Source organism: Macrotis lagotis, chromosome 5 (assembly GCF_037893015.1).
Source record: "Macrotis lagotis isolate mMagLag1 chromosome 5, bilby.v1.9.chrom.fasta, whole genome shotgun sequence".
NCBI classification, from domain to species: domain Eukaryota; kingdom Metazoa; phylum Chordata; class Mammalia; order Peramelemorphia; family Peramelidae; genus Macrotis; species Macrotis lagotis.
In genome coordinates this window covers 24,975,896-25,047,984 of record NC_133662.1, presented here as the reverse complement: position 1 = coordinate 25,047,984, position 72,089 = coordinate 24,975,896, and the positions used below count along the sequence as shown (strand labels likewise).

The 72,089-nt window shown below is 37.3% G+C and overlaps 1 long non-coding RNA gene across 2 annotated transcripts; it reads right to left on the bottom strand.

The window, feature by feature from the left end:
• Positions 1–46,107: 46,107 nt before the first annotated feature.
• On the bottom strand, positions 46,108–68,316 carry LOC141489651 (uncharacterized). Of its 2 annotated transcripts, none has more exons than XR_012468961.1 (3): positions 68,136–68,316; positions 46,522–46,660; positions 46,108–46,422 (listed from the first exon to the last, which is right to left on the bottom strand). It is a non-coding gene; the product is annotated as an uncharacterized LOC141489651 (long non-coding RNA). The 2 variants fall into 2 exon arrangements; XR_012468960.1 differs by lacking the exon at positions 68,136–68,316 and adding an exon at positions 49,434–49,499.
• Between the last annotated feature and the right edge of the window lie 3,773 nt (positions 68,317–72,089).

Sequence of the window (72,089 nt, the reverse complement as noted above, 5' to 3'; positions counted from 1 at the left end):
AAGACTGGAAGGTTTGCAACTTTGCCCCCCAGCTACCATAACTGACATCTCCGGAAGCTCTCTCCTCTGCTGCTATGCTTCACTGCTCATCTGGTTTTTTAAGCGGAGTCACCCTTTTCTCCAGGTTCTGCCCTAGATTGTCAGGTCATATCTTTCAGAGTAATCAATACATTTTCAGTTGTTATTAATGAATCAAACAACTTTGAGACTTCTCTGACTCACCTCTCCTTGAAGAAGGTTCCTAAACTTTAGTCCTAGCTAAGTTAGAGCAAGTGAAGTACTTTCATGCTCATATTTGCTGCCAGCATGCTCCCCATGAGCCTTCCCTCCCACTCAGTCTCTCTGAGCCTGGGGATAAACATTCACACTTCATTTCCCTTTGAATATTGAGCTCCTTTCATTCTCTATAATAACCAGCCTCCAGCTATGCCAGTGACCTGGAGGCTCCAATAAGCCTCCAGAACACTAGACCCACTGAAGGGGTACTGGCTACCTCTGCTCAGCATTCCTGCCTACACAGTGAATTTCCCTATCTCCTTTACATCTCTAAGGTCCTTTCCAGTTCCCATATTTATAAGTCTCAGATTCTCTGAATACCTACCCTGTCATCCTTTAAAAACATTCAGGGCATATCTTTCCATGCTGTTTCTTAGAATAATAGAATCATATGTCTAGAGCTAGAATAGATCTTAGAGGCCAATTGCTTCATTTTGCAGAATAGGAAACTGAGGCCAAGGGACAATGGAATGACTTGATGAAAGGCAAAAAGTAGTTAAGTATCACAGTCGGGATATGAATGAGATCTTTTTTACTCCAGAGTTACCACTGTACCATACTGCCTTCTTTTTTTTGCTTGTTTGTTTTTTCCCATATGGTCCCTTGAAGCGTTACTTTTTATTCCAGAACTTGAAAGGTCAATATTATTATTATCATCCTCATTTTATAAAGGAGCAAAGTGAGGCAAAAGGGGTTAAGTGACTTGTACAGGGTCACACAACTAGCAAGTGTCTGAAACCAGATTTGAACTCAGGAAGATAGTCTTCCTGAGGGTTTTTTGGGGGGGGGGCGGGGTTAGGGATTAGGGGATAGGAGGGTGCTGGGGATAGTAATCTTTATTTCAGGAAAAAATGAAAAGAAGCATGACCACAATTTGGTATTTATTTTTTGGTTCATTCGAAGTTAACTTTTAACTGCAAATCTTCTGGAATCTCCCATGAGAAAACGGTAAGATTTTCTATTCCCCTATAATACTTAAAACTCAGGACCCCACAAAAAAACCTTCTTCTTTGCATTACAAAAACCCCAAAGTTTGGCTGCTTATTTTTTTAGATTTTTCTTTTAGGGGCTAGGGGCAGTGGAAAAAAATGTAGGGGAAGTGGGCCAAAAGGAGAGGGCAGAAGGTTTTTTTTTTTTTTTAATGAGGACATAGAGTCCAGATTCCCAAAGTCAGGAAGCCATGCAAAGCCAAGGAGAACTGAAAAGCCATGAAAACAAACCCAGAGAACAATGGGCTCACAATTTAAATCAAGTATTTGGTGATCACAAGTCTTGCAACAACACATTCCAGAACAATAAGGAAAACTAAGCTAGACCCAAACCAGCTGAGTACTACTTAAAATCTTCTTAATTTAACAGAACGCCTCTTTTTTTTTTTTTTAATGAATCCAGGATATGTTTCTGGCTTTCCAACTTTGTCACATGATCTCCTGTCCAGATGTGCTGGTGCATATCTAGTAATGGACCAGCCAAAACCACAGTACTTTCCTCCTGCCTGTAGCTTGTTACTGTAACTGAACCATACTCCTTTCAGCGACAGAAGCACCACCATTAATATGTGGTGTAGCAACAATAACACAGGAGGGGATAAAGTTAACCATAGCCTTAACATGTATCTGGGAAAGGAAAAAAAGTGGGGAGGAGGGGGGTAGGGCAGCGGGCGAGGGAGAGGGGAAGCCAGAGCCAATTCAGATCGGTTTATTTGTCAGTTCCACACAAGGCTGAAAATGAAACCTCCAAGTGTGTGGCGGTCTGAAAACTTCCCTTTTTCTCACCTACCGTGAAAAGCTTTTACCCGAGGACAAGACTTCCTGGAGCTTTCTTCAGGAAATTAGCAAATGCCTCCGTTTGGAACTCCAGATTGCACACCACCCACAGCATGGCCAAAAGGGGCCTTTGGGAACCACAGCATGTAGAGCAAGCAGTCTACCTCAAAGAAGCTCTGTCTGCCCTGTCCACAGAAGGGGAGGGAACGGAGCAAGGACAGTCATAGCCAAGTCTTGACAGTGGGCTTCCCCACTCCCATCAGCTGTAAGTCTGTTGAGGGAACTAAGCGATTGATTGTTTGAAAAAGACACATATTAACCCATTAACCCAAGGTAGCTAATGTCTGCATAATGTCAAGGCCAGGTGGTTCTAAACAGTGAGGCTAGATGCACAGAATCTTAGAGTTGAGACTGTAAGTCATCAAATTCTTATACCCATCATCATGTAGAAATACTTAAGACATCATCCCTAATCTCATGATGGTGACATATGGTCACATCCAGCCAGTATTCCTAACCTAAGATGCATAAAAATAGAAGGGGAAACCCCACTATTTCTATCAACATCTAACTGAAATTTAGAATTTATTTTATCATGATTCAAAAAAATATATATATTCTAAAGAAAGGTGCATAAGCTTTACAAGAGTGCAGAAACAGTCCATAATAATACACACACACACACACAAAAGTTAGAAGGCATTTCTCTCTTGATACGAAGGTGTTTAGTTTCATAAAAGCTAAATGAATCACTGAACAGTCAGTGGATATGGTTAGAAGCCAATTCACAGAAGTGCCACTTTTATTGTATTATGGAAAGAATGCTGAATCTGAAGGACTTAGGAGTGACAGTGGACAGATCATTTCTCCAATCTATGTAACAGATCCATATTATCTCTTTATCTCTATGAATCAATCATTTTAGAATTTGCATGGGTTCAGAGGGAAGGTATAAGCCGCCTTCTGGAGCTTACTCTGCTAACAGTCCAATTCAAAAAGTATTTATTAATCATCTACCTTGTTCCAGGTATTGTGCATTGGGGATCACATAAACAAAAACAAGTCTTAGTCCTGAAAGAACTTATAGGGGCAGCTAGGTAGTACAGAAGATAGAGCATTGACCCTGGAGTCAAGAGAACCTGACGCAGATTCAAACAGTTGATATTTATTAGCTGTGTGACCTTGGGCCCCACTGCTTTGGCTGGGGGGGGGGAGACCCAAAAGAACACACACACACACACACACACATATATATATATATATATATATATATATATATGTATATATATATATATATACATATATATATATATATATATATATATATATATCCTACTGAATGGATACTATAGATACTATAGTAAAGAGTTAAGTCATTGGAGGGAGTGCTTTAGTACCATAGGAAATATCTCCTCAATCAAATTTGATTGAAGCTTTGTAATCCTTAGGGCAGAGGTGAGGAAACAGGGCATTTTAGATATATGGTGTGGCCTCTGCAAAAGAGGAGATTGAGGATGGAATAGCCTATATGAAGAACAACAAGGAAATCAGTATGTCTGAAATGATGAGTATACGAAGGGATATAATTCACAAAAAACCTGGAAATATTTTCAGGAGCTGGACTGTGGAAGCAATCTGAAGAGTTTGTTTTTGAGAGACCACAGAGAAATCCTGAAGTTTCTTTAGCAAGAAAATAACATGGTCAGATCTGGCTGTCCTGACTCCCTTCATACAAATAGCAGCAAATGAATGAACCAGATGAAAAGGAATGTCTGTCTATCTCCACCTCCAATGACCTCAGACCCCAGGCCAACTGATTGCTATTGTCCCCAAGGTTCAACCTCACAAATACCTCATGTTTACTTCACAAGGAAATTTCTTCTTATTCATTGAAGATTATAAAATTTCAGACTTCCTTGCAAACTTTGACCCATGGAACCAGTTGGCAACATGAAGATGCCAAATCTGAACTCTGTCCAATCTTGACTACTACACTACTTCTCTTACTCTTTGGATATAATTCCCCTCCCTACTCCAATCCATGATTATAGATCCATCAGATAGAAAATACAGAGAAAATATCAATGAGATATTGATATTAGGGTAGAGTAGCAAATTAAATAATTGGAACCAGTCAAGCAATAGAATCATTCGCAGTTCTCCATATACAAATGGGTACAAAGTCCCACAGATTCAAGTACTGGTCACTGAAAATATCTTAGAAAATTCTCTCCAAAATTCATGCTTTAAAGGAATGAAAATTTTATCTTCATTGTCTTATGTCAAAGCTAGAAGAAATTTATTGCTTGAGACGTCATGGCCCTGCCTTAAGCATACCTTCTCAATGGAGTGGATGGGATGTTCAGAAAGGACTAGCACCTTTGGTGTGAGGGCTTGCTAAGTCCTTTTCAGGGCTGCTAAGAAACCTTTGGTGTTCATCTTTGCCAAACTCTCAACTATGACTTCAAGAAGATGTAGAATGAGGGCAGCTAGGTAGTGCAGTTGATAGAACACCTACCCTGGAATCAGGAGGACCTGAGTTCAAATTTGACCTCAAACACTTACTGATTACCTAGCTGTGAGACCTTGGGCAAGTCACTTAACCCCATTGCCTTAAATAAAAAAAAGAAACTCCAGACACAACTCAGTTAAACTGTCTCAGCAGACAGGCTAAATCAAATTGAGTATAACCAACAGACCTCAACCACCATGTGAAGACTTTCCCCATCAAAATGATCGGATGTGACAATTTATTCCTATGCCATAAAGGTAGCTGAAATAGACATTGTGGAGTCTTTGCATTAGAGCTTGGTCAGAGATCAAAGATGCCAAGGCCATCCATTGTGTCCTGGGCAGAGGGGCATTTCCAATTTTCCTAACTTCTGCCTTGTTACTGGACATTGATGACTCTGGAGAGAGTGAGACTGATGATGCCTTTGCATAAATTCAGACTCACTTAAGTCCAATTTACTCACATATGAAGACATCACTCAAGATGTCAGAGGTCCTCTTTGAAAATGAAGAAGGAACAACAGATCAATATATTTTGTGTAGCTTTCCCATAGCTATAGGCCAGGTGCTCTATGTTTTCTATTTCCTCTTCATTGAGAATTAGAAGCTTAATTATTCCCAAAGATAACTCAATATCTTCTAAACCCTGGAGTCACACAAATTACCTTGAAGTTCCAAGAAGCTTCAAGGAGACAATATATGGGAAAGAGAGTTACCAATGTTTACTGATAATTTTGCATTCACAATTAAGTCCACTTACAGGTAAAAGAATAGTATTAAACTAGATGTTTGTAACTCCTTCCAAATCTATGACCCAAAGAAGGTCCTATTATTGTTTCCCTTGTTAGCTAAGGGTTTTCAGTCCACCTTTACTTCCCTTCCCCCCTCAACTTCCTCCTAGCCTCAGACTTTATATTCCAACATTTCATCCAGGACTTATTACTGAATTGAGAGCTGCTGACATACCTGGTGCCATAAGACCAGTATCCCCATGAAAAGAGGTGTACGTTAGGTCTGACAAACCATTGTTGACCTGGCTCTGCCAGACAAATTCCTTTTCTCTCATATTTTCAGTTTTCTTATTTAGCATAGACTTCAACTAAAAAATGCTTAAGTTATTCAGTTTTGTCTGTCTCTTCATAACCCTGTTTGGGGTTTTCTTGGCAAAAATGCTAGAAGTTTGCCATTTCCTTCTCTAGTTCATTTTACAAATGAGGAAAATGGAACAAATAGGGTTAAGTGACTCAGCTAGGGTCACTTAGCTAGAAAGTATATGAAGGAAGATGAATCTTCCTGACTCTAAACCTGGTACTCTACACACTTTACCATCTGTCGAAGTTCACAGGAGCATAGAAAATAGAGTTAGAAGGGACCTTAGAGAATATCTAGTCAAGAGTTCAGTAAACTATGGTCTGAGGGCCAAATCCCATTGGGTCCTGTTTTACAAAATCAAGTCCTGAAAGGACCCTATTTTATTTCCTAATATAAAGACCACAATTAGTCAGCTACTTCAAAACAGACAGTGGGTAAACTTGCTGTTCAGGCCACAAACTCTTTGACCTCTGAATCCCTGACTCTTATTGGATGAATAAGCACATTGAAGACCAGAGTTTGAAACTTTCCTAAGGTCACACAGGTAAGTAGCAGTGCTAGGGTTCCATGCCAAGCCCTTTTCTAATTCAAGTCATGATTTTCTCCACTTAATTCTATCAGAGTAGGTAGGGGGGTGGTCAAGCAATAGGGTTTATATTCATTTTAAAAAGTCAAACCCTTACAGTTCTAAGGAATAGTTACTGAAGTAGCTAATGTAGCCAGACTTTCCAATATAATTAGATTCCTTGCCCTTCCAACCCCTGCAACAAACTTGCTCTTCATTTTTCATGGTTGATTTTTTTCCCTTTTGAGTGTCAATCCTTTCAAATCCTCTGTGCTCCATTCAGTTCAACTTCACCTTGAGTGGTGATAGGAAAAGATTTATTTCCAAAACTTTCTGTGGAGAGCAGGCTACAGAAGATGCATTGTTTCTAAGCAGGAATTCAGATGGTGACTGGAGGTGGTGTGGAAGGAGAAGGAAATCCCTGGAAATCATGATGGATTGTGGGTGCTGAAGAAAATTTAATTTTTCTATTAAATATTTTATACCTGTTTATATATGCATATTTACCTACTTACATATTACATATTTATTGCTAACATTATAACATAGACCTTCCATATAATAGATGGTTAATAAATATGTATTTAGTGGAAATGAATTACCTATTTTGATGAACATAGAGAAAAGTTAACTATGGGAAAAATTTATTAAAGGAAAGAAAACTGAATTTGGAGTCAAGATAAAGGTTCAGATCCTCTTTACCACTATTCTTATCATCTTCAGAAGGTCAATTAATCTCTCTAATCTTCAGTTCCCTTTTCTATGAAATAGTAACAGTAATACTTGTACTGTCTACTTCAAGGGATTTATTTTAATAAATAAATGTTAATTTTAATTCAATTCATTTCAACATGCATTCATTAAGAGTCTCCTATGTTCCAGATAACATGGCAAGCACTGGGGACAAAGACAAAAGTGAAATAGTTCCTGCCTCAAGAAAATTACATTTTGCCAGATATAAATACATTTTCACAGATAATTACAATAATATATACATGAAAATTCAAAATAGTTTTAGGATAAGTGGTATATGAACCACTAAGGAAATTAATAATGTCTTCTAAGTTGAGCTTTGAATAGAACTAAGGACTTCTAAAAGGAAAAAGGGAAAGGAGAGCATTCCAGATCTGGGGATCACTTGTACAAGGGCATGGAAGTAAGAATTTTGAAAATTCATAAAGTGCTATAGAAATGTGAGCTGTTATTATTTTTGGTAATAATATCTATCTCCCCATCTGGAATGTCTGTAATTTATTACACAGCAATTGTTCAGGCAGAGAAAAAAATCCATCCAGTCTAAATAAAAGAATAAGTGAAGTGAGCAACATTATTGACTCCAAAGTGAAGTTAAAAATTAGATTACCCTGCACCAACCAAATTGTCAAATCTTTGTTCAAAAGTTATAATGACTATTGAAATGCTGCTGTGACTATATCAAAATAGGCACACCATTATACTACTTCAATCTTTCTTGAAGGCAATATGAGATTATACAAGAAGCGCTCCAATGAGATAATGTATAAATAGCAAGTTGTAATCTTTAATGTGCTCTATAAATGTCAGTATCATAAATACACAAGCATTTATTTTGAACCCACTATGTGTCAGTCATGTGATGGGTGCTGGAGACACAAAAACAATGAAACAATCGCTATTCCTAATGAATGTAAATTCAATCAAGGAACATAACAGGCACATACATTAATATTTAGGGTATTAAAATAGATAACTAGAAGGAAGTTGGGTGGGAGGGCAAAAGCAGTTGGTCAAGATTAAAAAAGGTTTTATGTAGAAGGTGGTACTTGAGTTAATTTTGGAAGGAAATGAAGGATTCTTTAGGGCAGAAATTAAAAGGGATAGAGTACATTTGAAAGGGTGGGGGTGAATAGTGCATAGGAAGAAAGGAGAGAATTGAATCTTGTGTGTGAGGAACAGAGTAAATGTTCTGTTTGGCGGCACCATAGGGTGTGGGACAAGAAGTAATGTACAATGTGGTTGAGAGGTAAGTTGGATCAGAGTTAGGAGGCTTCAGAATCCGAATAGCAATATGGAGTCACTGAAACTGATTAAACAAGAGGGAGATATGCTTCAGATCTGCACTTCAGGTCCAACACTTTGACTTATAAGAGGAGTTTAAATTGGAGTTTGGAGAGATTTGAAGTAAAAAGACCAATTAGGAAGACATTCAAGTGTCAAATCAAAATTGAGTACACCTTGGAAGGCAGCTAGGTAATGAAGTAGATAGAGTGTCAGACCTGGAGGTAGGAATGCTACTCTACCTGAGTTCAAATATGACCTCAGACTCTTGTAACCCTGTAATCCTGGGCTTGCCACTTCACCCTGTTTGTCTCAGTTTCCTCTTCTGTCAAATGAATTGGAGAAGAATATAACAAACTATTACAGTATCCCTGCCAAGAAAACCTCAAATAGGGGTTACTAAGAATTGTATATGATTGAAAAATGACAACTAAACAGCTAGCAATTTTTTTATATTTTAAATAAAATGATATTTTTAAATGTAAAAAAACTGTATCAACATTTTAAATGCAATTTAAATGTAAACAAATTTAAATTTAAATATAATACAAATGCAAAACAATACTCCCCAAAACTTAAAAAAAAATAAAAGCCATTCTTTGCTCCCAGGCTATACAAGATCAGGAAGCAGGTTGATTTTGGCATTCAAGTCATAGTTTGGCAATCTCTGATCTGGGTGAGAGGTGGGGAGGGCCTTACCTAAGGTGGTAGCCCTGTGAACAGAGAAAAAAGGCAGGCTATAAGAAATGTGGAGGCTAAAAAAGGAATATTAAGAAGTTGATTGTAAATGTACAGTGGGGGAAAATGAAGAACAGGACAACACCAGAGTCACAAATATGGGAAACTGGAACTTTGTGATTCCTTTGATAGAAATAGAGAAGTTTGATAGATAAGTGATTTGGGAAAAAGGATAAATTTCTGTTTTGGGCATATTTTGTATGAAATGTTTTTCAATTAAAAGCATCCAATAGGAAGTCAGTAATGAAATGAAGGGAGAATATAAAGAGAGGTGAAGAAAGGGGAAAGGGAATAAGCATCTATATGCTTTTGCTGTTCTTCAGATATTTCACTCATCCAAATCTTCATTATCCCATTAGGGTTGTTGTTGCTGTTTTTGGAAAAGCTACTGGAATGATTTGGTATTTCCTTCTCCTTCTCTCATTTGACAAATTTGGAAAATAAGACAAGAGGGGTTAAGTGACTTGTCCAAGGTTAGTAAGTGTCTGAGGGCAAATTATGAACTCGGGTTTTTCTGATCCCAGCCCTAGCACTCCATCTACTTTTCTATTTCCTAGGTACTTTTTTCCCTAGGTACTCATTTGATCCTTATAACAACACAGGAAAGTAGATGCTATTATTATTCTCATTTTACAATTGAAAGAATTGAAGTTAGCAAAGGCTGAATAATTTACACAAGGTCATAAAGCTAATATGTATCAGAGATCACATTTGAACTCAGATCTTCCTACCTTCAGGCCCAGTTTTCTCTCCACTGAGCTCACCTAGCTGTCTTGAGAGAAGAGAAGGCCCTGGATAAAACCCCTGGGAACTCTAAACATTAGGGGGTATGATATGGATGCTAGTCTAGCAAATGTGACTGAGAAATATAGTTATCCCTTCCATTTGAAGAGGGGATGGGAGTGGAGTTTATAGGCATGGTGTACTTCCCACCCCTACACAATCTGGAAAATATGCATAATATTTTTGAACTTCCCTTTGTGCCAGAGAAGAAGTCTGAACTATTATGCATGAAAGATAAAATGTTGATATTATAAAATATTATTTCTATGTATTATACATTTCTGATTTTCTTACCTTTTTTGTGTTATCTATTGGTCTTAACATGATATCTGTGGCTTCTACAAAACTCTCCCAAAATTCCCATTTAATTTTTTATGCTGACTCATGATATATTGAAACTGTGAATGGGGAAAGTTGTGATGTAGAAAGGATAACTGTAATCAGACAGGTGGGTGGAAAAACCATTAAAGGCCATGTCATAAGAACCCGGAAAATAATTGGTATGCAAGATGAGAGGATAATCAACAATGTCTAATGTTGCATATAAGTCAGAAAGGAATAAAGACTAAGAAAAGACCATCAGATTTGGCAAATTAAAAGCTCACTGGTCACTTTGGAGGGTAGTCTCAATTGAGTGAGGAAAATAAGCTAAATTGAAAAAGGTTGAGTAGAAGTAACCTGCATTTTGAGTCCTATGTAAGAGTTTGATTAAGGATAAGGAGAGAGAGAGATAAGACCAGGAATGTCCTGGTAAATTTTTAACTACTTTGTCTAGAGGAAATAAAAGTGTATGCACATCACATTTTTAAGTTTAATTTGCTGAATTAACATTTCTCCATCACTTTCTTAAATCTAAAAAACAAATCAAATTCAGATTTCTAGCATTTCTGATTTCCATAAGTCCATCCTAAACATTTGATGATCAGCTCTTATGAACCATTTCAAATTAATCCCAGGACATTCCTATTAAGACAATAGGCAGTTGATGGAATAAGTAGGGTCTAGTGAAGATTTCTTAAAGATGAGAGAGACTTTGAAAGCAGCAGGGAAGGAACCAGTAATTAGGGGGGAGATTCAAAGTTAGAGGTAAAGAAAGGATAATTGAAGAGGCAATCTACTGGAAAATATGAGGGGGAATGGGCTTAATATCCTAAATATTGTGCTCAGGAGGCAGTGTGTCATATCGGATAGAGAACCTGCCACAAAGCCACAAAGCCCAAGACTCAAGACCTGTTTTTGAAATGCTGACTAAATGAATCTTAGTAACTCATTGTTGTTGTCATTTGTACTTAGTTCTTGAAGAGGATGAGTGACACTACACATGATGTCTTGACTTGCTTATGAGTTAGATTTAAGTGAGGCAGGGCTTTGCAAAGTCATCAACCTCATTCTCTCCTCCAAAGTCATCAAAGCCCAGTGGCAAGATACAGACCAAGATGGTCCAGCCCTTAGCAAATCAAGAAGTCTCTAGATGTTCTGAACAACTCTCTAAGAATAAATAGATTAGGCTAAATAAAGAATGAACTGATGAGCTTTGGTAGAGGAAATATTCTTATTTGGAAGTTTCCTATAATAGTGAAATCACAAGTATAGCCCCTACTATTATTATAAACTGTGTAGATCATTTTCTCCTGTGATACTTCTCCCCAAACTGGGACTATACTCTAGAGATATTATTGATAGGAAAAATTCTATCTGTCCAAAAATTTCTTGCTTTACTCATAATAGCAAAAGTAACAATCAAAAGCCCTGGAAACAACTTATATACAACAATCTGGTAATGGCTTAGTAAATGATGGTATGTGGCTTGCATAAAATATCATTTTTCCATGAGAAATAGCAAAAAGAATACAAAGAAATGTGAGAAGACATATGAAATGATATAGGTAAAAGAAAGCTGAACCAAAAGACTAATATATTCTAGCAACACTGTGCTAAATGAAATGCTTAGCAACTATGCATAAAATATTCAATGAAAAGAATAAAAACTGCAACAAAACCAGGATAAATACTCAGAAAAGAGGTTTAGATGGGGATACAGTAATAAACAGGACAATTTTGTTACTATCTTGTTAAACATAGCATACACATTTTTAAAAATAAAATATAAAAGGAATGTATATAGTTTCTTATTTATATATTTGAATAAATGTGTATATCATTGGTCAGATAATTTTAAAAATCAAATGTTAATCAAAAGCTAGAAAAATAATCAAATAACCTTTTTTTGGAATTTGAAAGTAAACAGGGTAGATATTTTCCTTGCTTCATATTCTGAAACTCACTTCTTGTTGTTCAGTCATAACTACTTTGTGACCCTATTTGGAGTTTTCTTGGCAAGATACTTGGTTTACCAATTTCTTTCTCCAGCTCATTTTACAGATGAGTAATTGAGGTAAATAGGGTTAAGTAACTTTCCTAGGATCATATAACTAGTAAGTGTATGAGGCTAAATTTGAACCCATGAAGATAAGACTTCCTGATTCCAAGCTCTATCTATTATGCCACCTAGCTGCCCTAAACTCATTAATTTTTTAAACTAAATTTAGGTAGCTGATTTTCTATTGAATTAATATTATTGTGCTTTTTCTATCTTCCTTAAGATTTTCTTTGTCCTCGGACAAGCTACACATACCAAATAAGTGATGACTTGATCACAAGTTGAATATCATTCATAGGCATTGAATTCACACTAAGTTCTAAACTAAGTTCTGCCATGTATAATTTATGTGACCTTGATCAAATTATTGCAATTTTATGAGGACATTTCTTCATCTATAAAATGATAAAGATAACCCAAATTACTTTCTTGTTGTGAAGATCAAGTCAACAATCAAATATTAAAGGTTAACTAAGTGGTAGACGATATAAAAGAGTATGGAAAGCACTACAGTGCACAGCAATAAGAAAGTGCTCTGCCATTATGCATCTAAAGAAAGCCTTCAGTATCAAGATAGATGGATTCCTGTGGAAGAGTTATGAGAAGTCATGTTCAAGAATCAGAAAGGATGAAAAGACAGGGATGACTTATAATCTATACTACTGGAGGGGGGATCCATATCCATAAGATCACAGATCTAACAAAATTGTTGCTATCACCAATATCACCTTCACCATTAGGGAATACAATATTCCACATAAAATATCTTTCCAGATGACTAAAACTCCCCAAATTTATATATGCAACCTATTAAAAATAATAATTTAACTAATTTGATGGCAAGTGTTCTGAAATGAATTGTAAATTTCTTATGTGAACCTTCTTCCTGGTCAACTAGAGTTATCCTTATACTCATCAATTATATTGAACTAATCCAGTATTGTCCCTTGGCCTAGGATCCTCTATTTGCTTAGTTTACTCAATTATATAAGCATATAATTGAGCAGCCTTGATTCTGATAATTCTTTCTTTTAATTTTGCTGTGATTTCCTTTTTCGTTGATTGGATTTTCTGACCTCTTCTTAACTAGGTTGACTAAATTTACCAATTTAGAAATCTACCAATTTCTTTTAAACTCTCTCTCTCTTTTTTCTTCTTTCATTTCTTCTTTATCTTTTTCTTTTCTTTTCCCCTTCCTTCCATTCTTTCTCTCTTCCTTTCTTTATCTCCCTTTCTTTTTTCTTCTCTTTCTTTCTTTCCTTTCTTCTTCTATTTCTTCCTCTGTTTTCTTTTTCCTAACATTCTTCTCTTTCTTTCTCATTCTTTCTTTCTCAATTTATCTCTACTCCTTCTTTCCTTTCTCCCCTTTCTCTTCCTATCCTTTCTTTTTTCTTTCTCTTTCTCCTTCCTTCTTTCCCCCTTCTCCCTCTCTCCCTTCTTTCCTTCCTTTCTTCATCCTTTCTCTCCCCTTCCCTCCTTTCCTTTCCTTTTTCTCCTTTCTCCCTTCCTTCCCTTCCTCCCTCCCTTCCTTAAGATAGTCCATTCTATTTCTAGATAGCTATAATTGTAACATTTTTTTCTTACACCACACCTAAATTTCTTCCTTTGCAATTTCCCCTCTTAAAGTTACTCCTCATTTTATGCTCTTAGGCCAAGCAGAAATAGTCCAAACCCTCTCCTATATGACAGCCTTTCAAATAACTGAGGAAAGTCAATAGCCATCCTTCGACTTCTATCCTTCAGACTAAATATTCCTAGTTAGATTGGATTAAATAAAACTTCTGTTAAACCCCTTACTATATTGCCAGGTGATGACCGCAACACATATGCGTGCACACACACACACACACACACACACACACAAACACACTCATGCATATACCATACATATACTCTCACTGACAAAATCCTGCACTCTCTAGCATTTCCTACCACTGCCTTCAGTAATTGGACCTTGAACTATTCCCAAATGACTCCTAAAATGCTCCTTTCCACTCTGTTCTTTCAAGTGACTTCTAATTTTATTAATTAGTGTTTGCAAAGTACTTTGGAGTTCTAGTCATCAGTGATAAGAATAACATACTCTTACACAAATACTTTTAAAGTATTTGAAGGACTTTCCTTATAATTAGGGGAGCTTTGTGATGCAGTATCTAGGAGTCAGAAAGACCTGAGTTGAAATTTGATCTCAGATACTTACTAATTAAATGACCCTGGGCAACTCCCTTGACCTTATATGCCTCAGTTTCCTCATCTGTACTATCAGCTAGAGAAGGAAATGGCAAACCACTCCAGTATCTTTACCAAGAATACCTGAAATGGGGTCATGAAGAGTCAGACATACTGAAAAACTACTGAACAACATTCCTTAGAATTATCCTGTGAGGGTGGTCATATAACTTACCATCTCCATTTCTCTTATGGGAAAATTGAGGATTAGAGAGGCTGTAACTTTCCCAAGGTCACTCAACTAGTAAGTGGCAGAGCCAGAAACAAATATTATGCTCTTTCCACTTTATTGAGCTCTTTAATCATTCTTCACTATGAGTTTGATGGGTTCTCCAAAATAATATAAGCTCCCTTGGAACTTATATTATCTGGTACATGGTGCTTAATAAATGCTTTTTTGCTGCATTATATTTACTTTGTATGCATATTGAATTCATCAATTAGAATATAATCTCCTTGAAGGTAGACACAATTTCATTTTGAAGTTCTATTGCTAGTGGATAGCATTTAGTAGAACTTAATAAATGCTTGCTGATTGACTATTGATGAACTGAACTGCCTCCCTCATTTAGCTTTCTCACCTTTTACCGGCTTAACTGGCAGACTTGTTAAATAATGAATTACTGGCCACATAGAACTGGCACAAGACTGGAATCATAAGCATGACCAGGGGGGGCTACAAGTTTAATTCACTATCTTACCCTTGAATGTGCCTTTACTTTTTCATGTGCAATAAGATTAACTGACATTTATATTGCATTTTAAGATGTATATATTCCCTATATACATTAGCAGGGCAGCTAAGTGGATAAAGTTCCAGGTCTGGAGCCTGGAAGATTCATCTTCCAGCGTTCAAATCAGGCCTGAGACATTTCTAGCTGTGTGTTTCTGGGCAAGTCACTTTACCCTGTTTGCCTGATCTATCAAATGAACTGGAGAAGGAAATGGCAAACCATTCTAATATCTTTGCCAAGAAAACCTCAAATGGGGACATGAAGTGTTAGACTTGCCTGAAAAAATAATTAAACACCAACAACCAGTCACTTTGAATTAAATTGGGAAGCAGGAAAAATCAGTGTTTTCCTTGAACCATAGGAACTCTCCATAGATATCTATCAGCACGTTCCATTTAAGTGATTTCTCATATCAACCCTGGCTGATCTAGGATCTTTGCCTTTATGTTATTTATTATTTTCCAAGATTTATCATTGTCATGCTCCCCAACAGTATCTTCCCATACTGTAACTCATCTTCTTGGGTTACAAGTGGCTTGCAGCTCTAACCTTTCACTCAGGATGGGAAGACCTGACTAGAGTCTCTCCCTTTCAGTTCAAAAAGACCATGGGGAAAAAAAAAAACAGTAAAATTAAGTGAATCCTATTGCCCAACATATCTAATTTTCTAAACTAATATCTATACACAAAGTCCATCTGGTGGCAACATTTGCTACCTTTACTAATATTTAAGGTGAATTAAGCTGAACATATTTTAGCAGACATTATACACTGCCTTTATAGACAGAGGATTAGATTCAAATGTCAACTCTGCTCTGCTACTTATGTTACCCTGGGCAAGTCACTTAACATCTGTGGGCCTCAGTTTCCTTACTATAATATATGGGAATAGGAATAAATGACTTCTAAGGACCTTATGATTTTTTCCTTTTTATTAATATTTTATTTATTTTCCAATTATATACAATAGTAGTTTCTAACCATCATTTTTTTGTAAGGTTTTGAATTTTACAATTTTTCCCCACCCTTCCTTCCCTCCCACCACCTCCCACAGAAGGCATTCTGATAATCTTTACTTTGTTTCCATGCTAAACACTGATCAAAATTGAATGTGTTGAGAGAGAGAAATCATATCCTTGAGGAAAAAATAAAATATTAGAGATAGAAAAATTATGTAGTACATAAGACACTTTTTAAAAAAAAATTGAAGGTAATAGACTTTAGTCTTTGTTTAAACTCCACAGTTCTTTCTCGGGATACAGATGGCATTCTCTGTTGCAAGTACTTTAAAATTGTCCCTGATTATTGCATTGATGGAATGAGCAAGCCCATTAAGGCTGATTGTCACCCCCATGTTGCTATTAGGGTGTACAATGTTTTTCTGGTTCTGTTCATCTCAAGCAACACCAGGAACTTATGATTTTATGAAATCAGATGACCTGATCAAAATGTCAGTTCTGCCACTAGCAATGTGAGCCTGAGAATGTCATTTAAACTCGTGATTGCCTCATTGTCTTCATGTAGAAAATAGGACATCCCAGCTCTACATATCTCAAAATGTTGCTGTGATGCCCAAATAAAAGAATGTATATTAAAGTACTTTGGAAACTATTTAATATTATATAAACAGTATAGCAGCAGCATCAACATTATCATCATCATTATCATTAACATCATTGTTTGACTGGTGTCTTTTCTCATGCTCATCACTCCACATTTGTGCTTCAGCAGAGTATTTAACTGAAGAAAAGAACTGTCCAAGATGTAGGAGAAGAAACTTTCAGTTAAGAGTGTGACTACATTCCAATGCTAGATCCTCCAATTGTAGTAAGAACCTTCTGACCCAACTCACCCAAAGTAAAGTCAGTCACTTTGCCCCTTATAAATCTACAGGTATCCTTGAGGGATTGGGGGGCTCATTCTAGAATCCTATGAGCTCAAACCCCATTCTGGTGTGTCCCTCCCAACAAATACAGTTTCCTTCTAATCTCTAATGCCTCAATTCCATTTAATCCTTTAATATAAATCAACTTTTATAAAGGGACATTTACTTTGAAGATATAACAAGAAGTACAAACATTTGCTCCCCAACATTTCAAAGGCAGACTCTTCTTTATACTACCTTAGTCTTTGGGGAAAATAGACTCAGACTTTAATTGGTTTCTACATAGCATTGGTCCCAACAAGTTGACTCCCAAATGTAGAATCATTGCTTGATGAATCCGTGTCTTAGCTCCTGTCAAGCTAGGTCCTAAAGATTACTATTCAGTGTATCAAAGCTGGATTTGTTGCAAAATCTAGCTTAAACTCAACATAGCTGCCTAGAAGACATGTTCTTTTGAACTTTCAAAAACCCAAAAGGTTATTATTTCTACATGAAGTCCCACTTAAAAAAAAGAATAGATACCAAAGCAAAAAACCAAGACCTACTTTCATAGGGCCTCATATCAGCCTCACCTCAATTGAGGAAAAGATCCAGGTCTATGCCCTTTATGGCATCAACTCTCACAAGACACTATCAGCAAAGGAGTCAAAGTAAGAGAAGTTCAATCAAGAGAGATTCTGAGATCAACTAAGGACTTTTGAAGATGCTCCCAATTTCAGTTCTACAATCTCAGTCAATTAAGAAGCTGCCATTCACATGTTAGAGTAGAATGGAACCAGTTATAAAATGTCCACACATGCTCCAAGGCACTTCCATTAAACATCATCACAGTTCTCCTGTAAACAGACTCTTCAGTCTCTTCCATGGGGAAAATTATACAAGCCAAGAATACTGATGCACAATGCATGTGAGTAAAGACTAAGCTCACTGATCAATCCTCTATTATAAAATGAGCATTACACAATGTTCTATTAGCTTTGCTAACTCTAATTTAATCTCTTTATTCACTTCCTCCACTACAATTCCTATACTGCTGAATGCTGTTTGAGAAAGTCATATAACTGAATCATCTGTGTCTATTGTGTGTGGTGTTGTTGTTGTTAGTCATTTTTCAGTCATATTTAACTCTTGGCAAAAATACTCTAATAGTTTATCATTTCCTTTTCCAGTTCATTTAACAGTTGAGGAAACTGAGGCAAATAGGATAAAGTGACTTGCCCAGGGTCACATAACTAATAAGTGTCTGAGGCCAGATTTGAACTCAGAAAAATGAATCTTCCCAACTTCAACTGTACCAATTAGCTGCCCTCTCATATCTAGCATATTTGCCTATGTATAAGATGCACCTTAATTTGGGGGGCCTGAAATTTGAAAAATAATATGACATAAAGTTATTGAACATAAGTTTTATTCATCATAAAATTCATACTCCTCATCACTGTCAAAACTCCCATCCATTAGTTCATCCTCATCTGTGTTTGATGAGGAATCACTGTCTTAGGAGAGGCTCTGACTGCTCTCCTGTGCTCTGGACCACAAGCATTCCCTGGGTAAGTCTGGTGCATGGACACATGCTTAATCCATTCCATTTCATGAACCTGAAGCACCAATGGTGTCCTCCTTTGAAATCTGACACTTCTTTTTCATCAGCAATTCTTCTGGTCTCATGCTGAACCATCTTTGTGGATACAGGAATTCCAATGGCCCTTTGCTCTTTCAATCCATCTCTTCCATTCCCTCTCTAAATCAGGCCAGTTTGCTGACTTTCCTCTTATGGCCTCCTTCTGCCCTGGCATTTTCAGTCCATTTTCTTCTTCCCGTAGAGAGTCTGATTGTTTTCTCAGTTAGAGGAGGACCAAACTGACATTCAACAGCGTGATTTCCATTCACTTTTGTAAACTGGATGGATCACTTTGAACTTGAATTCAGCACCATATGAAAATCTTTTCTGAACCATTACTGGGCAGATTGTGGCAAAGTGTAACTTAATATATCAGTAAAAATATGAAACAATAAGCCAAAGGCAGCAAGCATGGAAAATCAGCAAATACAAGTAAAAAAAAATCTGCAACCACTGTATACTCAGTTTTAGACCCCCAACTTTTTCAGAAAAGGGTGCATCTTATACATGGGGAAATATGGTATATGTTGTCTAAATTTCAACTAGACCTTCATTTTTTTCCCTCTCATTTTGATTAATCTTTATCACACTTTCCATGGCTTTTTTTTTTCCAACTCTTTGCTTTTCCAGCTTTCTTCTATCTTTAAGGCTCCTCAAAAAACTCACTCTTCTCAATAGAAGACTTTGTTTCCTGTTCCCCTAGTTCCCTTTTCACCTTTCTTCTATGCTTCAAAAAGCTTCAAGACAATACCCCTTCTTCACCTCTTTTTTTTTGCAAAACCTTCTTCTCAATGCTAAACTCCTTACTAGTGCTTTTCCTATTTCCTCAGGGAGCTTGCTCATTTTATCAGCACCAATTGCTACCTGCAAATTTGTTCAACTTTAGTCTTTCTAATGGATCCTTCCCTGCTTCCCATAAACATGTCTAATTCTTACCTGAACTTAAAACAAAACAAAACAAAAACTACCTGATCTTAAAAAAGACTCACTTGAAACTGTGGCCCATCCTCTATCAGAAACCATCAATCTTTTTATTCTTTCCATTTTATGAGAATCCTGTGGGAAAACTTTCTATATTATAATTCCTCACCTTCCATTCACTTAAACCATTTTTTTTGCCATTTAACTTATGATCTCACCAATCATCTAAGATTTCTTTCTTTGAAGTTATCAATGCCCTATTTGTGTGTGTGTGGGGGTGTTTGTTTCTGCAAAGCAATGGAATTATGTGACTTGCTCAAGAGCACATAGCTAGGTGATTATTAAGTGTCTGAGGTCAGATTTGAACTCAAGTACTCCTGACTCCAGGGCCTGGGCTCTGTCCACTGTACCACCTAGCCTCCCCTCAATTCCCTATTTTTGTGTGCCCTTTTGAAGTAATTTATATACACTCTTGTTTAATCTTTTGTTTTTACACCATCCAAATTTTTCCCTAACCCAGAGAGCTAGTCCAGCAGTGATTTAATTGATTGTTAAATCTAAAGGTCTTTCCTAAAACCTTATTCTTTCTGCAACTTTTGACCTTTTTGTTGACTACTCATTTTCTTCATGGATACTCTCATCTCCCTCATTTTTTGTACACTCTTCCCTCCTTTTTATGCTCCAACTTGTCTGACCATTCCCTCTCTGCCTCCTTTGCTAATCATTCCAAAGTTATTGAGTTTAGGAACCCCATTCCTAATTTGGATGATGTACAATGCATATTTCCAGATGATGGTTCAGTTATTTAGATTATCCTCTCCCCCAGCATTTACCTTCTCCACTCCTGCCCCTGCATTTCTCAACCCACTACTCTTGTGGGCTTTATAATCTCCAGAATTTCATCATTCTACAAGAAGATATCATAAATCTCATCTTCTCAGTATGTCCTGCCCCTTGAACCTCCCTCCAGTTAGAGACAAGGTGAAATGGACATTAAAGAGTTCCATCTAGAACCTTCCATTAAAGAGGGCAACCCAGGACATTTACTCCATCTTTTCTCACTTCAAGAAATCTTTGTGCCCTGGACTGGGAACCCTCTTCCCCTCCCATTTACCTCCCTTTTCTATTTATTTTTAATGTGTTGTCTTCCTCCATTGGATTATGAGCTCAAGTTGTATCTGACTCTGCATGATCTCATTTGGGGTTTTCTTGGCAAAGATACTGGATGGTTTGTCATTTTCTTTTTCAGTTTGTTTTGCAAAAGAAGAAACTGAAGCCCCAAAGGGAAAAGTGACTTGTTCAAAATAACACAGTTTAGTAGATGAGCTCTTATTGGGCAAGTCTTTCCCTGCCTTCCTGACTATCCTCAATTTCTCTGTCTCTTCTAGGAATTGGCATATATCTGACTTTTTTATCTATTACTGAGGTGCTTTGACTCTTTTCCAATTATTTTGGGAGGCACTTGGGTTCCTCTACCCCAAGAATGCAACTCCCAGGCAGGTCCAGGTGAAATAAAGAAGTCAAATCTATGTGGAAAGATAGGCAAACTAATATATTTTTGGATGATCTGTAAAATGTTCTATCATGGGAAGAAATTTGAAAGTATACTGCATCATTAAAATGTCTATACTTGTTGTCCCAAAGATTTCAGTGGTTTAGGGGGTTCTGAGTTTCTTTTGTGCCTGGGTTCTCTTTGGCAATCAGATTGAAATTTATGGACTTTTTTCAGACTAATGTTTTTGCATTCATAAAATAAAATAAATAGGATTTCAAACCAACACTATTTAAGTGAGGATATGATTTTTCCCCATCCAAGTTTATGAATCCTCTGAAATCAAAGGAGGTTCATAACTCAGATGAAGAACCTCCATCTCTAGGAGATGTGTGCTTCAAGGATGTCAGTGATGGAAAGGTTCCATCCATATACACCGAAATATTTATAACAGCACTTTTTTAAAAGTTTTTTAATATTTAAAATTTTTATATTACAATAATCTTGTTATAAGAGTAAACATAAACCCTGCTTCCCCCAAGAAGATGAGCAACCTTAAGAATAATGAGAAAGAGAAAAAATGTACTTCAGTCTGTGTTCAGATTCCAATGGCTCTGTCTCTGGGGTCAGTTGCCTTCTTTATTACAAGTCCACCAGAAAAGTTACTTCAATATTTCTCCCAGTTACTTACAAGCTGTATTTAGCTCCACTCTATTCCTCCCCACTCTTATTTATTCTATTCTCTCTCTTCTTTCATCCTGGCCCTGTCCAAAAGTGTGTTGTATCTGAATACTCTCTCCCACAATCTTCCGTCTCTTCTATCACCTATTCCCTCCATTCCCCCTTATCCCATCCCTTTCTTCTCATTTTTCTCTAGAGTAAGATAGATTTCTATATCCTATTAAGTGTATATGTATAATAGCACTTTTTAATAGTAGAAAAAATTTTCAACAAAGTAGATGTCTGATGATGGAAAAAATGTCTAAACAAATTGTGGTCCATTGCCATAATGGAATATCATTATGGTTTATGAAAAAATAATTATGAATAATATGGAGAAGCATGAGAAGACTTACATGGATTGATTTTGAGTGAAATAAGCAGAACTAGGAAGGTAAGAAAATTAATAATAACAATGAAAATGGAAAGAACAACCAAAAAACTTATAATGACTAAACCTGTCTCTGAAGAAGCAATAAGAAAATGCACTACCTTCTCGTCTTTGTGGAGGTGGGGAGGTGTGAGCATAGAACAATATGTAAATTCTCAGACATAATTGATGTGTTGGTTAGTTTTATTGAACTGCTTTTGTTCCCTGCTATCTTTTTTTTTTCCAGGGATGACTCTGGGGAGGAGAGGGGAAGAATATATTTACAAATTCAGATAATATAAAAACAGAAAATATATCAATTTTTAAAAGTCAAATCTAACATATCAACTCTTAGTATTGTTGAGGTCCTTATAGATCATATCTGGAAAAATAAAAATCTGACTTGTTCATTGAGTGAATGTACTATTGGTTATGGGGGTGGGAAGGATATGAGAAATATGAGCTGGGACTGTGTGAAACTCAACAGTTTCAGTTCACAAGGGCTCATCACTTCATCATCACTTCATCATAACTTATTTCAATTTCAGTTCTCATGGGTTTCCCTTTCTTCAAGATGAGTTTTAATTTTCAGATTGGAAAAAAAAGCAACATTGAGCTAAAGGCCAGCATTTGACCTATTTTCAGGTTGATGTGAGAGTTGAAAAGGAAGAGACGGATTGTACTAGAGTCATCCAAAGTTCTCCTAAGCGTCATCCAAGTTCTCCTAAGAAAATTACTTATCTGATGAGCCTGCTATCTTCTTTGCTATCCAAAGATTGGGGGCACTACTAATGAGTTGGCTTGGATCTAGTACCTCATGAGAAAGATGTCCCTGAGAAACCAGAGAATAGGAGAACAAAAGATAGATTAGGATTGAGGAGGTTAAAGGAAGTTAGGAATAGAGAAGGGATGAAAAGAAACTCTACACAAACTTGGCAATGATAATGGGACTTGGGAACACCCTGTGGCATCCCTTGACTGAAGAAGGTACTCAGATAAGAATCTGAGATGCTCATTCTAAGACAAGACCTATTTGTTCAAGTCACAGATTGAGAAACAGCTCTCCACTGGCATTTGCTCTTTTTGCCTTAGGCAGGCCTTGTTTTACTCCCTAATTTCAGGCCACTTCCACATACCTGACCCATAAGAAGTGGTCTGGGGTTCCCAAGAAGGGAGAAAGAAAGAAGACAAGTGCTCACCTGTCTGTCACAGTTACATAACATTGTATACAGTCTGAAAAATAAATACCTGTGAATCTTGGACTCTCCTAAGTAGAGGAGATTTTAGAAAGACAATTTCTCTCATTTTAGCTATGAAGAAACTAAAGCCCCAAAGGAGAAGTGACTTGTGCAAAATAATACAGTGCAGTAATATGAGCTACAAGAATCAGGGATCTGAACTCAGTCTGGGCTTCTAGTCACCAAACTACATTTCCTCCTCATGTAAACTCTCTACTTAGTTTCTTTGATAGATATTTTTGTTCTTATTTAAACCAAGTTTAGTTGACTTCCTGCATCATCTATAAGGACACTGGAAAAACAAAAGAAGGGGTAGAATCGATTTATCAGAAGAGGACCAAAATGGGGAGGAGAGATATAGGAAGGTGGAGGAGAGGGAGAAAAGAGAAAGAGCAAGAGATGAGGAGAACAAAGAAGGAAATGAGAGATATAGGGGGAAACAGAGAAGGAAAAGAAAAACAAGGGGAGAAGGAAAAGAGGGAAGGGTAGAAAGAAAGGAAAGAGGCTGGGGGGAGAGAAGAGAGTAAGGGAGGAGAGATGAGAAGAAAAGACAGTGAAGATGAGGCTGAAGCACAGCGAGTGAGGGAAGTGATAAGTGGAGAGGAGAGAAAGAAAGAAAGAAAAGAAGGAGTGGGGAGAGAGAGGAGTTCCCATATTGAGAGAGCAGTTGCTCCCCAGATTTTCATTTACAAAATTAATTATCTTGCTACAGCCAGTTTATCCCTCCCCAGTGTCTGTTGCAGGTGGAACTACTTTAGATAATGACCACACACCATAATAGAGCTTTAAAAAAAGAAGTCAGAGTTAAACTGGAGATACATTAAGTTTCTGTAAATATATTAAGTCCTTGTCAGCCTGAGACTAATTCCTTAAATTTCTCCACCAACAGTTTTAGCTTACACTACACTTTTAAGGGGGCACAGGATAGATTGCTGGATTTGGGGTCAAGAAGAACTGAGTTCAAATGTGACCTTAGGCACTTAATAGCTGTGTGACTCTGGGCAAGTCAATTAATCCTGTTTGCCTCAGTTACCTCATCTGAGCTGGAGAAGGAAATGGAAAATCACTCCAGTATCGCTGACAAGAAAATTCCAGATGGAATCATGAAGATACAGATGTAACAGAATAACATTTTTAAGTAGAGAATTCAAGCATATTCTCTTCCACTTTCTTGGCCTCAGTTTCCTCACCTGTAAAAGGGTTTTATTTTATTTTTTCTATTGTGGTTAGCTTTGGCAATCTGATAAAGCCTGTGGTCTCCTCAGAATAATGTTTTAAATGTATAAGGACAGAATTGCAAAGGAAATCATATCAAAATAACAGCCATCGCCCCAAAATTTTAAGTAAACAGACCCCAGATTGAACTAGATGATCTCTAAGTTTCCTTTTAGCTCTAAATTATATGAATCTATGAATTACAGATTTAAAAGAAAGGACATTTCCTGGACTTTTCATTGATTCAAACAAATCTCCAACATATTCTCCATACTATGCTCCACATGGATAAAGTAAGAGCTAGTTGCTCCTGAGAAATCAGTCTTCTTACTATAATCATACCTTGAACATCTATGTGAAGATACCTCCTTCTTCCCTAGGAACTCCTCTGATAGACAAACAAAACAAAGCAACTCTGAGGAATGCTCTTTCCTGCCCCATTTAGACATTCCTGAGACTTCCATAGAGGGATGCCCTTAAGGAAATGGAACTGGCTTCAAAAAAGAATTATCAGATAGACAGCAAATAGCTTGTGATCAGCCAAATCTCCCATCAGTCTTGCTCTGTTTAAGTTGTTTGTTTGATAACAAAATTCATAGCTGCTGGGCAACTAGGTAGCTCAACGTTTAGAGCACTGACCCTGGAGTCAGGAGGACCTCAGTTCAAATCTGGTCTTAGACACTTAAAAATTACCTGTATGACCATGGGCAAGTCACTTAACCCCATTTTCCTTACAAAAATAAAATAACAAAACAAACAAACAAACAAAAAACACAGTAGAGCCTGCTTTCTAGATGCCTCTTCCAATGGAGGTCACAAAATGGGTTAAATTAAAGGGCCCTACCTCCATCATTTCTACCTGTCCAGCTATCACCTATGAGCTACATGATTTCCTTTTTTCATTTTTGCCTAATCACACCTGAAGAGGCAACTTAATAATGAATACAAAGTTGTTATCAAAGCCAGGAAGACCTGAGTTTAACTCTCATCTTTGACATATACTTGCATGTGTGACTGAGTAAGCCATTTAATGGCTCAGGGACCTAGGCAACAAATTTTCTGATACCATAAGTAGCAGAGAACTAGCTGATCATCATTGGCAGAGGAGTCCCTATAAAATGAAAATCATAAGTCTATCCCAATCCCTAAAAAGGGGGCAAAGACCAGAAAAAGTATATAATTTAATTTTTCCCATGTCTCAAACCTTAGCAAGAGTTCAAAAATTAGAGTGACAAAAATTGCCATTCAGAATTATTACTCTAAGTCATAAAAATCATGGAGTCCTTGGAGTTGGAGTGGTAAAAGTAACTGGGATTTATTGAGTACTATATATATTAATACAAAATGATTCATAAATTATCTCTTTAGATTCATAATGGTCCTGTGAGTTAGAGTTTAGAGGCATTATTTGGTTCTGTTTTACAGATGAAGAAATTGAAGTTTAGAGAGTTTAAATGATGCTCACTGAGCTCCTAGATGCTGGGTGCAAGCTTCAAACCCTGCATATTCCTCATTTTGATGCTGGGACTTTATGTACAATGTCATATTTTGCTTTTCTCACAGGATGTCTAATCCAATCCTTAATTTGAGTTCCAACTAGTCTTTGGACAGCTAGTCTCTGCTTAAAAATCTCTTATGATAGATAATTTACTCCATCTTTAGATACCTTTGAGAGTTAGAAAGTTTTGTCTTACAACAAGTTGAAACCTCTATCCCTTTGATTTTTTCCTTTTGAAATTATTCTTTACTCTGTTCCACAGAACCATGCAGAATGAACAATAATGACAATGATACCAATAATAGCTAAGGTTGAAATAGAGCCTGCTATATACCAGATACTGTGCTAAGCTAACACTTTACAAATGTTATCTCATTTAATTCTTAAAACAACTCTGGGAGGTAGGCACCATTAGTTTTTTTTTTCCAGATCAAACTTCTTTTTTTTCTTTTAAATTTATTTTTTATTCTCATTTTGTACAAATGTTTTTTTACATTAATAAAATATTCTTGTTTACAAGTAAACAAAATACCCCTCCTCCCCCATGAATATAGATAGACTTGTTTGGGTGAAAAAAGTAAAGGGGAGAGAAAAAAAATTAAAATAAAAAAATAATGATAGAAATAATTGTAGGTATGGCCAGGTGGCGCAATGGACAAAGCACCAGCCCTGGAGCCACGAGCACCCGAGTCCATATCCAGCCTCGTAAACCCAACAATCACCCAGCCGTGTGACATGCAAGCCACCCGATCCCCACTGCTCTGCAAAAACCAAAAAAAAAGAAAGAAAAAAAAAGACCCAAAATAAAATAAAATAAAATAACTGATAGTAGGGGTGGCTGGGTGGCAGACAGAGCATTGGCCCTTGAGCCAGGAGCACCTGGGTCCAAATTCGGCCCCAGACACCCAAAGATCACCCCACTATGTGGCCCCAGGCAGGTCATCCAGCCCCACTTGCCCTGCACCCTCCCCCAAATGATAATAACAAAAAATGTGCTTGAGTCTTTGTTCCAACACCAACAACTCTGTCATGGGTGGATCTCATTCTTTATGATAAGTCCATCACAAAAGTTATTTCCATATTTTTCCACCATTGCCATTGCTGATCGCAACTCCCTCCTTTCTTATTTCTCCACTACCATGTACTCTATTTTCTCTCTCCTTTCACTATGACTCTGCTGTAGGGTCGCTGAGTGGTGCAGCAGACAGATCCCTGGTCCTGGGGCCAAGAAGTCCTGAGCCCCCATACCACCCCTTAGGCCCAGAATCCACCCGGCCCTGTGGTCCTGGGCAGGCCTTCCATTCCCAGCCCCTTGCAAGAAGTAAGAAAGAAAATGTGTTATATCTGGCCACTCTCCCCCCATGGTCCATCCTCTCCTCCTTTATTCACATCCCCACCCCTTCCCCCTGCTCCCCCCTCCTTCTTACTCCAGATGTCTATACCCCATTGAGTATATTTTCTGTTTCCTCTCCTAGCCATCTCTGATGAGAGCAAAGTTTCCCTCATTCCCCCTTGCCTCCCCCCTTCCATATCATTGCAGTAGCTCATTGTAATAAAAAAAAAAATCTTATGTGAAATATCTTGGACTATTCCCCCTCTCCTTTTTCTTTCTCCTATTCCATTTCCCTTTTTTCTATTGACTCCATTTTACACCATATTTTATCTTCGAATTCAGCTTTCTCCTGTGCTTCAACTATAAAAGCTCTCTCTGCCTGCTCTATTAACTGAGAAGGTTCATATGAGTATTATCAGTGTCATTTTTCTATGCAGGAATACATGCAGTTCATCCTCATTAAATCCCTCATATTTCCCCCCTCTCCTTCAATCTCCATGCTTCACCTGAGTCCTGTATCTGAAGATCAAACCTTCTGTTCAGCTCTGGTCATTCCAAAAGGAACATTTGAAATTCCCCTGGTTCATTGAAAGTCCATCTTTTTCCCTGGAAGAGGACATTCAGCCTTGCTGGGTAGTTCATTCTTGGCTGCATTCTAAGCTCTCTTGCCTTCCGGTATATTGTATTCCAAGCCCTATGAGCTTCCAATGTAGCTGCTGCTAAGTCCTGTGTGATCCTGACTGCAGCTCCACAATATTTGAACTGTCCTTCTGGCTGGTTGTAATATTTTCTCTTTGACTTGGGAGTTCTGGAACTTGGCTATAATATTCCTAGGGGTTGGTTTTTTGGGAACTCTTTCTCGGTGGGATCGGTGGATTCTCTCCATTTCTATTTTGCCCCTCTGCTTCTAGAATATCAGGGCAATTTTCCTGTAGTAATTCTTTGAAAATGATGTCAAGGCTCTTTTCCTGATCATGACTTTCAGGTATTCCAATAATTTTTAAATTAGCTTTCCTAAGTCTGTTTTCCATATCAGTTGTTTTTTCAATGAGATATTTCACATTTTCTTCTAATATTTTCATTTTTTTGTTTTGAAGTATTGATTCCTGATTTCTGTTAAATTCATCAATCTCCCTGAATTCTATTCTTTGTCTGAAGGATTTGTTCTCCTCAGAGAGTTTTCTTATCTCTTTTTCCATCTGGCCAATTTTGCTTTTTAAAGCATTCTTCTCCTCAATAACTTTTTGAACTGTTTTATCCATTTGACCTGGTTTTTAGCATGCTATTTTATTCAGCATTTTTTTGGATTTCCTTGACTAAGCTGCTGACTTCATTTTCATGTTTTTCCTGCATCTCTCTCCTTTCTTTTCCCAGTTTTTCTTCCAACTCCCTCATTTGATTTTCAAAGTCTTTTTTGAGCTCTGTCATAGCCTGAGCCCAATTTCTGTTTTTCTTGGAGTCTTTAGATGCAGGAGCTTGTGCTTCCTCATCTTCAAACTGAGTATTTTGGTCCTTCTTGGGCTCATTTGCAAAATATTTCTCAATAGTCTTCTTTTTGTTTCTCTGCTTGCTCATTTTCCCAGCCTGGGCCTGGTTTGGGGTGTTTTCTCGAGCTTTTGGGACACTCCCACAAGGGTCTCAGTGTGTGAGGCTCTGTCCTCCCTCCTGGTCTGTGAATGACCATAAGCACCTCCCTCTGCCTTGGGGCTGAGGTGGGGGTGGGGCCTGCTCTTCTATGGGGGGTTCTAGACTGCTATCAGGATCTGAATGTGTTCAGAACCCCAGAGTCCTCTTCCAGAGGTAGAGGACAGAGCTCTGCAGTCTCTCTTCACTCCCCTCCCTCAGCTCAATGGACTCATGCCCTGGGGGCTCCTGCGTACCAGCTCCACCTGCTTCTGTTTCCTGGATCAGGGCTGGGGAAAGGACCATGCTGCTTGCTGTGTGCCCTGAGGGCTGGGCTCCAAGTGCTCTCTCTGGCAGAGGTCCCCTGCTGTTCCCCCCCACTTTGTGCCCGGTGCTCCTCTGGGTGCAGCTCAGGAGACTACCGCTGCTGTGAGCTGAGACTCCCAGCGCCCTGGGGCTGCCCTCCGGGAGGCTGAGGTTCTTTGGCTCCGGTGGGCCACCCCCCCTCTGGTACGCCGCCTGTCTGATCCCGGGGAGCAGAGCCTTTCTGCTCTTTTCCAGGTTACCTTGAGTAGGAGAACTGCCTCACTGGTACCCTTTGTGGGTTTCTGTCTCTCGAAAGTTTAGTTAGAGTCCTTAGCTGATGAATTTTATCAGAGAGCTCCTAAGACTGGATCCCATCTTGTCATCTTGGCTCCGCCTCCCGCACCATTAGTTTTTACAGGAGTGGATTTTAAAACCTATGACTTCTTACAGTAGGCTAACTCTCTATCCAGTCTTTCCAACCAGATAGGATTGCAACAGTGTTCACTTTGTTTACACAAACTTGGAGAATTTATGGTTACCTCTACACACCAATGAATTTTAGAATAAGACTTCAGCATAGAAGACAATACCTGTGGGGTACACAGAACTAGTTTATGAGTGACCAATATGACTCTGACATTGCTTCTTTTCATTAAAATCTAACTAAGCTAAAAATGTTGTCATATTGTACAGGATAAAATGATATTCCTACACTATCCCAAAGGGTGGAGGATCAGAAGAAGTAAGTTAAATTCATACAGAACCAAGTCTCTGATTCTCCTCCTAGTTAGATATGATCAGAAAAAAATTTTTAAAAGCCTGAAAGCACTAATCCCATCAAAGATGAAAAAGTGGAAAATTGCCTTTAGGCTCATTTCATATCACAGGCATAATTCAAAGATTATGCTATGTGGCAAGGTGATTACTATTTCTCAAGAGCCACTGGTGGCACAGAGTCTGCAGAAATTCTCTCAACAAATATGTATCTTACTGACATGTAAAAGTGTGTAAGCAAGGGACATAACTTGGGTAAGAAAGAAAAGAAACACTCTCCTCTTACAATGGAAATCCAAGGAAGAATTATCAGAATCCCAAGCCACTCAGGAGGAAGGAAGAAGAGAGTGAGCACAAAAAATTTGTCCCTTCCTTTAAAGTCTCTGAATGGGTATCTCTTGTTGATCACTGACTGTTCCTCTTTGACATAGTCTCCTAACCTAGGATAGAGGAGAAGATAGCACAAAGAAACCAATTAAGACTTTAGAGTTGCAGATGACTTTTATCAAGATACAAACATTTCAAAGCATTAGCTTTTGGGGAAGTGCTATAGTCAAAACATATAGCCAGGTGAAGGACCTACATCTACATATACTCTATGGAATGACCACTGTTTTATAAATTGTATTTATGTAACAATAAGGATGATGCCTTGATTAAATGAAAATTTTAAACTAATAGATTTTCTAATTAATTTCATTTGGGGATTAATTTAGGATTGATTAAGAATTAAACTAGAAATCTTTTTAAATCAAGGATTTACTTGAAAATGTTTTCAGTTACCATATTCATGAATAAGTACACACATTAATTAATAAATTTTGTATTTGAATTTTTCTCTGATGTCTGGGACTCGGCTCAAAACTATGGAGTCTAGAAACTATATTATGTCATGCTTATTAAAGAAACTGGGGAGTATTTGATAACTGTATTCAAATGTTTGAAGGATTATGATGTAGAAAGGGATTTGGACCAACAGCACAGAATTTTCTAAGTCATTTTTTTAGTAGTGTCTGACTTTGTGACTCCATTAGGGCTTGGAGTTTTTTTGTTTGTTTTTGTCAAAGATATTAGAGTGATATGTCATTTCCTTCTCCAGTTCATTTTGCAGATGAAGAATGAAACAAACAGGATTAAGTGATTTACCCAGGGTCATGAAGGAAGTTTCTGAGGTTGGATTTGAACTCAGGAAGATGAGTCTTTCTGGTTCTAAGTCCAATGTTGTATCTACTGTTTCTCCTAGCTGCCTTGGTACAGATTAGTCCTGTGTTATTTGAATGTCCTTTCCTTTATATCTGAAGACCTTTCCCCTGGTCAATTTGCTGCTTATCTTTGGAAATGTTAGATTTTAATGCCTAAATAACACTTTTAAGTTTTATCAACAATTTTCTTTAGAATCCCCCCCTCATTTTACAAATGTGAAAACTGAGAGTCAAGCAGCTTTGAGTCTTTTGTTCATGGTCACACAAAGATAAAAATAGCATAGCACCTCATCTCAAAACATAAAATATTTCTAAATTTGTGATTTCATTGTAATAGGCAAATCCCATTGAGGAAACTCTTCCTCAATCTACATTGATGTAGATGGGGTATGTGGCCTGCAATCATTGCTACTACATCTGGTGTAAGGATACCCACAGCCTCAGAGGGAAAATTAAACCAGGACACAAATCACTAGAGTTCACATTATAAGCTTGCAAAGTTATATATTATACATATATAATTGCATACATATATGAATGTAATCCCATTTTATTTCCACAACTTTGTGAAGTAGGCATTATTGTATCATCACCATTTTACACATTAAAAAAAACACTGAGGCTGAAAAAGGTTGGGACTTGCTCAGTGTCACACAGCTGGGACAGGAGTTTCAATCCAGGATTCAGTCCCCTACTTATTTTTCCTGGTGCAGTGGATAGAGTACTCACCCTGAGGACCTGAGTTCAAATTCAAACTCAGACACAATACTTAGCTGTGTTACCATGGGCAAGTCACTTTTGCCTTGCAAAAACAACAACAAAAAATTTGTTACTATTCCCTTATTTACTATAGCCTCCAATGAATCTACTCCACCTCATTAGGCATCCAGGTACAAGACCTGGAGTCAGAAAGACTTGTATCCAAAACTACCCTTAGATACTTACTAACTGAGACCCTGGACAAGTCACTTCACTAGCACCTACCTCACAGTATTATTTTAAGGATCAAAGGTGATATTTATAAAGTGCTTAACACATATAATGGGTTCTAGATAAAGGCTTATTTTTCCTATCCTATCATAAGACTATAGATTTAGGCTTGTAATGGACCTCAGAGGCTAAACTCCTCCCTTCTCCATTTTTCAGATGAATAAACTGAGACCTAGGGAGGTTTATTGATTTACATAAGGTCACACAGGGAATAAGTGTCAGAGATAGGATTTGAAATCATTTCCTCTGAATCTCAATGGTATCAGGCCCACAAGGTGACCTGTGTTTCTTTTTTAAAATGTATTTCCATGATCATGAAGCTTCCTTCAATGGATACATTTCATCAGTATAAGTGTTCCCTCCAGCAATGAGCATAGCCCATCTCTGCCTTCTCATTCTGAGTGATTCTTTTCCAGGTCTTCCTTAAAGCTCCCAAAGGAGTTTCATTCAATGTCCTAGTATTCTTCTAGTTTATTTGTTCTCACATGGACAACAGAGCATATTGGTCTCTCCCTCTGTTATTCTTCACCCTTGTCACATGATTGATCCACTTCTTTTAACATATGTAACAAAATCTTTTCAGAAGATTATATTCAATTCACCCTACTTTTATACCATTAGTAGAATATAAATTCCTAACAGGGATTATTTTCACTTCTATCTCTGTATTCTTTCCTAAGTCAAATTGCATTGAATTAATCACATAACTGAGAAAAAATTTTGAGGGAGTTTTTTTCTAAAAGTTTTGAAAATTGCATGTGGTCTTTCTTTCCGTTAACCTCTGTATATTTTGGTCCAATAACAACAAAGCTAGAAAGGTTACGTCATAGAAAAACACCAAGAATATAATTTTGGGTTTTCATTGCTCTATTTCTTTAAATGTTGCAAAAATGTTTTGTACCTCTTTGGCTCATTTATACTTTCTGTCCTACCCAAAATGCCCTCCTTCCCCCTAAATAAAGTAAACAACTTTTAAATCAAAATCGTGTGATTCACCAGGAGTAGTATTTCAGAGTCAATGTATCAGTCTACCAACTCAATTTCTTTTTTGAAATTGGTTATTTTTTAAAAGTATGTACAGGAACATAATGAATGAATTATGAAGAAGCATTTAGTAGGTGTTTATTATGTGTAAAGATTGTGCTAAATGGTGGGGTTACAAATAGAAAATTGGGAAAATCCCTCTTCAAGGAACTCATATATAGGACGTTTCAGCCTCAATCTTTACCTTGGGTTCATCATCCTTCTGTAAGAAGTAGGTTGACTACTTCATTATCATCAGTCCTAGGGAGTTTTGGTTGGTCTTTGTTATTAAATCTTTCTGATTTATTTATCTTTATAATATTTCTATAGCAAAAAATAAATAAAAATGAACTGCTGTATATATTTTAGGGGGCATCTTAAAAAGTTTATATTAAAGGAACTTAGGCACCATCAGTACTACTCTTCATTTCCCTACTTAGACCTCAAATTTACTCAACTTTTCTTTAATTTTTTTTTATTTAATTAAGGCAATGGGGTTAAGTGACTTGCCCAAGATCACACAGCTAGGTAATTATTAAGTGTCTGAGGTCTCCTGACCTCAGGGCGGGTGCTCTTTCCACTGTACCACCTAGCTGCTCTTTTACTCAACTTTTAAATAATAATACATAATTTCTGAAGTTTCTCAGGGCCCTGAGATTCTATGAATTCACTGAATTAATTTAACACTAATTAAGTACCTTTTATTTTTAGAACACCTTATTAGGAAGCATAAGGTTTAAATATCCTCCTGCCCTCTTTATCTTTAAACAGGTTACACTTCTCAGAAATTGTGGGTATATTTTCATTGTTTTTTCCCACATTTTCTGGCTCAGCATTTTTAGTACCTGTTATTCTCTGGATTTTAACTTAAGAATCTGAAAAGGAGTTTAACATTAAATTATTTTAAATTTTAAATTCATAGGGATCAGTTTCAAAAAAAAAAGTCATTCCATTTGGCTTACAGGAGGCATAAGCATTACAAGTATGAAGTTCCCAGTTTTATTTTTCCACCTTCGGTCAGTTTAAATTTTCCCCAACCCCACCAGGGCTTCCATTTCTATCCTCACTGTCTTTCTTCCAACATTTTGGTTTCTCCCTTCCATAAACCCAACAATTCAAAGAGACAGACCATGACAAAGAAGATGTTGTGCCCTTTTGTTCTGGGCCCAGGACTCAGGTTTGCCAACTTATTTCTTAAGAAAGATCCAGTCTGAGAGAAAAAGACTAGAACAGTGCTGATCCCAGAATCAGGATGGGAAACCCTGACCCCAGCCTAAATTTTGGAGTTGTCTTTATGCAGGCACACTGAGGGTGTGTGTGTGTGTGTGTGTGTGTGTGTGTGTGTGTGTGTGTGTGTGTGTGTGTGTGTGTGTGTGTTACTTTTGGAAGCTGCAACTGAATTGGCTTCTTTCACTGATGCCCTTGTTTAGTTTGGAGCCCCTGGCACCTGACCAATCTAATGAAAATGCTGTTGGAGAAAGTGCTTATGTATCTGAAGCAATGTTGGTGAATTTTAACCAAAGATTTCCCTGGAGTGTTTATTTCCCACAGAACAACTTCCAAGGAGGAAAAGTTTGCAGTGTTCTCTCTAATGACCATTCTGAAGAGGCCCTGACTCCTTTTGTATGAGAGATAATAATGAGGAATTGAGTGTGTAGCAGTATCTCCTCTCCAATCCCAGTAAGTTTCTTGAGGCATAGAGAAGGTTGGTATTTTTATGGTCAACCCTATTGTTACAGGAAAAAAGACTGCTGGCTCCTTGAGGTCCTTTCATAGCTTGATATGATGAAGCTCCATCAAGGCAGACCCTAATCTTCACACTTTCCAAGAAGAAATGTGGGCTGGCCCAAATATAAACTGAGGCAGGCCCCACCTACAAAGGGGTAGGGAAGAATGTCAAAGATCATAGATATATATATATAGAGAGAGAGAGAGAGAGAAGAAAACTTGGAAACCATTAAGTATAACCTCACTTGTTTTACAGTTGAGAAAACTGAGGTATAGAGATTCATTTGCCACTTTGGAAAGTAGAGAAAAGAAAAAAAGGGAGAAATATAGGTCAGGGTCATAGAATTGGCTGACTTTGCTATAAGCTTTCTATGTGGTTATGGGTAAATCAAGTCTCTAAGTTTCAGTTTTCTTAATTGAAAATAGTAATTCTGGTGCTACCTGACAGTTTCTCTGTGAGAAAAACACTTTGTAAACTGTAAAGCATCATAGAAATAAGAGCTGTTGTTAGAAAGGAGGGTGAAAAGAAAAATGAACAGAAAACAAGTGAATTATACCCAGGGTAGAAGGAACTAGGCTAAGAAAGTAATTTGGATAAGGAAGGGCTGCATTTGAGAGCTTTGGGCAGCAGGTAGCTTGGGGCAGGATTTTAACACATACCATATTTGGCAGTATCATTTTATGTATGTGGGATAAGAACATGGAATAAGGTCCCTTTTAGACTTTGTCTCCCCTACTTTGCACTTGTTCCCCAGTACAACTGTTTCGTTATTTTGCAGTCACCTCCAGTTCTTTCTGATGTTTTGGAATTTTCTTGGCAAAGATACTGGAATAGTTTGCCATTTTCTTCTCCAGTTCATTTTTACAAATGAGAAAATTGAGGTCATCAGGGTTAAGTGACTTGACCAGGGACACAGTATTAGTAAGTATGGACATATAAATATGTCCATAAGTATGGATGGTCCACCGCACTTGTAAGAATACAAATTAGACCTTCAGCACATCTGTACTTATTTTTGAATCATCCATTTGCAGAAGAAAGGGTCAAGAAACTCAAAAAGACACAAGTTGCTATTCCTTTGCTCCTCTAACTCACTGACTTGGGAGAACCTGAGAGACTAAAAGGCAGGTTATGGTAATTAGGCTCCCAGGAATAGAGGAAGAAAAATGGAGAGACAGCTATAGGTTCTGGTTGGGTCCAAAAATGCAAGCAATTGTCTAGGCTGTAGATGGTGCCACTAGAGTTGAGCATTGAAGGAAGCTAAGGTTCTGAAAAGGGATGAAAAGAAAGTATGTTCCAGGCTTGAGGGACTGTGTGAAAATGCATGGAGGTGGAAATGAGTTTGAGGAATAGCTAGTGGTCTAGCCATCCTGGACTTAGAGTGTATAGTCTAACTATCTCCTGTTGGATTGGAGGCAGAAGCCTAGAAGACTTAGATTTAAATGTCAGCTCTGTGGCTTACTAGCTATATGACCTTAGGCAGGTCACTTAAACTTTCTGAGTCTTAATTTCTTCTTAAAATAAGGTGGACTAGATGACCTTAAATGTCTGTGACAGCTACACATCTATGAGTTCTATGAGTCTATGACCTTAACAATCCATGTTCTGTCTCTTTCCCACGTAACCATCAGCAATGCCAACTAGGTTACCTTCACCTCTGGCTGTGGCTCACCACCACTTGTCTTTTCTTTTATTAAAAAAAATTCTTTTTACTTATCTAAAGCAATGGGGTTAAGTGACTTGCCTAAGGTCACACAGCTAGGCCATTATAAGTGTCTGAGGCCGACTTTAAACTCAAGTCCTCCTGACTCCAGGGTTGGTGCTCTATCCACTGTGCCATCTAGCTGCCCCTACTTGTCTTCTCTTCCTAGAACTGTGAACTTCCAATTCCTCAGTTTCAAAACCATTAAGGTTTTAGGAATTTGTTCTTCATCCAAGCTACTTAATCATGAGGTCAAAGATTTCAAGCTGGCTTTTAGGGTCTTTATAAAATATAAAACAATAAAATGAGAAAAATACAGAAAGTGAATGAAGTGGAATTTGAATCTCATTTTTCCTGATTCTAAGTAACACACTCTATTCTACTATAGAGGCAGCAAGGTTACACAATACAGTCAGGAATAACTGAGTTCAAATGCAACCTGAGACACTTACTGGTTGTGTGACCCTGGACACTTAACTGCTATCTCAGTTTCCTCAATTATACAATGGGAGTAATAATAGCACCTATCAAATGAGATAATATTTGTAAAAGACTTAGTACAGTACCTGGTCCATGGTAGGTACCTGATGAAAGCAAATTTCCTTACTCCCTTCTTTCCTCCTTTCCTTCCTTCCTTGCTACTTTTCTTCCCTAGAGTTTTTATCTACCATATTATAATTCTATATTTCTAGTAAAAAAAATCAATATTGTGAAAATTGGAAGGTTTATTAGATATTGTTGTTAATTAGCTTATAAGATAATGTGGTTATCATAATCCCTTTATATATGCATATATCTTTAACACATATGCATATATTTTATATACTTATACATAAGCACATAAGAGTATATCTCTGGGTATATATGCACAAATACACATAAACATGCATGTTTGGATGTTTGTGTACATGCACACACACACATATATATTTTTGTTCAGTTGTTCCTGTCATACGTGACTCTTCATGGCCCCATGGATCATGCTATCTATGAAGTTTTCTTAGTAAAGATACTGGAGTAGTTTGTCATTTCCTTCTCCAGTGGATTAAGGCAAATAGAGGTTAAGTGATCCTAAGTTAAGAGACCACAATTAAGCATTTAGCAAGTGTCTGAGGTAACATTTGAACTCGGGTCTTTCTGACTCCAGTCTGTATCCACTGAACTACCTGACTGCCTCTTATACATGATATTTACAAAGCACTTTTCTCACGATTCCTATGAGGTCCATATCACAATTATTATTATCCCCATTTAACAGATAAAGAAACTAAGACCCAGAAAGAGTGACTTTCTGAGAGTCACAGGGCTAGTAAATGACAGGGTTAGGAGATTCCCTTTAACACCAAACGCTGCTCTCAGCTAGGTAGCACAGTGGATAAAGTGTTAGACCAGGATTCACAAAGTCCTGAGTTCAAATTCAGTCTCAGACATCCCTGGCTGTGTGATCCTGGATAAATCACTTAACCTTTTTCAGCTTCAGTTTTCTCAACTGTAAAATGGGGATAATAATAAAATACCCCCCAAGGTTGCTGGGGGGGAATTGAATGAGCTAATATTTATAAAGTGTTTTAAACTTTAAAATCCAAAAAAAAGTGAGCATTATTATTGTTGTTATTTTTTTCTAGATAAGGAAATTAGGTCTTAAAGAGGTAGAGTGATTTGGCCCCTGGTCACACACTAAGTAGCAAAGTTGGATTTAGAATCTTTTAATCCCTACACCCTTGCTGTACGTGATCCCAAAAAAGTAAATGATTTGCCCTGAGTTGCACTTAGTGCCAGGGCAAGGACTGAGATGTAAGGTGCTACATTCTTTACCCCCTGGCTAGGACTCTTGTCACTGTCCCCACATGGTCTCTCCCTCTGCTCACCTTGAAGAAAGCTCCAAGAAGTTAGACTGAGAGAGGAGTGGCAGACATACCACTGTATAACTGGAGCTGGCATAGCCTTAAGGTTAACGCAAAGCCTTGCAGCTTAAATGAGCAATACTCCTAAAGGAATCCAGCGCCTTCACAGAAGTTCCCAACTTCCAGGCCTTTATCCAAGCCAATCCACCCCCAACTACTTAGGCAAGAAGTCTCACCATCCCTGTATGATCCTAATGCCTGCTCAGAAATTCCCCAGAGATTCCACCCACCTCCTTGCTCCAGCTCCTTCCCCAAGAGCCAAGCACACTCAGGATTCCGGATATCATCCACTCCCCTCTGGCTGAACTCAGTAACCTTCCTCTACCCTCTTGAGAAATTGGGCCACAGTCACCACTGAACTTCCATAGGAGAGAAGAATTGGCATTAGTCCCCTGGACTCCATTAATATTTAAAGAGGAGGTGGGATGGCAAGGGTTTGAGAAATGCCCAACCCAACACCCCCCCCATTCCCTTTTCAGCCCCCAGCATATCCTGCCCCAGTCACACATCTGTTCATCTGATTGACCGCAGGCTCATTTTTACTAGAGCTGGCTCAGCCCAGAGCCAATACAGCTGCAGGAAGAAGAAGCCGGATTCCATTCTGCTTTGCGCATCATTCCTGGGGCTGCCAACAGCATTTGCTTCCTGGCAAAGGTTCCACATTGGCAGAGCAACAAGGATGCCAATACCAGAGGTCGGCTGGCAATTCTGGTCACAGATGCCCTCCAGTTCAAGGGAATCTGTGCTTCTTCTTTCTTGAAGCTGGTTTGGCTCTGGGTCACCCCAGCCTGATCCAAACTTCTTTTACATAAACAGGTGGGCCTGGAGCACAGGCCAATCTGGGAGGCAGTAAGGGGTACCCAGGTGGCTCAGTAGATACAGTGCTGAGTCTGAAGTTGAAAAGATTCATCTCCCTGAGTTCAAATCTGAACTCCAACACTTACTTGATGTGCTGCCTTGGGCAAGTCACTTAACCTCATTTGCCTCGGTTTACTCATCTGCAAAATAAATTGGAGAAGGAAATGGCAAACCACTATATTATCTTTACCAAGAAAACACCAAGTGGGGTCCTGAAGAGTCAAAAATGACTCTGAAACTACTGAACCACAACAACAAAGGGCACTATGAGAATGAGGCAAATGAAGTTGGTGCCTTGGGTTGGGGTCTAGAGAAGTCTAGATAGTATTGTTCTGCTCTCCAATCTGTCTATCCAGCTCACAGAATTATAGTATTCTGATGTTTAAAAAAACTGGCTAAGAGAGAATGTGAACAATAAAGAATAAAGCAGTCCCATTATTCTATAAAACAATTCCAAGCACATGCCATAGTGACTGTGGGCATGAGCAACAATTTCACAGAGGAATAATAATATAAACATGAGAGGGGACTTTAGGTATCTAGTCCAATCCCCTAGTTTGATCAAAAAGGAAACTGAGGTACAGAAAGAGAAAGAATCATATAAAGGACACAAGGTGCTCAAAGTTTCAATTGATGTGTTTTTGAACTTGGAATCTTGAGTATTCTTTGAGTATTGAACACAGAACATTTTGAGGATTGAGCATTCATAGGATACTGTGAACTTGCTAAACCAAAGAGGTCTTTCTCCCTCAGCTCCAAGTAGGGGTGTGGGCAATGGCTTACCACTTGTCAGGGTGAGAAAAGTTGGTTTATAATAATAGCTGACATTTGTATAGTGCTTCATGATTTATTTACAAAACTTTTTAGCTAGAGCTTCACATCAGTCCAATGATATAAATAGTGCAAATGTCTTTATAATACCAAAGGATTTTGTGATTATTGATGGGAACAAATATCCTTCAAGATTCTAATGTAAAACCAAAGAAAACAAATAAATAAAAATCTCATATTTCAGTAGAATACCAGAGAAAAGAATTGAGACTAGATTATATAAACAATAAGCAACAAATGTCATTTTTGAGCAATTGGGACAAAACTTCCTGATGATAAACCAGCCCTAGTGGATCATTTTGGTGCTTCTGATAAACAAATTTCATCTTCTATTAAATTGATTATTCTAAAATTTGCCTCCTAGATGTGAGCAGTATTCTCTTTTTTAAACAAAACAGTGCTTACTCTCTATTCCATTAATTTTTGATCATTATTGTCATTGTTAAATAATACTGTTGATCTGTAGAATATTGTCTGAACTAAGAATTTATTTTTAAATAAGTTTATTAGGCCACCCCTTAACCTGTTAGAACTTCCCCCCCCAAAGTTGTATCTAATATATATATATATATATATATATATATATATATATATATATATACACATATGCACATATACATACATATCTATACACACATCCTATCCATATACACATTATCTTCTCTAGCTAGGCTGTAAACTCCTTGGGGATAAGACCTCTTTTCATTTTTATCTTTGCAACCCGGATACCTGCACTTACATTCCTTTCCAATCCCTCCTTACTTACAATCCCCTCCTGGTTGACTGAGTGATTCCCATTTTTATCAATGAGAAAACTGAGGTATATGGAGTTTAAATAACATGTCCAGAGTCACATAAATTACTGAAAAGCAGTGTCCCAATTTAAACCCAGGTCCCCAAATCCAATGCTCAATTGACTTTAATATAATTATCTCCCTGACAATAGGATCCCCAAGTTCCTTTTTCCCATAAAACAATACTAACAGATCCTGTTCTCGTTGAGGTCAATTCTAAAAAGAAACAGTTTGTGAGATTTGGAAGGGACCACACAGCTCTCATCTATCAGGAATAACTCAAAAACCTCCTCTTTGACCACTTTGCCTGGCCTTAAACTGCTAGAGCATGACAGTACATGTTAGGTCAGAATTCATTTGGATGAATATATATCCACCCCTCATGATGGTCTGGGAAGTGGAACTTATCCTACTTTACAGGATTGTCATTATGCAATCTGATTTAGTGGATGCTAGTGTTTCCCTGTATATGCTGGATGAGACAGAAACTTGGTTCCTGAATACTGCAGTTTTATTAACCTTGTTTTGGGTGGCCCCAGTAGAAAAAGACTATTCCTCCTGACATTGGCTTGAATTGTAGTCTTGAATATGTGTCTGTGTGTGTGTGTGTGTGTGTGTGTGTGTGTTTTAATTTTAGCTCTACTGTATAATATTGAAAGAGCTCACATGTCTATTCTAGTTTACCAGGAACAAGACAAAAATAGACAAGAGTTTACGGGGAAAGACTGACATTTCAGAAAGACTGAATGAATTGCCAAATTTCATGCAGTAGCAAAGTATTACGAGATTTTTGTTGTTGTTGTTCAGTCGTTTTATCAGTCATATGCAATTCTTCATATCCCTATTTGGGATTTTCTTGGCAAAGTTACTAAGAAGGGTTTGCTATTTCTTTCCTTAACTCATTTTTTTTTATAGATGAGGAAACTAAGGCAAACAGGGTTAAGTGACTTGTCCAGGTCACAGAGCTAATAAGTGTCTCAGGCCAAATTTGAATTCAGGGAGATGAATCTTCCTTAATATTTGTTTATACCTTCCTTTTGACATTATCTTCACTTTACCCTGCCTGTATCTTGTTTGTACAAAATTGGTAGCATGTTGTTCCTGACCCTGCCTACCTCCATTTAGAATATAACCTCTTTGAGAGCAGGAATTGTCTTTGGTCTTTCTTTGCATCCTGAGGGCTTAGCACAATGGTTGACTTATGAATGCTAATTGAGTGATTGTCTAGTGTCAAAAGAAAGGGACGTGATAACTCCACACTATACTTTATGTTGGTCAGACAGTTTCTAGAATATTATATTCATTTTGGAGCAACACATTTTGAGGACACTGCCAAGCTAGAGAATTTCAAAAGAAGACAGAATATGAAGCGATATTCCATAATTGAAGCACTGAAGGAACTGGGACAGGGAAGTTAGTGATCCTTTCAAAAAGGAGGACATGATAATAAATGATAATGAGTGAGTCAGGGAGGCTCACATAAGGAATATGACATTCCCACCTGCATCCTGAAGACCTGACATCTCTACAGAATTGGAAAAAATCAAAGTTTCAGTTACAGGAAAATCAATGAAACTCAGAAGGAAACACAGACAAGGGACAATTTTGAAAGTAAAACAGATAGAATTTATTATGTGTTTGCTTTAAAAAGCAAGCAATATGGAATTTAAGTTCATGGTTTCACAAAGAATGTTCTTTTATGTTCTGGTTGTATGTATGTATGGAAATGCTTCATTTTTTCTTTTGGTGTTCAGATGCAATTTGAAGATTAGTGAAGGTGAGAAAATGTCAGTGTTTTATACCTAAAATAATGCCTACTCCAACACATTCAACAGATGATCATCTAGCTCTTTCATGCAGACTCTCTAGCCAAAGGAAAACCATTACATCCTCTAAGGCAGCCTGTTCTACTTTTAGACAGTTCTAATTGTTGCTATCAAGCAACTAGATGGTGCATTGGAAAAAGAACTGGACATCAACAAGAAGACTAAACTTCCAATCTTAAGACACTTACTAACTGGGTGATCCTGGACAAATCACTTAATTCTGTTTGCTTCAGTTTCCTCATCTGTCAAATGAGCAGGAGAAGGAAATGGCAAAAAAAAAAAAATTCCAAGAAAACTCAAAATGGGAGTCACGAAGAATTGGATAGAACTGAAACAATAACATTTGTTGACATCAAGCAAGAATTCTCTTTATAATTTTCACCTGTATCTACTGCTTCTGTGCAATAAAAGGGGAAAGAACAAGCATTTATTAGGTTCCTACTGAGTAAATATAATCTATTTGAGCATTATATCAACCCTTGGAGATAGGTGTTATCATGATCCTCATATTAGTCAAGGAAACTAAGACAGACTTTAGTTAAGTGATTTGCCCAGGGTCATACAACCAGTAAGTATCTGAAGTTGGATTTGAACTCAAGTCTAACACTTTACTCATTGTATCCCCTAATTGTCTCACAAACTAAGTCGAATCTCGTTTTCACCCAAGCACCCTTCATATACCTGAACACTGCCGTCATGATTTTCTTTAGTCTTCACTTCTTCAGGCTAAACATGTAACTAAGGTAGGCCCTTTACTATCCTGATTACTATCTCTGAGTCAGAGCTAATTTCAGTATTTCAGATGGAGTTTAACTGGGCAGAGTAGAGAGGGAGGAGTTTTTGAATAGAGAGATCAGAAAGCTGAGATGATAAGCTTGTGCCCCTCTGTTTTTGCCTTGGGCTGACCCTCTTTACCAGTGAGTTTGACACTTCTTCAGTCAGTTGCCCACTCTAAAGCATCTAGTAGTTTTTTTTTCTGCTTTCATTTGCTTTCTATTGTTTGACACAAAAATGTTTTTAAATTAATAAATCATTTTCAGGAAAAGTTAAGTATTTTTTTTCAGCCTTTCTTGATCTTCTTTTTTTTTTAGGGTTTTTTGCAAGGCAATGAGGTTAAGTGGCTTGCCCAAGGCCACACAGCTAGGGAATTATTAAATGTATGAGGCCGGATTTGAACTCAGGTACTCCTGACTCCAGGGTCAGTGCTCTATCCACTGCGCCACCTAGCCACCCCGATCTTCTTCTTCTTCTTAGTAATTAATTACCTTCTCCCTAAAGATTTCACAGAACCAAGTTTTGAGATTTTTGTTTTGTTTTTTTTTTAAGTAAACTTTTTGAATGTACTAATGATTTAGCTAAGGGTGACATTTTTTCTGTCTTAGTACTTTTTTTCCTGAGAAGATTACTCCACCTATTAAACTAAACATAACAATTTTTTTTAAGAAAAAAAAAATGGAGGGGTGGCTAGGTGGCGCAGTGGATAGAGCACTGGTCCTGGAGTCAGGAGAACCTGAGTTCAAATCTGACCTCAGACACTTAATAATTCCCTAGCTGTGTGGCCTTGGGCAAGCCACTTAACCCCATTGCCTTTCAAAAACCTAAAAAATATGCATCTATCAGTCTTCTCTTCCCTGTCAGACTGAGTGGCACATTCATACTACAGAGTCCAGTACAGGCTTCTGCAATATATAGTCCAAAGAGCAAAGGACTCTTATATGAAGTATTGTGGAAACAGAGTCTATGTACCAAAAAAATACCTTTACTCATTTTTTATTGCATTGTATACTTATCCCTTCGTTTGTCCTCCTTCATTTAAGATGAAGAATCTCCAGGACCATATTATGATATGAAGGTGATTAGAGATTTTTGAAAGTTATGTCATCTAAAACAAGTGATGACCAATCACATCAAGTTGCAAAGTTTCAATTCATCTAGAAAATGAATTTTTAAAAGGATTATAGACATAGAACTAGGAGGGAATCTCAGAGGCTATCAAATCTAGCCTCCTGGTTTTACATACAAGAAAACTGAGAAGCAAATTAGCTAAGTTTAAAAAGAAAGGTTGACTTCATGTTGGTGAAATCTTTAGATACAGTAATTCCTTTGCCAAGTCATATAAAAGATGGATTCCCTATGTGTGTGGCCACAATGATGCAATCAAAGTTCTTTTAAATATGTATGTGACTTTTCCCACTAATAGGTTGAAGTTCAATGAGGACTGAGAGTCTGTCTTAAGTAAACTTTATTCTTGACAAAATAAATCCCATATAAATATCAGTTATTCTTATTAAATAATTATGGAATTTTGAGATGGAAGATATCTTACAACTCATCTAGTCTACATCTATCCTCTTAACAAAATAGGAAATAAGCAGTCCAGGAATGGAAATTGATTTGTCCAACACCTAGAATAGGATTGTTCACACAAGTATGTACTTAATAATAAATCTTTGTTGAAATTAATTTAAATTAATTTTTATTCAGGCTGCTTAATATCTCTAACATGATCTTTCTGTAGCAGATGTCCTCCAACCCCTTCCACCCACACACTACCATATTGCTTAGTCACCATTTCCAGAGACTAAATTGAAGCTTGAGATGAGTCTACTTCTAATCATGTTGATTTAGGGGATTGGAATGAGGCATGACAAAGAGTTCCCTAATTAGGCTAGCTAAATCAAAAGAGCTGATGATTCAAGGGACTTTTCAAAATGAGAAAATAGCTTCCAGCTGAGCAATCTGGGCTGCATTCTCCAGGTAGCAAGATGTTATTCCAATGAGGCAGAGAGAAAGATGGTCTTGGTTACCTTACCACCACTCCATGCACTCAACTAGGCAAGCTTGGGAGAGTGTAAAGATAGGAGACAGAAAACAGAAAAGGTTCTATTTGTTTTCTCATGGTCTTAAGTAAATGAGTATCTTAAGAGAGACACAAGTTCCCAAAGACCTTGTAAGTTTAAAAGAGCAAAGGATATCAATGTGCCTTACCTGAGCCCACCTAGGCAAGATATCCATAACATCAGGACAGAGAAGCATCATCCTTCTCTATCCATCCCTAAGATCAAGTGCCTGCTACCTAGAAAAGTACAGTCCATCCAGATTATCTAGAAGATATATACTCTTTTAAAACGTCTCCGGATCCAACAGTTCTCTGGCTCAACAGTCAATTAGAAAATTCTTTGTCATAGCCTTGCTTTGTCATATCCCATTATGAGCCAAATTCAACATGAGCCCCATTCAAGCCCTATTTCAAGTTCTTAACCCACACATGAATAGAATTACGCTTACTCTAAGCTTCAGTGTGATCATCAAGATTAAAGTCTGAAAAAGTTGGAGAGATAGGGATGGACATTTATTAACTTCTTTTTTTAAGATAGTTTTTTATTGATATGTTTTGCTTTCACATCATCTTTATGTGCCAATATATTCTTCTCCCTCCCTTCTCAGAGTCATCACCTATGAAATAAAATAAAATAAAAAGAAGAGAAACACATTTCAGTATTAGCAACCAATACCCTGAAAAAGTCTGACATAATTTTCAGATTCAATACCTACTGGAAAGAAGTTGGAGAAGATATCTTCTTATATCAGGACCAAATTGGGCATTATCATTTCTCAGCATTCATTTTTTTCTTTTTTAAATCAATTTACTTTTGCTTTTTGATGTCGCTAAAATTTTTCTCAATGTCTCTTCCTGAGATTCATTCCATATATTTTTTTAAAAAGAGAAAAACAAATAACAGATTAATACTTTGAAAATATACCTCCAACTCAAGCTATTCCCTCATGCCATATTTTTTCCTTTTTCTCTCAAAGTTTAAGGGACTAATATTTGTTATAACTTGTTTTTCTTTTCATCTACAAACGTCCCCTCCTAATTCCTTCCTCCTTCCATCCCTCACTCCTAATGGTGCCAGCTACCCTCCCCAGATGGTGTTTTCAGCAACACCACAAACCACACCCCTACTATATTCTTCCAGACAGTGACAAGGACACACACCCACACTCCACCTGTACTTTTCAGTCTCACGGAGAGAAATAAGGCTCCTGGGAATCTGGAGACCAGCCAGAGGTCAGAGCACAAAGGAGCATCTGTCTCTCAGATTTAGTCAAGGAACTTCTGTGTGAACCTTCTTGCAGACTGAATAACTAAATATTTATAGAATTGCTAAGCCCTGAAGATCACATACTTTTTTTTAAGTTGGAAAGAATCAGGATCAGAGATCTAGAGGTACAAGTTCCATTCCCCCTCCCCCCCATTTTATAAATGAGAAAACTGAAGCTCCCAGAGGTTAAATGATTTGCCCAAGGTCACAAAGGTTTGAACTCAGCTTCTCTGCTGTCAGAGCCCTTTCCTCTATACAGTGTGTTTCCCTAGGTAACACAGGGGCTAGAGTGTTGAATCTGGAGTCAAGAAGAACCTGATTCAAATACTGCATCAGACATTTACTAGTTGTGTGATCATGGGCAAGTCACTTAACTCTGCTTGCCTCAGTTTCCTCATCTATAAAATGAGATAGAGAAACCATTCTAGTATCTTTGCCAAGAAAACCCAAATGGAGTCATGAAGAGTCAGATATGACTGAAACAACTTATATGCTATCTCCTGATATAAGCCCTAAGAAAATCACTTAATCCCCATTTGGCTCAGTTTCCTCAACAGTAAAAAGAGGATTATGAAAGCATCTACCTCCTCTTGGGACAATTCATTAAGATAGTTTGAAAAGCTCAGTGTCTGGCTCATAAGTGATGCTTGATACATACATCTTTCCTTCTTCAATTTGATCAAGTTCAAGGTCCTTTCTCTAACCATGGAAGAAACAAAAGATCAGAAAGTATCCAGCTAACTAAAAATTACACAGTCAGTCAATGGTGAGTCCTAATTCCTAACCAAGGGTTCCTTTTTCCACCACATGGATATCTCTCATAAGACATAGTCAGAGACAAAGGCTAAATTTGCTTCAATTCAAAAGAAAGTTCAATGACTACTTAAAAAACATCAAGGCTCTGTAGGTCATGTTACATTGGCACCTAGAAAACAAATTTCATGCCCAACAAGAGCCAGGCAAGTATAGGTATTTGGCAAGAAGATAATTGAATTAGGAAGAATGATATTTGGTTAGGTAATGGGCATACCATAAAAGGGTGTATCAGGTATTGAAGACATTTCACAAAATAATAAAAATATTAGAGCTGAAAGACCCAGAGAGGTCATGGAGAGGAGATGAGCTTTTTGGATGAAAGTCTGGACTTGGAGTCAGTATTCTGAATCCTGCCTCTGATATTTACTATTTGGGGAAAATGGGGAAAGTCTCTTAACTTCCTTAGGTCTCAATTTGCTTATCTGCAAAAATGGGAATAGTAATATCACTAAATCCCAAAGAATTACTAGGAAGCTTGAATGAGATACTTTACATAACTCACTTAACACATTATAAGGATCAGTTATTCTCATTATTGAAGTTAGAGCTGCTTAGGGCCAAGGTGCTCAACTAGTTCAACTCTGTCATATTACAAATGAGGAAAACTGCTGCCCAGACAGGGAAAATGATTTGCCTGAGAGTACATAGATAATAAATAGAGAATTAGGATTTGAATTCATGTCTGATGGCTCTAAATCCATTTTAAGGTCATCTTGATCTTAAAAGGCTTGATGAGATTGTCTTTATCTTACAATTAAATAAATACATAAATAAACAAATCCTTCCCTTGACCTGACATCTCTCTAAACTACCATTCTCTCTCCTTTTTACTGCTAAACTTCTAGAAAGTTTCCTATACTTATTACCTCTTCTTTCCCACTACTTACTCCTCAAACCTTCAAATCCAGCTCTTCTGGATTCTATTCTTATCACATTTACTGAAATTTCTCTTCAAGGACACTTTATTTTCTAAATCTTACACCCTTTCCTCAGTCTTCATCCTCTATGACCTTTCTGCAATGTTTGATCCTATAACCCATCTATTCTTTTGTGTTATTCTTTCTTCCTTGGTCTTCAATAGCATTTTTTTTCCTGGTTCTCCTCTTACCTCTTGGATCAATCCTTCTCAGTTTCCTGTTCATCCTCTTCTTCCAGTATCTTGTGAGGGTGTCCCTCAAAGTTCTTTCTCTGATTTTCTCTTTTGGTCATACTTTCTCACTTGATGATTTCATTTATTCTTCATTTATTCTTTTTTATTTATTCTTATTTGATTCAGTTATAAAGAAGCAAATTATTTCTAAATCTATATTATGATCCCACTCTCTCCCGTACTGTTTTTTAACTACCTGCAGAATATCCTTAGCTGGATTCCCCACAGTTCCTCAAATGAAATATTTCCAAAACTGAATTCATCATCATCTTCTCTAATCCTTCCAACTTAAATCATTTCAGTGAATGGTTAGCAACAACTTCACACTCAGCCAGATAGCATTGATTCTTTCCTGCCCCTTGTTCCGCATCTTGTTAAAACCTTGAAATGCCTACCTGAGGATGTTTCTTGCATCCATTTCCTTCTCTCTATTTATACTGCCACCTCCTAGTGTAGGATCTTAGATGAAGAGACAGAAGACATCTCAGAGTCTCAGATTTGACCTTTAGTCCAACCCTCTCATTTTACAGATAAGGAACTTAAAACCTCAACTTTCATCACATCTTGTTTAGATTGATGCAGTCCTCTTTATATGATTCATCTGCCTTCAGGATCTTTCTTTCAGGGTTATCCTTCACACCACTGCCAAAATAATCTTCCAAACATACAGGTCCATTAATATCACTCTCCTGTTCAAAGGCTGTCAGTGGGTCCTTATTTATTGTCATTTGGTCATTTTCAGTCATGTTCAACACTTCATGATCCCATTTGGGGTTTTCTCAGCAGAAATATTGGAGCATTTTGCCATTTTTTTCTCCAACTCATTTGATAGATGCAGAAACTGAGGCAAACAGGGTTAAGAGACTCGCCCAGGGTCACACAGCTAAGAAGTATCTAAGGTCAAATTTGAACCTATCTTCCTGACTCTAGGCACAGCAGTCTACTTGCTGTGCCATATAACTTCTCAGAATGACCTAGATATTTTACAAATAACATCTCATTTGAACCTTATAATAACATTGGGAGGAAACTGAGGTTGACAGAGTTAAAGGTAATCTACTTCCTCTGACTCCTTTTTTACTTCTAGCATTAAATTCATATTGCCCAACTCTGTGTTGAAGGCCCTCTATGATGTGATCCTGTCCTATTTTGGAGCAATAGGTGGTACTGGGTCAGAAGTCAGGAAGACCTAAGTTCAAATCTAGCTTCAGATACTTATCTGTTTTGTGCCCTGAACAAGTCTCTTGATATCAGTTGCCTCAACTGTGAAATCAGAATAATAAAAGCACCTACTCCCAGTTGTTGTATGAATCAAATCAGATAATATTGTAAATGCATGTAATAGGCATATAGAAGGTTCTATATAAATAATTTCCTTCCTATATTCATGATCTTAGTTCTTATTGCTTTCTTTAATATACTATATTTTACATTTCCCATTTTACATATTAAATTCTAACCAAACTGAGTTAATACTATTTTCTTAATCTCATTTTGCCATTTCACACCTTTGAACATAGCTAACCCGCACACCTGCCTTCTTCCCATCACCACCCATTATATACTTTTTCCTTTTAGATTGAGTTCAGGTGCCCCAACTTTCTCTTTCTCCTCATATTTTTCACAGCACTTTTTTCTAGCACTTTCTTTGACTTTATCTCTTTCTTGTTCCTTCATTTACTTGCTCTTAGACTTTTTTTTGTATCATGGACCCCTTCTCAAAATAATATTTTAACTGTATAAGATTAAATACAGAATTTCCAAGGAAACTAATTAGGTTTGAATGTTGTTATCAGGATATTAGAAAAAAGGGGAAAAAAAGTTTCTGGATCCCACATTAAGACTCCCTGCCTATTTAAACTTGATTAACTCATCAGCTCCAAATGGATTCAGTGATCATCTCAATGTAGATGATTCCCAGATCTATAAATCCAACCCTAGTACCATTTCTAAGCTCTAGGTTCACATTTACTATAATCTTTTGGACAACTCGAAACTGGATATTTTGTATTTCCAAAGCAGACCTCATTATCTTTTACCCAAAACTTTCCCTTCTTGCTAAATTCTCTACTAATTGTTAAGTGTCTTTTTAAATTAGCTAAATCTAATTTCTTTCCTTTTCATTCCCTTATCCCCATTGAGGAAAAAAGAAAAAGAAATTTCATATAACAAACATACTTAGTAAAGCAAAAGTAATTCCTTTGCAGTCAAAAAAATTGATTCATATTCCATACCATAAGCCATATTTAAACTTGACCCTTTAGAATCATGAATGATGACTATATGGGTCATAGTTCTTATAGCTTTCTAAGTTGTCTGTCTTTTTGGTGTTGCTGTTGTATAAAATATTCTCCTGGTTCTGTTCATGTCATTATTCATTGATTTATACAAATCCTCAAAACCATTCATTTTTATAATATTGATGTCATAGTATAAATTACTCTTCTGGTTCTTTTGCCTTCACTTTGCATCAATTAATGCAAGTCTTCCCATGTCTCTTTGAGATCATCTCTTTGCTCATCTCACAGCATGATAGTATTCTCTCACATGTGTGTCATAACATGTTTACTCATTTCCTATTCAATGGATTTCTCTTTAGTTTCCAATTTTTCTACACCATATAAGTATTTTTGAACATAAAAGACATTTTCCTATCTCCTTAATCTCTAGCAGGGATATAGCTGGTTCAAAGGGCATGCACAGTTTAGTAACTTTTTTTTTATTATTCCAAATTGCTTTCTCAGAATGATTATTACCAGTTCAGTACTTCAGTGTGGACGATGCCACCATCCTAGTGGCATCCTAATTCAAACATCAGGGTCATCTCCATTCCTCCTACTTGTCACTCTACATAACCAATCATTTGGTAGGCCTTGTTATTTCTTCTTTCATAGCATCACTTGCACATATCCTCTTCTCTCTTCTAACATAGTTTACACTCTGATGCAGACTCATCATCTCACACCAGGATTATTCCTAATTAGTCTATTTAGTCTTCTAATTATTTTCTCTGCCTCGTTTTTCTCTCCATTTTAATCCACATTTGAATTAATAATGACTGTTGTCAAAAAGCTTCCTAAATCACAGGTCTAAATACATCACTCTACTACTCAATAAAATTCAGTGGATCCCTCCAGGATATGACTTTTTTTTAAGTCCTTTAAGAAATTGACTTCTTCCTATCTTTTCAGGATGATATTGTCAATTAGCTTTTTTGTTTTGGGTCATACATAACACTTCATCTCCTGATTTCTGGTCTTTTTGTGAGGTGTCCCCCATATCTGGAATCCTCTGCCTCCTCATCTCTGTCTCCTGAGCTCTTTTCTGACCAAAATCCTTTGAAAGCATGGGCCAAATCCTTCTCCCAGGCCCAAAAGAGATTAGCTAGCTAGCTAGCTAGCTAGATATAGTTCTGTATATTTATACACACACATATACACAATATTCAGGGCAGTTAGAGTAGGTAGGAGTTGGTAGTATAAGACTTGGAGGTAAGAAAACTCATCTTGCTAAGTTCAAATATGGCCTCAAACACTTACAAGCTGTGTGACCTGGGCAAGTCACTTCACTCTGATTGCCTTGCCAAAAAAAGATGTATGTGTGTGTGTGAAATATATATATATTTCTGTATCTATACATAATTACGTATATGTACCACAGCTCTTTCCTTTAGTTATCTTAGAGGCAAGCAGAATAGACAAAAATGAGACTGCCAAATTATGAAAACAATTTCTTTTGACCAACACTCCAGGATCACATATCCTAATGAGTTCTGGCCCCATCATACCAGTCACCTTGAAAACTTAGTTTGTTTCAGTGACACCACCTTTGCTAAAAACATTTCTGAAACTCTTCTATTGGAAATGCCTTCAGAAACAGTTCACTAGTAATATGTGAAAATCAAACTAAATCCTTTATAGTCAGATCTCCTCATGGAGAAAACAACAGGGTTTCCCCAAGTTTGCTCACCTGCAAAGTGACATGACATCTTGAAAGAATCCACATCCAGGCTAATTACTACCACTAATTACTAATTGCTCATATTTACAGAGGTAACAGTTTATGGTTTATAATGTGCTTTCTTTATAGCAACCATATGAGGTAGGAGGGATGTGTATCATTTCTGCCATTTTATAGGTGAATAAACTGAAGGTTTCAGGGAAATTAAACTTTTCCCCAATGATGACAGAGTTGGAAGGTGATAGAGCTAGAGATTTGAACCTAGCTCAAACAGCGTTGAATTATTTCCACAGTGTCTTCAATGTGATGCTGACCAACTTACTTCCCCTCCTTAGTCCTCAGGGTTCTCTTATAGAAAATGAGAAAAGGCTAACAGCTTTAACATATTTGAAGGGTGCATGAGTGAGTGACTGAATGAATCCAATTTGACTCATAAGTTTGAAAATTCGTACCCAATATTTGCTACTGTTGAAGACAATATGTCCTGGCGGTCCTAACATATTTCCAACAAAAGATTTACAAAAACGTTTTTAGCACTGACAACATCTGAAGTGAATGGCATTGATTTGAACATATAAGTTCTGGTCCATTTGTTAAATATAAAATCATATAGCTTATGGTTATTAAACATTTTTATGTAGGTTATTTCAGTTGAGTTTAATAACCCTGTAAGATGAGAAATATAGATAGAATCATTTTACAGATGACAAAACTGAAGTACAAAGACTTGCCCAGGGTCACACAGCCAGTAGAGGTGATTTGAGCTCAAATTTGATCCAGGTTCTTTCTCATTCTAACCCTATCATCTTATCTACAATGTCACTTTAAAGATATGAGAATTAAACATCATAGAGATGTTACAAGGTAATGTACAAGTAGCAAATCTTTACAGATTCAATGGAATCCAAGGAAGGAGAGATGGAAGAAGATATCAAAGAAGAAATAGGATTCAACTGAGCCTTGAGGAGTAGTACTTTGATAAATTGGGGAAAGTATTCTAGGTAAGGGGAAAGGATTGGGCAAAGGTGTAGAAGTAGGAATGAAGATGATACTTTTTTCCCTTAGCTAGAAAAAAGATTGACCTCACTAGAAAGTAGAATTCAAGTTGGTATTTATAGTAGAGGTTAAACTAAAAATTCCAAGAGGATAGGAGCATTACCTTCTACCTTCCTATACCCTCCATAGACTATCATGTGTTCAATATATCCCTATTGATTTGCAGGCAGGAATCCCAAGAGGAAGGAGAGAACCACAGAGCAAAGAATATTTATATTTGTAGACACACTTAACAATTCAATTAGACAAGAATTTGAACATGTGCAGAGTACATGCTAGAAATCTTCTTCTTCTCCCTCCTCTTCTAATCTCAAAGAACAGCTAGGTGATATTTGAATAGAAAACCGGGCTTAGAGTCAGGAAGACCTGAGCTAATATATGATCTTAGATTATTACTATTTGACCCAGGGTGTACCTTAACCTCTGTTTATCTCTGTTTTTCCAACTGTAGAATGGAAATAATAAAAACACCTACCTCCTTGTTGTGAGGATAAGTGAGATAATATTTGTAATACATTTATTAGCTTTGTAACCTTGGGCAAGTCACTCAGTTTCCTCATCTATAAAATAAGCTGGAGAAGGAAATGACGAACCCCTTTAGTATCTTTGTCAAATAAAAACCTAAATGGGGTTACAGAATTAGACCCAATGAAATGGCTGTACAAAAACAAAATCCACCCTACAAATTGTTATTCCCTACTCCTTTTTCCCTGGTTCTCATTGTTCTCAGCTGAATCTTTGGCATTATTTTTTAATGCTTCAAAGACTTGGCAAGAAATGACCCAGATACCCTTTTATTTCCTCTTATTTTCTTTTTGGAGGAAAAGGACTGCCTTCAATTCTCATCATTGCATTGATTATTACTGGATCCTCTCCATTTGGGGAGGTAAACTTCTTATTGTCCCTGTGTCTCTACAGGAATGATTGCTCAACTACTGATGATAAAGTCATTTAGAAAAAGCCAGTCAGTCAGAAATAACAATTTGACTGATAACCCCCCAATGAATAGATACATCGTAAATCCCTAGAACTAGATGGGAAATTACAAAAATCACACAATGAAGTAGTCAAAAACTCAAATTGCTTATTTATTTTGCCTCTGTAACACCTGGGGCCCCTCAATGTGAGAAGGAACCTTTTTAAAGTTCTGTCTAGGTTCCTGATATTACAGGAATAAACAGCTATTCAAAATCTAAATTCACACACACACACACACACACACACACACACACACACACACACACCCCTGCTTTAACAAGTGGCCATGAATTCAAAGTAAAGATCATAGGACCACAGATCTTGTACCAGAAAGGGCTTCAGCTGTCATCCAGTTCTATTTCCGCATTATAAAGAATAGGAAACTGTTGCCCCAGGACTGGTTAACTGACTTATCTGCCCATGATCATACAAAAGACTCAATGAAACAAAGTAATTAAGCAAAACAAAAGTCACAAATCAGTTGTTGGACATTTCAACATCCAATTGATGATTGTCACCACACTATTCTAAGGAGTACTCCTTTTTTTGTTTGTTTGTTTTATATTTTTTTAGGGCAATGGAGTTAAGTGGCTTGCCCAAGGCCACACCGCTAGGTAATTATTAAGTGTCTGAGGTCGGATTTGAACCCAGCTACTCCTGACTCCAAGGCCAGTGCTCTGTTCACTGCGCCACCTAGCCACCCCTAGGAGTACTCCTTTTAAATCCCCAGTTAACCAGACTGTCACTTCAGTACAGCATAAGAGGAATAAATCAGTAATTTGTGAAATGCTAGGAGAGCTACCCTACAAGTCAAAGAAGTGCTAGGTTTCTTGGACCAAGAACTGTACAATCATTTAAATCCCAGGAAGGTCTTGAGAGTCCTACTTCTCAGCACAGACAAGATGCCATTGTCTTCCCTTCTCTCCCTAGCTACCTAGTTGTTTCTCCAAGTTTCATCCTTTGAGAGACTTTTTGCTTGGTCTCTTATACCTATATACCATTCAGTCCCATTGATTTATAATTTATCATTGTCCCCTTTCACAAACATTGTTTGAGCTACATATTTGTTTAAATAAGTGGGCAAAGTGTTACATAAATATAACTTGGTATTGTTGAATCATTTCACTCCTGTCTGACTCAGTCTGTGATCCTATTTGGTGTTTTCTTGGCAAAGAAACTGAAATGGATTGACATTTTCTTCTCCAGTTCTTTTGGTAGATGAGGAAACTGAGGCAAACAGGATTAAATGACTTACTCATTCCCAAATCCACTGTGGGGTTGTGTAACTTGATCTAGTCAAAGGATTATAATTTGAGAACTAAAAATTAATTCAAAAGCATCTAGTCTGATCTCATTTTTACAGATGAGGAAACTAAAGAACAGGGAAATTCCGCTAGATCATTCAAATAGTAAACAAGAGAAATAAGATTTGAAGCAAGTCTTTTCTTTCCAGGACAACTGGCTCTGGCCACTGTAGCACCTCATCGATAAGGGGAAAAATTCAGTCTCCTTGTAAATTGCCAATTTGGGACCAGAAGTCAGATTTCCTTTCCATTATTCAGTTGTATGTATATAAAATATCAATCATCAATTTTCCATTTCCCCTCTTTCTATTGACTGCCAATTCCAAATCAACCAATCAATCATCATACATTTATTAACTAGCTATTGTGTGCCAAGGATATATTGAAGATACAAAGACAAAAAATGAAATAGTCCCTGTCCTCGTGGAGCTTACATTGTACCAGATATAAAAGGTACTGGTGAATCCTAAATAGTACTAAAAATGGAATCAGAGGAATTAGCAACTTCTATTCTAACCACTGTGGGCCTCATTTTCCCCTTCTGTAAAATAATGAGAATGGATTAAATGATCTCTCAGGCCCTTTCAAAATTTAACATTCTTTCAGTCTATTCTATGATTCTGAACACTCAGTCTGGTTGATGCTCAAGAGGTTAGCAATACCCTGGATTTCATCTGCTCAGAATGAGAGTGGCCCATTCAGTTCAAAGCTGGGGAATTCATTCTCCACTGATGTCAGACATTAAGAAGGAAATACAAAACTCATGTGTTCACTTTGACTCTTAATCTGTCTTGATCAAGCTAAATCCTAGGGTGTCAACTAGCTAATATGTTTAACTAATCCCAGCTGATGGGAAAAGGCTTACTGTCCGCACTCAGGAAACAATACGGGTCAAAGGGGTCTTCTGAAAACAATAGTCTTTTACCCAGATGTGCCTCTAATGAATTTGTGACTACCTATATATGACTTTAATGGCTCTCCTCCTGGATTGTAAGTTTTTGGAGCTTTTTATGTGTAAACTTTGCATTTCCTAAAGTTCCTAAGGCAGTACTCAGCAATGAGGATTTCATAAATGTTGAATGAATGAATGATTAAATGAAGTCAAGTCAATAAGAATTTAAAAGCTCCTATTATGATCTAGACATTTAGCTTAGCTGTAAGAATGCAAAGAAAGACAAAAATGAAACAGTCATTGCCCTTAAGGAGTTTATAGACTATACATGGACAGAAAACATGTAAATTTGTATGAAATAATTATATAGGACTTGGATTCATGAAGCCCTGATTATAAACCAAGTGTTTGACTGTGAACAAGTCATTTTGCGTTTATCAGATTCAGTTGTAAAATGAGGATAATAATAGTGCCTAATTCATAGGGTTTTTTGTGAAAATCCAACGAGATAACATATAAAGTACTTTGCAAAACAAAATTAACATATAAATGTCATTGTTTAGTTATTTTAGTCATGTCTGACCCAATTTGAGATTTTCTTGCAAAGATACTAGAATGGTTTACCTTTCCTTCTCCAGTTCATTTGACATGATGATAGAAACTGAAGCAAGCAGGGTTAAGGGAATTGCCCAGGGTCACACAGCTAATGAGTGCCTGAGGTCAGATTTGAATTCCTGTACTCCTGACTACAGTTTCAGTGTTCTATCCACTGCACTAACTTTCCCATTATTATTATTTGTAAACAAAATAAATATAAGGTAATTTTGCCCAGGAGACACTAGCAAATGGAAGGATCTGAGAAGGTTGCAGAAAGGTCTTACTTTGCTGGAAATGGGATTCTAGTAGTAGGGGTGAGGCCATACAATCCAGGCACTTGGGGAAGGTGATCATAGGTAGAAACGTGTGTTAAATTGTGTTTCCACTTCCCTAAACCTTTTACCCTGACTACTTCTCCAAACATAAGTGAGCTAGGAAAGGAAAAAATGGTTGCCCCCAGCACAGCTGTATAGAACTAATCCCTTTTCGATGCACCAAATTGCCTAGAGTAGAGTCTTGAGGTTTCTAGTCTTCCAGCCTGGCTGCTGATGGGGCTGGCCACTTCTGAATGTCTGGAGCTCTGGACTTTGTAGAAATCTCCAGCCCCTTGGTTTGACAAATGATTTTCTGAGTGGAGGAGGTTTTGCATTTAATACATATCATAAGAGACATCAGAGCTATTTTCAGGAGATCAAATACTTTCTTCAGCTAAGAATGTTAGCATTATCCCTATTAATATCTCTCAAACAAAGACATTGAATTCCCTCCCCCCCCCCACTCTATGATCTCAGTTTATTAATGGTGCAGTCATACTCCTTCCCCTCCACTCTTAAATCCCACCCCCACACACACACACTCCTACCCCCTTGAGCTGGCTTCACCACAAAGACTCATTCCAGGCCAATGTATGTGCTCAACAGAATGCACCTACTTGGCACAAGGCTGATTCTCTGAAATCTTCCATCATCATAAATTAAAGAATCAAATAGCTGAACTCCATCCACTCAAAACCAGAATGAGGAAAGTGAAGAGGGAAAGAGGCCTCTTATTGCTTTGACTTTATTTTGTTCCAGATGCCTAGGTATTTTCCTTAAATTAAAAAATCAAAGTTTCTAGCAAAGGAATTACCCTCACTCCCAAATAGTTGATAATATTGTTGTTCAATCCTAAGGTAGAAAAGAAAGAATAGAGGATTTAGAATTGGAAGCCTTCGTTTCAAATCCTGCCTCAGTCATCTAATATCTATGTGATCGTAGAAAAATCACTGCTTCGCTATGGAAATTGATTTCTAGATGCAGTTCAGTGATGAAAAGACTAGAAGAGGCAAGATATCAGGAACTCCTTAGTTCAAATCTGGCCTCAGATACTTACAGGTTAAACTAATCCACAGGTTGTGTGACCTTGAGCAAATCACTTAACATCTCTCTGACTCAGTTTTCTCCTATGTAAAATAGAGACAATAACAGCACCTACTACCCAGAGTTCTTGTGAAGATCAAATGAGTTAATGTTTGTAAAGAGCTTAGCAAGCACCTAGTTTAATAAATGCTTGTTTCTTTCCTTCATCTATTAAATAAGAGTGTTGAACTGGATGACTTCAAAGTTCCCTTCCAGCTCAAAACTATGATCTTTTTAAGAAGAAACTGATAAAAGAGGAAGAAAATAAGCTATTCTCATCTAAATAGGAAGGACTAATCATAAAGAAATATTTTATATTGGAATTGAGTTTAAATTCTGGGTCTGACACTGCCCTTTTGACCTTGGGTAAGGTGCCTAGGCTCAGTTTTTTCATCTCTAAAATGGGAATCAATCAATTAAAGTTCATCAAAGACTTACTATATCTCAGACACTGAATCACAGGATCATAGATTTAAAGCTGGAGGTAATCCAGGGACCATCTATTCCAAAACTCACAATTTACATATTGAGGAAACTGAGGCCCAGAGGCAGTAAATGATTTGTTCAAGGACATATGGTATAGGTAGCAGGAGAGTCAGGATTTGAACTCAGTTTCTCTGGTTCTAAGTCTAGTACTGTTACCACTATAACACTTCTTCCCTCTTTATCCTATTTATTCACATTGCCATGTGCTGACATAGGTTAGTGGAAGAGAAACTTTAGGATGGAAAAAACTCTATGCCACCTTTCAAACTGTACTCAGAGGGATAGCCTGGATCTGGCCACTGGATTTACTCAGTCTCCTCATTATCTGTGGTCTAGGAGTGGACCTGGCTTGGCCAAGTGGGGGGGGGGGGTTCACTCTGAATGAAATTCACCTGCCCAGAGTTCTAGCCTCCAAAGGGGAAAAACAACATAGCACACAGTTGCCAGTATGACTGTACTCTTTCCCACAATAGGAAAGTTTTCTTTTTCAATTAGGACTGTTTACAACACAATGCAAGTCTCTTCTATAACTTTCCGGTCTCTTTTTACAGGACAAGAAGTCTCTTTTAGATTGCATGGATACATGTAGAGATAAAAGTTGATGGGGATGCTTTTTGTTTTTGTTTTTTTAATCTTCAACTTCTCTGGGAAAGAGTGGAAAAGATTTATGAACTGTCAACTCCAAAATCCCTTTTTACTTTCTTCCCCGACCCCATACAGAGAAAAAACTGACCTTGTTCTTGAGCAGGGCCAAAGATAGGTGGGTATGTCTGCAAGTCGATCTTCCAGTAGAGGGGAGTATTACACAGGGCCCCTGTGCTTCAGCTCAAGCTCTGCCGGCAGCCACCAGGAGTTTAAAACCCAGACTCAGATGGCAAGCAAATGTGCAGCCTTCTTTAATTTAATGAGGCCTCAGCAGGAACAGAAAACTGTTTTCAACACTAGGACCAAACCAGCTTTGGATGGGCTAAAGGCCCATCCATGTACATGGCAGAATTGGGCTCAGCAGGAAAGGCAAAGTTGAAAGTCAGGGATTCCATCCATGGGCCCCTCACTCCCTACTTGAATTTAGCCCTGCAGTATTTTCCCCCTTTTGGATTCTACTCCAACTTGAAACTATTTTCTCAGGTGTCTTTTTCTGAAGCAAGCAGACTCTCTAACATCAACAAGTTTTAGCTTCTCCAAATCCAGTAAGGACCCAGATTTGTTTGCTTCCTAGGCACCTTTCCCCAACTATTAACTTTCTCTTTATAGAATTTATTTTTAAAATATTTTTATTGATACTCTTTTAGAAAAAAAATAAGTTGGCATTGCTTTCCAATGATTCCCCTTCCTTGTAACAAAGATACACAATTAGACAAAACAACTCCACCCACTAGTCATATCAGTGTGTATGATGGACAATAATCCATAACCTTTGGGCAATCTTCTAAAGTTACCACTTTTCAAGAATCTTTTCTGGTTTCTGTGTCCTCTGTGGTACTAATGTTGATGGTATTCATCTTCCAGAAAAGAAGAAAAGTCCTTTCAAAGAAAAACAACATTGGATTAAAGGACAGAGGACCTGAGTTCAAATCCTACTTCAGATGCTTATTGTGTGATTTTAGGCAGTCAAAAAAGCAAGGTAGAGGAGAATCCACCCCATAGTCAGTTACCACTTTAATTGGCCTCATTTTCTCCATTTGTAAAGTGAGAGAATTCAACTAATGACCTCTATGATTCTTTCAGCTCTAAGTTTAGAACAAAGGAACTAAGGATTTTCCTGCATACTTTCTCTATTTTAAAAAAATAATTTTATTCATGTTAATTCCTTGGGCCTTGGTCTGATGCTAAACTGCATTAGTCTTTGAGAATTTCACCTCCATTTACTAAAGGACAGTCACTCATCCAGAGTTAGAGATGAAAGGAGTAAAAGTAAGATAGGCTTTAGACTTCCTAACTTCTCTTTTTTTTATGCTTTAACAAATTCATGATTACTTTGTATTGAGGGGAAAGGAATGAAACTAAGTACAAGAGGCCAAATAAAAGGTTTTGGATTGAGGAAGATCTAGGTTCAAATATTTCTTCTGACTTATTATCCATCTGATTGCAAGAAAGTCTTTTAATCTCTATGGATGATTTTGTTTCCCAGTCTGTAAAATGAAAATAATGATAATTACATTTACCTAAAAGATGATTTATAAAGGATATATGAGATTTCAGTCTTTTTAAGACCTGCTCAACTCTGTGACTCCATTTGGGGTTTTCTTGTCAAAGATAGTTTGCCAGCTTATTTTACAGTTGAGGAAACTGAGACAAAGAGGATTACACAGCTAGGAGGTATCTGAGACCATGAAGATGAGTCTTCTTGACGCTAGACACAGGACTTTATCCAATGCATCACCTAATTGCCTTATTTTTTTTTGCAAGGCAATGGGGTTAAGTGACCTGTCCAAGGTCACACAGGTAATTATTAAATGTCTGACACCAAATTTGAACTCAGGTCCTCCTGACTCCAGGACTGGTAAACCCATTCACTGTACCACCTAGCTGCCCCCCTGCCTCATCTTTGAATGAGACATAGAACACTTTACAAAACAAAAATACTATATAAATGGGAGGTGTTATAATGAAGAAAAAATGAGTTAGAATGTGATGAAAAGGGATAGGGAATTAGCATTTTTAGCATAGTACCTGCTATGTCTCAGACACTATACTAAGCACTTTATAACTATTAGTTCAGGTAATCCTCACAATCAATACTATGAGGTTGGTATTGTTAGCATTTTCATTTTATGGTTGAGGAAACTGAGGGTTAAATGACCTTACCCAGAGTTATATAACTAGTTAGTGTCTGAGACTGGATTTGAACTCAGATCATGATTCCAGATCCAATGCTCTATATACTGCTCCAGTGAGAGGTGTCTGTGGTATTTACATATTTTATTTTTAGTTTTCAAGCCTCAGGCTTAAATAAAGGATAGCAGTTATAAAGCAGAGTCAAGTTGTTTAGTCATATGCTTGGGGTTGGGAGAAGAGAGTAGAACTAGAATCTCTCAGAAATATACCCTCAACCCAGGGAATATAGAAGACAGGTAGGAATATGGGAAGAGGTGAAGTGGGAGACAATTAGGCATTTAAGAAAGATACAGGAGTAACTCTCCCTTTGATCAGGTACAACTTTTATTTTTATTTTTTAACTTCTCTAAAGAGAAATATACCTGATGAGAGAATAACCAGGAAGCAACTCGAAAGGAAAGGAAAGGAAAGGAAAGGAAAGGAAAGGAAAGGAAAGGAAAGGAAAGGAAAGGAAAGGAAAGGAAAGGAAAGGAAAGGAAAGGAAAGGAAAGGAAAGGAAAGGAAAGGAAAGGAAAGGAAATTGAAGAGGGTAGAGATAAACATGGAGGAGAAACAGACATAATGATTAATTTGCTGTTAACTATAAATCAATCAGAAGTAGTCATAGTTGCAAAATGCTTTGAACTTTTAGAGAAAGTTGCTACATTTATGAACAAAGGTATATTCCTGGTATTTGTTCTATTCATGGTAATGCTGATTTAATTACCACCAAATACTACTGCATAAGAAATAGGAATTTATAATAAAATTTCTTTAATCAGTCATAAGATTTAATATTTCAGCAATGAAATTTAAAGATCACCTAGTCCAACCCCATTTTACAGATGATGAAATTGAGAATGAAGAAAGGGACAGCTAGGTGGCGTAGTGGATAAAGCACCAGTGGATTCAAATCCAGTCTCAGACACTTAATAATTACCTAGCTGTGTGGCCTTGGGTAAGCCACTTAACCCCATTGCCTTGAAAAACTAAAAAAAAAAAAAAAAAAAAAAAAAAAAGACTAGACTCACTATTAGTTGAACTAAGACTGAAATCCCATCAAGTTTCAGTGGTGTTCTATGGAATATTTTTTTTTAAATACTTCAAAAATGTCTTTTATTCATGAATTTAGTTATTTCTTCCTTTGAATGGATAAAATTGTTTCAATGAATAAATAAATTCATTAAATAAATTAAATACCTTATTATCTATTATATTTAGTCCATGATTCCCACTACTAAGTGTTCAGATTCAAGTTCAGGTCAGAGATTTTTTTGAATGATGATTTATCCATCTTTGCCTCATTTTCCCCTTACAATTCAAAAAACTGGGTAATTTGAAACAAACTCAGAGAATCATTCTCAGTTGCTCAACATGCTAACAGATCCAGGCAAGAATAGCCTTCAACAAAAACAGTACCAATCATATTTCTGAATGTTTTGGGTTTTTTTCTTTCTATCCAGAGCAGTTTAAGTTGTTTAAGTCCCTCTAAGAGGTTCATGACTCCAGTGGGGCAAGGAGTAGCTAGGCAGGTGGCTCCGATAATCATAAAGATTTATGGAAAATCACACAAATGGGGGCCTGCACCTTTACTGGCATCATCAGCTAATATCTCTGTATGAGATATAAGGGGAAGGGGTGGTGGTGGAAAGAGTTTGATGTCTTTATTGAAAACTTTTTATTTAATCATGTCCAACTTTTTGTGACCTCATTTGGGGTTTTCTTGGCAAAGATCCTGGAGTAGTTTACCATTCCCTCTCTAGCACCTTTGATAGATGAGGAAACTGAGCCAAACAGAGTGAAATGACTTGCCCAGGATCACAGACTGATGGTGTCTGAGGTCAGACCTGAACTTGGGCTCTCCTGAGTCCAGGTCAATGCATCAACTTGCTGTCTCTGGTCTTATTTTTAAAATTTGTTTTCCATAGCTTGTTTTCCATAGCAAAGTATTTGGCATGTAGAAGGGCTTCATAAGTACTTTTCCCATCTTTTGGTGGGGAAGCTTTAAATGAATTGAATCAGAAGACTGATTCTCTTTCATTGAATTCATATAACCTCATTTCAAATTAATTGTTTCTATTGTTGTTCAATTGTTTCCTGACCCCTTTTGGGGAGGTTTTCTTGGCAAAAAAAAAAAATGCTAAAATGCCATTTCCTTCTTCAGCTCATTTGACTGATGAGGAAACTGAGGCAAACAGGGTTAAGTGATTTGCCCAAAGTCACACAACTACTAAGTGTCTAAAACAGTATTTGAACTCAGGGCGATGAGTTTTTCTGACTTCAGGCCCCTACTGAGATCTAACCATTATACCACTTTGCTATTTTACTTTTCTGTTTTGAATAGGGATCAGAGAGTTCAGGGATGAATGAATTAGGAGGGCCATACAGAAAAATCCAAATGACTAACAGACTGTGCCATATGATAATGATGGTATTGCCCTATTTTCACAGAAATAAAGAAAATCAGAAAGAGAAGTCAGTTGCTGGAGGAAAATGACAAGTTCTATGTTAGACTAATTAACTTGGGGTGATGGCACGATAATCAAGTAGAAATTTTGTCAGGCAATTAAATATTCAGATCAAAAGCTCAGATGAGAGATCTAGGTTGGAAATAGATAGTTGGAAATCATCTGCAGAAGAATCAGAGTTATTACAGTTTGAGGTATCTGATGGGGAGGGTGTAGAAAGAGAAGAGTATTAGCATAAGAAAAACATTGCTTGAGGTTGGAGGGTGTAGACTTCTTATTTCATCTGAAGTCTCCTGTAGGAGGATGCGGGCACTCCCCTCCAACTAAGTAAATCAGCAATTTATCTTCAACTTCTAGCAGTGCTGGAAAGTTAAGTGATTTACCTGGGGTTACTCAGTGGGGAGGTGGGGGGGAGGGGAGCAGATAAAGGACTTGAAGGCAAATCTTCCTGAGGAGGTCAGCCTTCTAAATCACTATGCCTGTTGCCGCTCATTCATTGTTTTTTCAGTGCTGTGAGACTCATCATGACCTCACTGGTGTTTCTTTGCCCAGCTACTGGAAGGGTTTGCCATTTTCTTTTCCTGCTCACTTTGTAGATTAGGAAACTGAGACAAACTGGTTTAAATGACTTTCCTAGTGAGTGTCTGAGGGCAGATTTGAAATTAGGTCTTCAAAATTACTGTAGATCCTGCCACCTAGCTGCCCTCACTATGCCTAGCTATTTCAAAGCACATCACATAGGGATGAGCCCAAACCCTCTTTGTGTGTATGTACAAATTTGTGAATATGTAGGCATAAAGAAATATTCTGTGTTTATGTAAATACTAACTGATATACAAATACAGAAGATCTTGGTGGCTACTGACATATTAACATATATGCTAGTTGTTTTATTGATACAGAAGACCTTGGTGAAGACATATTTATTAGCATATATAAGATATATAATATATATTAATATATACATGTTAATTGATTTATAAATATTAATGATCTTGATGGTGTTTACCCTGAAATGTAATCTCTTTACCAACCTCCCAGAGAGATGAGTTGAAGTGGCTTTGCAAAAAAAAAATGTACTTGAAGCACTTTATCAACCTTATCAACCTGGGCTATGGTCTGTTAGAAAATGTCTCACCTCACCTCTCTAGCCTGGCATCCAAGATCTAACTTCAAATTACCTTTCTAACCTGATCCACTATTATTCCCTATCACCAACACCATCTTGTGTAGCAATCAAACTGCACTATTTTCAAATCTGAGAGTTCATTGCCCTTTCCCACCTCCATGTCTTTGCTTGAGCTGTTCCCTCTGCCTAGAATAATGCCATATTCATGTCTCAAAATCCTATCTATCCTTTAAAGTTCAAGTTAAATGCTTCATCCAGGATGCCTTCCAATCACCCCAGTCAAAAGTTGTGACTCCAGCTTTCCTGTAATACTTAATGTCTATCAACTTATTCCCCACTGTCTTGTACTGCAGACTTTTTTTGTACCTATCTTGTCTTTATTATGGAGAAGGAGATAGGGAACAAATGCTTATTAAGAGCCAATGGAGAAGGAGATAGGGAACAAATGCTTATTAAGAGCCAAGTCCTCTGCTAAGGATGGGTGCTAAATTTTACAAATATGATTTCATTTGATCCTTCCAACAACCATGGGTAGTGTTATTATCACCATTTTATAGTGAAGGAAACTGAAGCAGACAGATTTAATGTAACTTTTTCAGAGTCATTTGCTATTAGGTATCTGAGACTGAATTTGAACTTGTCTGTTCTGATTCCAAGCCCAGAACTTGATACACTACGCCACCTAGTTATCATTAGAGTAAGAGTTAATTCTTATAGAACTGAACCAATATAGGAGGAGGCAGTTTGGAGCAGTGGACTTGGAATCAAGAAGATATGGGTTCAAATGCTACCTCAGATTATTACTATCTGTGAGATCCTGGGCAGGTCCTTTAAACTCTCTGTGACTCCTTTTCAGTAAATTAGGTAAGTTGGACTTGATGGCCCTTTACAGATCTAAATCATTAATTCTAGAAAACCAACATATGTGTCTTATGTCCCATATGTAGTGATGATGATTGATGTTTGTTCTTCATTCTTGAAGAAGACCAAGACATCAGGGAGGTGATAAAATTTCAAGCACATCAATTGGATTTGAGTGAGGGAATGTTATACTAAGTCTCCAATCTCATATTTTCCTCCTGATCCATGTGGATCCAGTGGTGGATATGGATCTGGATGACTGGAGATGGCCTTGATGTGAGGTAATCAGGGTTAAGTAGCTTGTTAAAGGTCAAGTGTCTGAGGTTAGATTCGAACTCTTGTCCTGATCAGAGAGGTTAATGTTCTATCTACTGTTTCACACAGTTGCCCTATAACTCAAGTCCTATACCCACTTGTAGTAGGTCCTCATTAAGAGTTTATTGAATGATAAATTAAACTACAAATTAAATTGTTAATTAAAAGTTATTAAGCTACTAATTAAACTATTAATTTAAAAACACTAATTAAGTGATTAATTATACTGTGTTTTGACAACTTGGTCTTACATTCCCCTGCTTCCACCCATATACACACATTCACACGTTCATATCTTTCCTTATTTCTTTCTATTGAAATCTTTCTCCTCTTTCAAGTCCAGCTCAGTTACAACCTCGTCATCCATAGAGCCTTCTCTCACCACCCCAGCTGAAAGTGATCTCTCTTTCAATTTATCCACTATAAGCATTTATAAAATATCCACCATATTGAAGGTACTTAGTTGAAAATTGGGAATACATGAATGAAAATGAAGATAGGTCCTGGTCTCAAGGACCTATCTAGGTGGTAGAAAATATATGTCTATATAGGGATTGAACTCTCCTGCCCAGGTTTCTTGTTGTTCAAGTCATTTCTAGTTGTATCTGACTCTTTGTGACCCCATTTGGGGTTTACTTGAAAGAGACACTTGGGTAGTTTCTGATTTCCTTCTTCAGCTCATTTTCTAGATGAAGAAACTGGGGCAGAGTTAAATGACTTGTCCAGGATCACACAGCTAATAAATATCTGAGACCAGATTTGAACTCTGGAAGAGGAATCTTCCTAACTCTAGTCTCAGCACTCTGTCCACTATACCACCAAGAGGCCCAGGCTTACCTGATGAAGAAGTTGCCCATGCCTTTCTGAATCTTATTTTTCTTGATTTTGATTCATCACATGTTATTTCTTCTGAGTCCTTGCAATGAGCAATATAAAGAATACATGATCATTATCACTTTGCAGTGTAAGCCCTTTGAGGGCTGTTTTCGTCTTTATTTGTATTCTCAGTTTTCAGCTTAATGCCTGTCAAAGAAAAAATGCTTAATAAATGATTATTGACCAATTTGTTGACCAGAGGTCCAGATTTAAATCCTGGATTAGTTCTTTATAATTTCCTCCCTTGATTTCCTCTTTTGCCAAATGAGGAGGTTAGACTACACAACCTCTAGAATTCCTTGTTGCTCTACTCCCTCAGGGACTTGTTCATATCTTTATTGAAAAGAAAGTCTCTGCTCATCTGTTAGTCTTTCACAAATAAGAGGCTGTAATTTTAACAGGCCTTTCTGAACATATGTTGCCTTCTCTCAAAGGAGACTCTATAGGGGGAATTTAAGTATTGTGATGGTCTCTGGGAGTGGGATTAATTATTTACATCTTAGGCAATTTACAAAACAATTTGCTGGCCTATGTGCTCAACCATGATAGAATCCTATGAATTTATGTACCACTTAATTTATATATTTGAATTATGACATTTTTGTGAATATCAAAGCATGCTATGATATTACAATTTGATCATCCTTAGGTCATATTCTCATTCCTGAAAGGAAGTCCTTGATATTTTTTCATTTAAAAAATTATATAAGTGTTTGAAATTTTTTTTTTATTGAGAAGCCCCTAAGTGATAAGTACCTCATGAGATGAAGCTAAGTTACTGATTATGTGGACAATTAAACCTCAGGAGTTTATAGGAGCCCTTTAAACACCCAGTGAAACCAAGAGGCGCCTTCAATCCTTTCCTTGTAGAGTTCTTAAATTGGAAAGTCATTAATCAGTAAAATGAATGAGTATAAAATGGACCCTGTCTTTGAGCCATCTGTAGCCCACAGCTATTAGCACAGGGCTTCACCTACAGAAGTACTTGTTGGTTAAAGGAATGAAAAATATAAAATTCCATTAAGTCCATATTTGGGAATGATCTTGTTTGAGTTTTATAATTTTTCTGTGAAACTTGGCTCAAGGGAACCTAATCTTCTTCTATCTCTCTCTCTCTCTCTACAACTGAAAAACCATCAAAGAACATACACAGAAGTACCAAAGATGTAGGGAAGTAGAGCTAATGATGAACTGTCGTGCGTCTTCTAGGAAAGATAACAAATATGAACTAATCTCCTGCAAAAAAGGGGGGAGAGAACCAGAAAAGAGCAATGACCACCACCAATTGAAGACCACTGGCCATTTATGGGAGCAGGTTTGGTAGCCTAGGTGTAGCAACAAAATAACCTATGGAAAAATAGGAGTACCGTATGCAAAGTAGATCAAATCAAATTGCCACCATCTTACATCTTAAATTCTGAATTTTCTCCTTTTCTCCCACCCTAATCCCTGCTATTGAGAAACCAAGTTAGACTGCCATCAACTTGACTACCATTTCCCATCAAGTCCCAGGGAAGATAACCAAGGGTCTTTAGCCCAAGAGTCCCAGGAATAGCAATGTCCTCTGAAAGCCTTTTGGAAAGGGGGCCAGTTATGTTTTCATTAATCAAGAATGAAAGTTGGAGGCTCAAAGACAATCAGATACCATCTTAGTTCTGACCATAAATGAAACCAAACAGTGGTACAGTGGTATTATTCCTATGACATACTGGGCAACTTCTGGGAAACCAAAGTCTTTGGGTTCCAATGGGAATATAGTATATACTGATGATTAGCTCATTGAGAGACATAAGCCCTATTGTTGCAAATTTGTCACCAGATAATCACATGCTGGTGCTTTGCCTGGTGTATTGGATTCCAAAGTACCTCACTGATAGGGATAGATATCCCTTTCATATCCACAAGGCCAAGGACTACTATAGCTTCCAGATATCATTAGTAGATCTGTTTCCTTTCAAATCAGGTCAGGAAATGATATGGTTCTGGACATGGTTGTGAGAAGGATGTTTTGCACAACAGTCCATTCGCTATAATTAACATAATGTGCAAGTCATATCATCATGAATGTGACATGATCCACTTTAATTACAAAGCACAAACATCATACAACCAACACCAACCACAGAAGTACCACTAAAGAATTAGCAAGTCAAAAAGTCCAAGGCATAGCAGCACTTAAACCCTCACACAAAGATTACCTACCCTTCTTTGATGCTTTAAATAAGAAAGCAATTTTCATGCAGAAATATCAAAGAAACTGAACCTATCTCTCTCTGTAGATGCTTCAGCCCCTGAGTCCTCCATCAATATGGCTACTAACAGCAATTTACTGATGGCCTACTAAAGTCCTTGGTAAATAAATGAGTTAATGCTAAATGAGTTTATCATGGTATATTCAATCTTAGTGAAATGCTATAATTTCATCTACTGGGGGGTTGATGATTCTCTTGAGTTCAGGAGATCTGAGCAACAGTGGGCTAAGCTAAGTCTGAGATCCCAGGAGTTGCCTCCAGAAGGGAAAACTGCCTAGATTGGACATAGATCAGGTCAAAATCATTCCTATAAATAACCACTTTACTTTACTTTTAGTTATGAAGGAAGAAAGGAAAAAAAAGTGAATTAAAAATGGAAGAAAGGAAGGAAGAAAAGAAGGAAGCAAAGAAATAAAGAAAAAGGAAAGGAATGAAGAAGGAGAAGAGGTAGAGAACATTTTCTAATTGACCTTTACTTAGAATGAGTCATCTAATTTCCCTAGGTCTCAATTTCTTCATCAAATAATAATAATTTAAAAATAAAAATAAAACAATAACAACAAAAAACTGAGCAATCATATGATACAGTAATTTGCAATGGATAGAGAGAACTGGGTCTAGAATCAGAAAGACCAGAGTTTAAATTCAAATTCAAGCCATGTGATCCAGGGCAAATCACTTAATCTCTCTCTACTTCTCTTTCCCCATTTTATAAAATAAAGATAAAAATGATACCACTCTCCCAAAGTTATTTAAAGTACTATGCAAAAGCTAGCTATTATTATGTTTCAGGTATAGACAGACAGTCCTCTCATTAGCCTGTGTGTTAATAAATACAAAGCAAGATCCCACCAGTCAGAGCTCTGTGGCTATTCTGGGCAACTAAGAGCTCAGGGCTTTAGTATAGGCCAGAAATATCCATGACAGATATAAACACTCTTTTCCATTACACTGAAAACATGATAATTCTCACAGAATGGATGAAGATGATTTGGAATTTAGGGAGATAAGAACTTCAAATATAGAAAGGCACATATTCAAGCAAGTCTCAGTTTTCTCATCTGTAAAATAAAATAGAAGCTGTATTCAATTACCTCTAAGATTCCTTCTACCTAAATCTAAGATCCTAGGTGACTACCATTAGCTAAAAGTTCACTTCATAGCTCTGGGCCAATTTTTCACACTCCAACTGAACAAGGATGACTGTCCATTGGCAAAATTATGACTTAAACATTGTATTGCTTCTAACAGGAAGGGATATAACCACAAAAGAATCTATCTGTTAAGTGGGAATTAAACTATTGAAATGGTGAAATTAAAACTTATTAATGGCTTGCTTAGAAAGTAAATGAAGGGGGGCGGCTAGGTGATGTAGTGGATAAAGCACCAGCCTTGGAGTCAGGAGTACCTGGGTTCAAATCAAGTCCCAGACACTTAATAATTACCTAGCTGTGTGGCCTTAGGCAAGCCACTTAACCCCATTTGCCTTCCAAAAAAAAAAACATAAGAAAGTAAATGAAGGGGGGGTGAAGCCAAGATGGCAGCATGAAGGCAGTATTTCCAAGGAACTCCTTCCCTCCAAAACTCCAAAAGCTGTCAAATTATGACTCTAGCCAAAATTTAAAGGGGCAGAACTCACAGAAAGACTGAGTGATACATTTTC